Source organism: Delphinus delphis, chromosome 3 (assembly GCF_949987515.2).
Source record: "Delphinus delphis chromosome 3, mDelDel1.2, whole genome shotgun sequence".
Classification (NCBI taxonomy): Eukaryota; Metazoa; Chordata; class Mammalia; order Artiodactyla; family Delphinidae; genus Delphinus; species Delphinus delphis.
In genome coordinates, this window is record NC_082685.1 from 128,661,610 (window position 1) to 128,733,698 (window position 72,089).

The following is a 72,089-nucleotide window of genomic DNA, read 5'->3' on the forward strand; positions in this document are numbered from 1 at the left end:
CCACATGCCGCGGAGCGGCTGGGCCCGTGAGCCATGGCCACTGAGCCTGCGCGTCCGGAGCCTGTGCTCCGCAACGGGAGAGGCCACAGCAGTGAGAGGCCCACATACCGCAAAAAAAAAATAGATAAACAACAAGGACCAATGTAGAGCACAGGGAACTATATTCAGTATCTTGTAATAACCTATAATGGAAAAGAATCTGAAAAAGAACATATGTATAATTGAATCACTTTGCTGTATACCTGAAACTAGCACAATATTATAAATCAACTATACTTTAATTTAAAAATTTAAAAAATAAAAAATCACACCCCCCAAAAAATATATATATATAGTGAATTCTACTCCTGCATGAAGCCTGCCTCTTCTGCTCACTCCAGTGAGGAGAGATGCCACCCCTCTGGATTTCCATGGTCTGCATCGCTTGTGACACACCTTCTGCAGACACTCACGGAGTGTCTCCTATATTTTGAAATATCCCATCTTGGAGGCAAGTCTGGGGGAGAATGGATACATGTATACGTATGGTTGAGTCACTTTGCTGTGCAGCTGAAACTATCATAACATTGTTAATCGGCTGTACTCCAATATAAAATAAAAAGTTAAAAAAAAAAAAAAAAGGAGATCAGGACGCAAGCACAGACAGAGGAGAGACCATGTGAGGAATCGGGGAGAAGATAGCCATCTATGAGACAAGGAGAGAGGCCTCAGAAAACACCAACCCTCTTGAAACCTTGATCTCAGACTTTTAGCCTCCAGAATTCTGAGAAAATATATTTCTGTTGTTTAAGCCAAAAAAAAAAGAAAGAAACATCCCGTCTCACCCAACACAATGCCTTAGATACAACAGAAGCCTGATAATCTGAGGCTAATATTGATGTTCTAATCAAGCATGCCAGCTGCATCAGCTATATCCACTGTGTCTCCCTTGGGTCAATTAAAGGTCTACTATAAAAGTCACATTCATAAACCTATATCTACACATGATCGTTCTTACTGCCGGCAAAAAGCAATATAACTACATTGTGCGTGCAACTAGGCAAGAAAGCTATTCCTCACACACAGACAGAAGAGAAGGAAATATGCAGTATTAGGAGGAGGGGGAGGGGGGAGAATAGCCATGCTGCAACAGGAAGGGGCGAAGTTGGAGGGCTGAATTTGCGTCACTCTTAAGCAACAAACACTCCCCACCCAAAGGCCTATTCAAAAAGAGAAGAAAGGCTTAAAAACAAATTCTGAGGACGCACTGAAAAAAACATGTCAGTAAATTTAATATTATTTAAATTCCTGCTGCTTGTTCTGAGAGAGTTACAAAATCACATCCATTTTTCATTTGCTTTTATTTACTTTCTGATTCATGAATATACATTTGCACAGCTCTGGGGAAAAGAAGGAAGTCAGGGTTTTGTTTGTCTATATTATTTTGTTTGTTTTTGCTAACCATATCTAACTAAGAGGAGTTTTTATTTTTGATTAAAAATAAGTCAAAACAATTGAATGCGAAGCCAACTGCTGCTTTCCAAATTCACCAGACCATTGCTAACTCACCAAAGCCAGGAAGCAATAATAATTCCTTCTCTTTATAGAATGCCGTTTCTCCCCAGGAAACTTCAAAGCTCTCTGCTGACGCTTGGGCTCTGCAGCTGCCAGGAAAGAAATGTGGCTCCACTTACCCAAGAGAGAGTCAGCAGCACATGGGGAACCGCTGACCCACGGCAGGCGTGCCACCCCACACCCACCATTCCTCCACTTCATCAGAGCCCACACCCAAAGCTCTGGTTTGGGGGCAAGAACGCAGGAGAGGCAGCAGTAGTACCAAGCTTCTCCCATCCCTCACCCACCCAGACAAGTGTCCTAAGGACAGGAGTGACCCGATGCAATGTTGTGACTCAGGAAACCATGTCAGTTACCTGAATGAATAGTAGTAAAACAGGCAAAATCATGCCACTCTTCACTGCTGGAAAAACTGTCTTGGGCTAATCCTATCAACATTCCTACAAGAAAAATTATTGTTTGAACAGAAAAAAAAAAAACCTATGGACTCTGATATCTCCTGGCATGCGTATCTTCTCATACTCAACCCTGTCCTTTTAGATAAAACAAAGTAACTATTATCTACCAAACACCTAATATATGTGAGGCATTTCAGCCTTATTTTTGAGAATCCTCACAGCCATCCTGAGAGGTATTATTATCCATTATTTTATAAATGATGACATTAAGGTTCAAAAAGGAGCTGTTACAGTGGAGGATTCCTGGACTGAATGTCAATATTATGACATAGTATGAGTGGGTTTCGTGTGTGGTAATTGCAATCATTGTTGCTTTTGTTGTGGTCATACATTTACAATGCTTGGTGTCAGTTTATTTATCTCTTGTAAAAATAAAATACTGTGTGTGTGTGTGTGTGTGTGTGAAAAAAAAATTTCTTTTTTTTTTTAAATGAATGCTAGATTTCTAAGGAGGAAACGTTTCTAATAGTTCCGTAACCATCAGTTTGCCTTGGCAGAAATAATTTCACTGCTGCTCAACGTGGTGATGCCACAGGAGCCACCTGCATCTTGCAGACCCAGGTCAGTTTGATTCCAACTCAGTTATTAGCAATGCATCTTCCTCCAGCTTCATGGGCTCTAAAAGCATCCAGGTCTCTGGGTGCAAATAAATCATCCAGACTCCATTTCTGCTTTTATTCTCTCCATTTCTGGTTTTGATCTCAGCTACATGTTGAAGAAAAGGAGGCAAATCAGAAAATATAACCCAGCCTTCAGCTGAGGAGCCAGCTGAATGTGCACCCAGTTGAAACCAAGCAGAGGCTGGACTTGCCACAATTTTACAGATGAAGAGACTGAGACTCACAGAGATTGACCCTCTCGCCCAAGAACACATAACTAGTTGCTAAGTCAAGAGTCAGGATGTGAACTTGAATCTACCTGTTCCCATTGCACATGCTCTTTGCGGAGCAGCCCACTGCATCAGCATTCATGCTGGCTCTTCTAGGCTTGGTCAACCTGTGTGCCCAGGCACTCAGCAGGACTCCACACTCTCCAGTGTGTTCTCATAATTAAACTTTAATCTTACCATTAGCCTCTAGGTTTACTGAACACCAGATTGGTTGATTTACATGGGAGCAGGAGTTGTTTCTGGAATGACATGGTCTTTCCAGTGGAAAGAGGATAAAATCTTTTATCTAGGGGGGCCCTAGACCTCACAGAGCTCTCACTCAACGGGCTGCTGGCTATCAGCACCACCTGCACCAGCCCTGAGCCATCACCGTACTCAGGCGTCAGGGTGGCTCAGAGCCATCCTTTGTTCACGTTTTCATATCATTGATGATGCTGGATATATTTTGTGGATAGAAATGATCCAGGCCTATAAGTTTTATTTCTGCCATTACTGGACCTAAGATGACCTGTCAAGAGGCCTGTGTGTGATCAGTATAAATTTTAGAAAGATGGCCAGCCACAGGAAAATGTGGGCAGTCAAATTTGCATAGTTTTATTCTATAGATTAAATAGTAGCCCATTGTTCTGAGGAGGGAGAGCTCTCCTCCGTGTTGGAATTTCCAGAAACCCTTTGGAATACAGCTAGCTTCTGAGGATGGGTACTTTACATAATGTCAAAGAGAGTGAAAGAAGATCTCCAGTGGATGGAGAGAGGAGGAGGGGGGGAAATGGTAAAGATACAACCAAGATGTAGAGATAAGAACGCACAAAGTGCATGACTTAAAAATATGTCTAAGTAGCCTGCACTGGGCGGAAGAAGGGAATGATGACAGACAGCATAAACTTCATCAGTTCTTGTACCTGTTCAGCAAACATCCTTTTTCCTTTGGGAATAAATGACAAAAAGCTAGCCCAGGTCCCTCAGTGCTTTGGAAGACCAGTAATTTTGGAACAGACTGCACAAATCTTTGTTATACAAAGATTCTCACTTAAATTTCCCTATGCAAGTGAGCACTGATGCCCATATTTGATGAGAACTCCTTGAAGGACAGGGCAGCCTCTTTCTGATTGTTTTCAGAGTGTTCCCATGTTACAAACCACTCCCCTGTGAGGGTCCCAATGATTCTGACTGCAGAGCTGAGACACAGGCAGCTAAATGTCTCCCTTCCTTCAACTCCATACGTGACCGTGATGGCTCACTGGAAAAAGTCTGGAAATCAAGTCAGGACGTGGGGACTCTGGTCCCAGCCCTACTACGCTACCTTTGTGACGTGACTTCAAGCCTGGTAAAGGAGAACAACCGACATGGTGTAAATTCCTGACCCGTATCAGGCATGCACTATGCAGCAACGTGTGCTTTTTTTTTTTCCTGCCGCGCCTTGCGGCAGGCAGGATCTTAGTTCCCCCACTGGGGATCAAAACCATGCCCCCTGCATTGGGAGCATGGAGTCGTAACCACTGGACCACCAGGGAAGTCCCTGGGACCACGTGCTTTATACACATTATCTTATTTAATCCTCTCTACAAGCATATAAGTGCTATTCATCCCTATTTTATAGATTAGAAAATCAAGACTCTGCAAATTCACAGAAGATCAAACAGTAAATTGTGGAGCTAATTCACATCCAAACTTTTCTAACTTCAAAACCAATACTCTTTTTATTACATCAAATTGCTTTTCTGTTTCAAATATTAAGACCCCTCTATGTTTTTCATCCCTATTAGCTCTAAAATACTATTATTATTATTCTGATTCTGAATAGTCATGATAGTTGAGTTCTTGCTTTCCGTGCTTCATTATTTTATTTTAATTTTTATTGAGATATAATTGACACATAACACTATACTACTTTCAGGTGTACAACATACTGATTTGGTATGGGTATATACTGCAAAAGTAGTCGAGCCTAATAGGAAACAAAACTGTATCCACATGCCCTATGAACTGTTACTGAAGGAGATCAAAATAAATGAAAGCATATTCAACTCATCAGCTTTGCAATAAAATTTTAATGAAAATGTGTACTTTCCCCCTAAGACCTTTGACATTTTAAGAAATAGGAGATACTAGGTGCCCTATGAATATGTAAATATCTGAATTATTCTGAACAACAACTAATGCATTGTCAATCCACAATTCATTAACTTTTCTCTTTTTTTGTCTGCACAGAAGCATGTTTAAAGGAGATACTCTAATAGCCTGGCTCAGTTTTTCTGGGAGTGTATATATACAGACTCAAAGAGACACAGAGAGAGAGCTCCACCCACCTGGCCAAATCTAGTGAGGCATCTCTACCATCATCCTGCCTTTCCTCTCTGCAGCATTTGGCAGAGGTAATAGCACCCTCAGTCTCGAACTGTCTCCAACCATTTGCTGGGGCTCTGCTCTCTGGACACTGGCAACTGCTTCTCAGTCTCCTTTGCCCCTGCTCCTTCTCGCTTCTAAATGTTGCAATGCCCCGGGGCCCAGTCCTCTCTTCACATTATCCCTAAACTTATCTCATCCAGGCTCATGACTTTAAATGACATTTATATACTTAGGGGCCTAACATGAATATCTCCAGTTTAATGTCTCCTCTAAGCACCCAGTTTATACATCCAGTTGCCTTCTTGACATCACCAGTTGGCCTCTATCAGGGATTTCAAACTTAACATATCTAAAATATCACTCCCGAGGACCTTCAAGATGGCAAAGGAGTAAGACACAGAGATCACCTTGCTCCCCACAAATACATCAGAAATACACACACGTGTGGAACAACTCCTACAGAACATCTACTGAACGCTGGCAGAAGACCTCAGACCTCCCAAAAGGCAAGAAACTCCCCACGTACCTGGGTGGGGTGGGGCAAAAGAAAAAAGGAAAAACAGAGACAAAAGAATAGGGGTGGGACATGCACCAGTGGGAGGGAGCCGTGAGGGAGGAAAGGTTTCCACACACTAGGAAGCCCCTTCGCGGGCGGAGGATGCGGGTGGCGGAGGGGGGGAAGCTTCGGTGCCGCAGAGGAGAGCACAGCAACAGGGGTGCGGAGGGCAAAGCTGAGAGATTCCCGCACAGAGGATCAGTACCGACCAGCACTCACCAGCCCGAGAGGCTTGTCTGCTCACCCGCTGGGGCGGGCGGGGCTGGGAGCTGAGGCTCGGGCTTCGGTCGGATCCCAGGGAGAGGACTGGGGTTGGCGGCGTGAACACAGCTTGCAGGGGGTTACTGCACCACGGCTAGCCGGGAGGGAGTCCGGGAAAAGGTCTGGACCTGCCGAAGAGGCAAGAGACCATTGTTTCAGGGTGCGTGAGGAGGGGGGATTCAGAGCACCGCTTAAACGAGCTCCAGAAATGGGCGCGAGCCGCGGCTATCAGCGCAGACCCCAGAGACAAGCATGAAATGCTAAGGCTGCTGCTGCCGCCACCAAGAAGACTGTGCGTGAGCACAGGTCACTATCCACACCTCCCCACCCGGGAGCCTGTGCATCCCACCACTGCCAGGGTCCCGGGATCCAGGGACAACTACCCCGGGAGAACGCACGGCGCACCTCAGGCTGGTGCAACGTCACGCCAGCCTCTGCCACCGCAAGCCCGCCCCACATCTGTACCCCTCCCTCCCCCCGGCCTGAGTGAGCCAGAGCCCCCAAATCAGCTGCTCCTTTAACCCCATCCTGTCTGAGCGAAGAACAGATGCCTTCTGGCAACCTACATGCAAAGGCGGGGCCAAATCCAAAGCTGAACCCCGGGAGCTGTGCGAACAAAGAAGAGAAAGGGAAATGTCTCCCAGCAGCCTCAGGAGCAGTGGATTAAATATCCACGGTCAACTTGATGCACCCTGCATCTGTGGAATACATGAATAGACAATGAATCATCTGAAAATTGAGATGGTGGACTCTGGGAGCAACTGTAGACTTGGGGTTTGCTGTATGCGACTGACTAGTTTCTGATTTTTATGTTTATCTTAGTATAGTTTTTTGCGCTTGTTATCACTGGTGGATTTGTTTACTGGTTTGGCTGCTCTCTTTTTTTTATTACTTTCTTAATATTTTTATTTTAATAATTTTATTTTAACAACGTTATTTTATTTTATTCTTCTTTTCTCCCTTTTCTTCTGAGCCATGTGGCTGACAGGGTCTTGGTGCTCCGGCCGGGTATCAGGCCTGAGATTCTGAGATGGGAGAGCTGAGTTCAGACACTGAACCACCAGAGACCTCCTGGCCCCACATAATATCAATCAGCGAGAGCTCTCCCAGAGATCTCCATCACAACACTAAGACCCAGCTCCACTCAATGACCAGCAAGCTCCAGTGCTGGACACCCTATGCCAAACAACTAGCAAGACAGGTACACAACCCCACCCATTAACAGAGAGACTGCCTAAAATCATAATAAGGGCACAGACACCCCAAAGCACACCACTGGATGCAGTCCTGCCCACCAGAAAGACAAGATCCAGCCTCATCCACCTGAACACAGGTACCAGTCCACTCCACCAAGAAGCCTACACAACCCACTGAACCAACCTTACCCATTGGGGTCAGACACCAAAAACAACGGGAACTACAAACCTACAGCCTGCAGAAAGGAGACCCCAAACAAAGTAAATTAAGCAAAATGAGAAGACAGAGAAATACGCAGCAGATGAAGGAGCAAAGTAAAAACCCACCAGACCAAACAAATGAAGAGGAAATAGGCAGTCTACCAGAAAAGGAATTCAGAGTAATGATAGTAAAGATGATCCAAAATCTTGGAAATCGAATGGAGAAAATACAAGAAACATTTAACAAGGACCTAGAAGAACAAAAGGCCAAACAAACAATAATGAACAACACAATAAATGGAGTTAAAAATTCTCTAGAAGAGGGCTTCCCTGGTGGCGCAGTGGTTGAGAGTCCACCTACCCATGAAGGGGACGCGGGTGCATGCCCCGGTCTGGGAAGATCCTACGTGATGTGGAGCGGCTGGGCCCGTGAGCCGTGGCCACTGAGCCTGCGCGTCCGGAGCCTGCGCTCCGCAACAGGAGAGGCCTGCGTACCGCAAAAAAAAAAAAAAAAAAAAAAATTCTCTAGAAGAAATCAATAGCAGAATAACTGAGGCAGAAAAACGGATAAGTGACCTGGAAGATAAAATAGTGGAAATAACTACTGCAGACCAGAATAAAGAAAAATGAATGAAAAGAATTGAGGACAGTCTCAGAGACTTCTGGGAAAACATTAAATGCACCAACATTCTAATTATAGGGGTCCCAGAAGAAGAAGAGAAAAAGAAAGGGACTGAGAAAATTTTTGAAGAGATTATACTTGAAAACGTCCCTAATATGGGAAAGGAAATGGTCAATCAAGTCCAGGAAGAGCAGAGACTCCCAGTCAGGATAAATCCAAGGAGAAACACGCCAAGACACATATTAATCAAACAATCAAAATTAAATACAAAGAAAAAATATTAAAAGCAGCAAGGGAAAAGCAACAAATAACATACAAGGGAACCTCCAAAAGGTTAACAACTGATCTTTTAGCAGAAAATCTGCAAGCCGGAAGGGAGGGCCAGGACATATTTAATATGATGGAAAGGAAAAACCTACAATCAACATTACTCTACCCAGCAAGGATCTCATTCAGATTTGACAGAAAAAATAAAACTTTTACAGACAAGCAAAAGCTAAGAGAATTCAGACCACCAAACCAGCTTTACAACAAATGCTAAAGGAACTTCTCTAGGCAGGAAATACAAGAGAAGGAAAAGACCTACAATCACAAACCCCAAACAATTAAGAAAATGGTAATAGGAACATACATATCGATAATTACCTTAAATATAAATGGATTAAATGCTCAAGCCAAAATACATAGACTGGCTGAATGGATACAAAAACAAGACCCGTATATATGCTGTCTACAAGAAACCCACTTCAGACCTAGGGACACATACAGACTGAAAGTGAGGGGATGGAAAAAGATACTCCATGCAAATGGAAATCAAAAGAAAGCTGGAGTAGCAATTCTCATATCAGACAAAATAGACTTTAAAATAAAGACTATTACAAGAGACAAAGAAGGACACTACATAATGATCAAGGGATCAATCCAAGAAGAAGATATAACAATGGTAAATATTTATGCACCCAACAAAGGAGCACCGCAATACATAAGACAAATGCTAACAGCCATAAGAGGGGAAATCGACTGTAACACACTCATTGTAGGGGAGTTTAACAACCCACTTTCACCAATGGACAGATCATCCAAAATGAAAATAAATAAGGAAATACAAGCTTTAAATGATACATTAAACAAGATGGACTTAATTGATATTTATAGGACACTCCATCCAAAAACAACAGAATACACTTTCTGCTCAAGTGCTCATGGAACATTCTCCAGGATAGATCACATCTTGGGTCACAAATCAAGCCTTAGTAAATTTAAGAAAACTGAAACCATATCACGTATCTTTTCCAACCACAATACTATGAGACTAGATATCAATTACAGGAAAAAAACTGTAAAACATACGAACACATGGAGGCTAAACAACACACTACTAAATAACCAAGAGATCACTGAGAAATCAAAGAGGAAATAAAAAACTACCTAGAAACAAATGACAATGAAAACACAATGATCTACAACCTATGGGATGAAGCAAAAGCGGTTCTAACAGGGAAATTTATGGCAATATAATCCTACCTCAAGAAACAAAAAAATCTCAAATAAACTACCTAACCTTACACTTAAAGCAATTAGAGAAAGAAGAACAAAAAAAAAGCCCAAAGTTAGCAGAAGGAAAGAAACCATAAAAATCAGATCAGAAATAAATTAAAAAGAAATTATGGAAACAATAGCAAAGATCAATAAAACTAAAAGCTTGTTCTTTGACAAGATAAACAAAATTCATAGACCATTAGACAGACTCATCAAGAAAAAAAGGGAGAAGAGTCAAATCAATAGAATTAGAAATGAAAAAGGAGAAGTAACACCTGACACTGCAGAAATACAAAGGATCATGAGAGATTACTACAAGCAACTACATGCCAATAAAATGGACAACCTGGAGAAATGGACACATTCTTAGAAAAGCAGAACTTTCCGAGACTGAACCAGGAAGAAATAGAAAATATAAACAGACCAATCACAAGCACTGAAATTGTAACTGTTATTAAAAATCATCTGACAAACAAAAGCCCAGGAGCAGATGGCTTCACAGGCAAATTCTAGCAAACATTTAGAGAAGAGCTAACACGCATCCTTCTCAAATACTTCCAAAATATAGAAGAGGGAGGAACACTCCCAAACTCATTCTGCTAGGCCACCATCACCCTGATACCGAAACCAGACAAAGATGTCACAAAGAAAACTAGAGGCCAATATCACTGATGAACATAGATGCAAAAATCCTCTACTAAATACTAGCAAACAGAATCCAACAGCATATTAAAAGGATCATACACCATGATCAAGTGGGGTTTATTCCAGGAATGCATGGATTCTTCAGTATGCAAATCAATCAATGTGATACTCCAAATTAACAAATTGAAGGAGAAAACCCATATGATCATCTCAATAGATGCAGAAAAAGCTTTTGACAAAATTCAACACCCATTTATAATAAAAACTCTCCAGAAAGTGGGCATAGAGGGAAACTACCTCAACATAATAAAGGCCATATACAACAAACCCACAGGAAAAATTATTCTCAATGGTGAAAAACTGAAAGCATTTCCACTAAGATCAGGAACAAAACAAGGATGTCCACTCTCACCACTCTTATTCAACATATTTTTCGAAGTCCTAGCCATGGCAATCAGAGAAGAAAAAGAAATAAAAGGAATCCAAATCAGAAAAGAAGAAGTAAAGCTGTCACTGTTTGCAGATGACATGATGCTACACATAGAGAATCCTAAAGATGCCACCAGAAAACTACTAGAGCTAATCAATGAATTGGGTAAAGTAGCAGGATACAAAATTAATGCATAGAAGTCTCTTGCATTCCTATACACTAATGATGAAAAATCTGAAAGAGAAATTAAGAAAACACTCCCATTTACCATTGCAACAAAAAGTATAAAATACCTAGGAATAAACCTACCTAAGGAGACAAAAGACCTGTATGCAGAAAACTATAAGACACTAATGAAAGAAATTAAAGACGATACAAACAGCTGGAGAGATATACCATGTTCTTGGTTTGGAAGAATCAACATTGTGAAAATGACTATACCACCCAAAGCAATCTACAGATTCAATGCAATCCCTATCAAACTACCACTGGCATTTCTCACAGAACTAGAACAAAAAATTTCACAATTTGTATGGAAACACAAAACCCCGAATAGCCAAAACAATCTTGAGAAAGAAAAATGGAGCTAGAGGAATCAGGCTCCCTGACTTCAGAGTATACTACAAAGCTACAGTAATCAAGACAGTATGGTACTGACACAAAAACAGAAATATAGATCAATGGAACAGGATAGAAAGCCCAGAGATAAACCCACGCACATATGGTCACCTTATCTTTGATAAAGGAAGCAAGAATATACAATGGAGAAAAGACAGCCTCTTCAATAAGTGGTGCTGGGAAAACTGGACAGCTACATGTAAGAGAATGAAATTAGAACACTCCCTAACACCATACACAACAATAAACTCAAAATGGATTAAAGACCTAAATATAAGGCCAGACACTATCAAACTCTTAGAGGAAAACATAGGCAGAACACTCTGACATAAATCACAGCAAGATCCTTTTTGACCCACCTCCTAGAGTAATGGAAATAAAAATAAACAAATGGGCCCTAATGAAACTTAAAAGCTTTTGCACAGCAAAGGAAACTGTAAACAAGATGAAAAGACAACCCTCAAAATGGGAGAATATATTTGCAAATGAAGCAACTGAAGAACGATTAATCTCCAAAATTATAAGCAGCTCATGCAGCTCAATATCAAAACAACAAATAACCCAATCCAAAAATGGGCAGAAGACCTAAACAGACATTTCTCCAAAGAAGATATACAGATTGCCAACAAACTCATGAAAGAATGCTCAACATCACTAATCATTCGAGAAATGCAAATCAAAACTACAATGACGTATCACCTCACACCAGTCAGAATGGCCATCATCAAAAAATCTACAAACAATAAATGCTGGAGAGGGTGTGGAGAAAAGGGAACCCTCTTGCACTGTTGGTGGGAATTCAATTGGTACAGCCACTATGTAGAACAGTATAGAGGTTCCTCAAAAAACTAAAGATAGAACTACCATGTGACCCAACAATCCCACTACTGTGCATATACCCTAAGAAAACCATAATTCAAAAAGAGTCATGTAGCACAATGTTCATTGCAGCTCTATTTACAACAGCCAGGACATGGAAGCAACCGAAGTGTCCATCGACAGATGAATAGGTAAAAAAGATGTGACACATATATACAATTGAATATTACTCAGCCATAAAAAGGAATGAAATTGAGTTATTTGTAGTGAGGTGGATGGACCTAGAGTCTGTCATACAGAGTGAAGTAAGTCAGAAAGAGAAAAACAAATACCATATGCTAACACATATATATGGAATATTAAAAAAAAATTTGTTCTGAAGTACCTGGGGCAGGACAGGAATAAAGACACAGATGTAGCAAATGGACTTGAGGACATGGGGAGGGGGAAGGGTAAGCTGGGACGAAATGGGAGAGTGGCATGAACATATATACACTACCAAATGTAAAACAGAAAGCTAGTGGGAAGCAGCCACACAGCACAGGGAGGTCAGCTCAGTGCTTTGTGACCACGTAGAGGGGTGGGATTGGGAGGGTGGTAGGGAGATGCAGGAGGGAGTGGATATGGGATATGTGTGTACGTATAGCTGATTCAGTTTGTTATACAGCAGCAACTAACACAATAATGTAAAGCAATTATACTCCTATACAGATGTTAAATATATATATATATAACTAAGAGTAGACACTGAAAAAATAAAACAATAAGTTTCCTGCCAAACTAGACATTAAATATATTTAATTTTAAAAAAAACACTCCGAATAAACTGAATCCCCTTTCACATAACTGTTCAGTCCAGAAGCACAGGAGTCATTCCGAGTCCCCTTTTTCCTCTAACCGCTTATCCAAGCCATTAGCGAATCCTGTTGACTCTATCTTCAAAATGTGCCTCAAGTCTAAACCTTCTTACCACCTCCATCGATACCACTATGGTCCAAGCCTCCATCATCTCCCTTTTGCACAGCTGCTAAAGCTTCCTGGGTCTCCCATCTTTGGCTCCACTCTGCCTTCAGGCTAGTCTTGATGTAGCAGCCAGTCAGAACTCTTGAAGGTGAATCAAATTATGCCATCCACCTTTGCTCAAATCCTTCATTGTATTTCCATGTATAATAATAACTGATGGTCTTCAATGCTTTATATGAGCCAGACCTGCCTACCTCTTAGGCTTCATCAACTACCCATCTCCCGTCACTCCCTCTGACCCACATTCTTGCTACTTCCAGGTATGCTTCAAGTTTGCTCCTGCCTCTGGACTTTACACTAGCTCTTTCTCCTCCTGGGACCTTATTCCCCCATATGTTCACATAGCCCACTCCTTCACATAACTCAGGTCTCTCTGTTCAAATGTAACCCCCTCAGAGAAGACTTTCCTGACTGTCCTAAATTTGTACTGTTAAACACAACCACCCCTGGCTCTATTCCTTTATCTTGCTTTAACTTCTTCAGAGCCCTTTGTATTACCTGGAATTATATTACTTTAATTTTTACTGTAATAACTATATTATTACTTGTCCATATACCATAAATGGATTCATTTGCCCATTTACTTGTTTATTCTCTGCCTCCCAAATAGAATAATCTCCAAGGGACACTGTCTATGTTTTTCACTGCTGTACTCCAGTGCTAACCACAGTACTTGAAACACAGCAGGTGCTCAGTAAATGTGTTAATTGTATAATTGAATTTTCTGGGTGTTCTATGCCATTCTGTGATGCTCTGTTACTTTTTCAAATACAGCCTTTATTTTGGTATCTGCTTATAAAGTTGCTGGAAGTTCATTTTGTTTAGAGTTCTTATATACTGAATTGTTATCCCTTCAATACCAGCTACCCACTTCACTAATTATGGCTAGACTCACTCCTCTTTCTATTTTTAGATGCTGCATCTTTGCCTTTTTTACTCTGATCTCTGAGCAGTCTAATACAGTCTATGTACCCTCAGTGGTAAGAGTATTTTTATTATGTTCCTCTGGACATAAGTATAATCTTCTAATTAGGCTCTAGAGAGAAAACATTTTCTCTTCTTATCTCTGTCTTATCCCAGCCCCTACCTCTGCCTTAGACACACAAATACTAGACAGCAGTACTGGTATGATGTCACTTCCTGTATTGTGCTATGATCAGTCCATGACTACTGCTGTGTAAGCTGCATAATCACAGAAGAAAGATAATGAGAAAACCCCACATGATCCTTCCTCTTGACTGAGGCTGGGGCAGAAGGTTATCACAGCATGTGTAAGACAATATGTCTGTGTTTTGCTGGGGCTAGTATGCAGAAATACAATTATAGTCAGATTGGCCCCAGTCTGGGAGTAGCAATTAGTAATGCTCACAGACTAAAAAACTTAAAGACCATTCCAGGCCATCTTAAAAATAAACAAAACTTTTTTTCTTGGGAGGAGCAAATTATTTTTGTTTTTATTTTTTTCTTTTACAAATACACCGAAGAATCATGCAATGCTGCCAGCATTGGATGCAATCCTGGGCCACAGGTCTGCACATTCCTTTGTAACTGGTCCTGTGATGGCAGAACCTTTCATCTCGCCTTTATTGTTTACTGTGACCCCTGCGTTACCTTCAGAATAAAGAAACACGCCATCTTTTCTCTGGTATGACTTTTCGTTGTCGAATTACCACTGCTGGATGTACCATTCCTAAAAGATGTTGACAAAGTTTTACTTCTAAAATACGTTAAACAATTGAAAGAACAGTCCAGTTTTACTAGTCTAGAGTGAGACGATCGCTGGAAGGCTTTCAAAAATGATTGAAAGCAACATTACTTTCCTGTACTTCATAGAAACTGTATTTGCATAATTGCATAAAGTGATTCAGAATTGACCTCACGCATGAAAACAGGCAACAGATGGCATTCAAATGTGATGAAGGAAAATGCATTATGGAAATCACTTGCAAAAGCTAAGAGATCAGCCTATTTTTCAGAGTCCATGGAATTTACAGTTATTTGTTTGCTGCTACATTCATTCTTTTTGAAAGATGTGACCCAGACAATTGTGAAGGCTCCCATACATGGCCTCCAATTTTTTTTTTATTCACCTATGCTTGGCTAAGGAGAAAAAAGAGCTTCCATAAGCTTTGTAGTCCATGCAATCAAATCTTTATTTTTTATATCTCATTTCCATTATTATTTGTTCTGAATGTAAATCCTCGGTTGTCCTCGGACAGCCAACTCCATTAAGACTCTGAGATTTCCCTTTCTTGACCTAAAACTCATTTGGAGCAGCACAAATCTCAAGCCGCTTTATCGAATGAGTGTAGGACACAAACAGGATTTTAATTCATGTAGAATGAAGATAGGAACTTGGATTATTGGAGAAGGGACAAGCATCAGTGAAAACGGTGTTTTCCTTTATAAAATACAGTTAACGTTGAAATAAAGAAAACAGCTGTCTTCTAAACTAACATACAGCCTTCCCCTAAAGTCATCAGTGTCCTAGGTAATACAAATAGATACAAATTTTTCTGAGAACTGCTACGTTTCCCTCCAGAGGAATCACACTCACGATCTTCAAGCTTTTCATAGAAAACAGAGAGGGAAAATAATCGGCACCACTTGTTTCCAAGGCAGCCCTTACTACGTACCTACTATGTGTCAGACATGTATCTTGAGCTCTGAAAACAGAATGGCCTTTCCTGCATTAGTAGGAAAGAGGACACACGGCCACTTCGTCACTCATAAAGCAGCCCATTGTCTAAAATGTACAGTTTCTATTGTAAGACAACGCACACAAGCAAGGCTCCAGGAAACATGCTCATCACTCAACAAGGCAGGTAACTTTCACTGGCCTCACCTACACACACTCAGCCGACATGTGGCCCATGTGTGTGGAATTGATGCTAATCTTCACCCACGCCTCCAGACTGCCCTGCTCCTGGCAAAACCCCAGCTGCTGCCCCACCCCCTCCCAGAAGACAGCTCTAAAAAAGGAGGTACCTAAATGGCTTCTGTAGGAATGTCTGCTCCCCTGGTGGTTTCTGACATCAGAGCCCCACCTTCCCCTTCTCACTTGCCTCCCCTGCCCCGCCCCTAGTCACCAGCCGGATTAAGAGAAGTCCACACCTGGGAAAGCCCTCCTCAATTGTATACCTGCTCCCTTGGAAGCCCTGTGTTCCTCGCCTACTTGGCTAGAAGGGGAGAGACTGAAGGAGGAGGGAGGGTAGGAAGAAAAGGGTTGCCGATCCTCTTAGGATCCTTATAAGGGTGAATGTGCTCTGAATTTTCCAATCTAGTGCTTAAAACTGTCTTCTCCTGCCTAAAGTAAAACATATTATAGGTTGAACCCATATAAAATTGCCAATGTTCAATCATTTTTGACATATACAAAAATGTCAGTTTCATACGGTTCAACCTAATAATAGTAACTTGATTCTTTCAATCTGTTAGTTCTAAAGTTCAGTGTTTTAAGGATTCAGAAGACTATTGCAACCTGCCACCTTCCTTTGTAACTCTGTTACTATGGGAATTGGGTTCTACATCCTTAACAACTGACCACAAACAAATTTTGGAACACAACCCATTCGTAAACTGAGGATTGCCTACAAAGGATGTTCTTTCCTAGGCAAGACAAGGCTGATGGACCGCATTTATTAGAATTACAGGCTAAGGAAACCACAAAAGACTTACTTGGGGTCTCCAGATACCCCTCTCAGCCTTCTGGCTCCAAAACATAATCATAACCTAAGGTTGTCTGGTGGGGAGCCAGGCCACTCCAGGGACAACTGGAACCAAGGATACAATTCAACTCACGAGGCTGCAGGAAAGCCACAAGTCTGAACATGACGGCACAGCAAAGGCTGACTAATCTAAGGATGGACAGATAGTGGATGTAGTTGAAAAGTGGTTCTCAATCATGCCTGTCCATTGGATAAACCTGTGGAGGTTTAACATTCCTGGTGCCTATGCATCCCCAGAAATCCTGATTTCACTGATCCAGAGTGTATCCTTGGCATCCAAATTCTACAAAGTCCCCTAGGCAATTCTAATGAGCAGTCCCTTCTGAGAACCATTGTTCTAAAAATTAGTCTAAAACCAGGAGAGAGATGCATGGGGTAAAAGCATAAATAGTATTTGAAGGTCCAAAATGAGCCCTTGATCCAGCATATCACCTGAACAGGTGAGGCCAGTGGTCAGAAGTCCATGTTGTGGGTGCCTGGAAGCATGCAGGCCGCCAGAAGGTCAGGAAGGCCTGTGGGTCATAGGCCCCAGTCCTGGGTACAGGGGGCAGGGGGAGGGGACAGGGAAGCAGGCAGGGGTGATGGGGAGAAGGCCAGAAACCAGGCACAAGATTCCACCACTAAGAAAGCTCTGAAGACATGGCAGGAATCAAAAACACAAGGAGCTGTGCTTGACAGGCATGAAGTAGCACCACGAAGCTGAACAGTGAGGAAATTCATTCAACGCTAAGTTCTCAGCTCCTTCTTTCCCTTCTCCCTACAGTCAGGATGGTTCCTACAGCAGCAAGGGGCCTTCATGAACCCAGCTGTAGGGGTAAAGGCTTCAGGGGCAAGAATCCAGCAGATCTTTACAGTTTTTCCCTCAGAATAAACCACCCACTTCCTCCTGTCTGCCATGCCCAAGAGAGGCCTGTTTCCTTTAAACTCTGCTCAAGACCTAATTCTTCAGGAAATTTTCCAATCTAAGGGCATAATTGATGTCCCACTCTCTCACCTCAATGTACAGTCATGTACAGTTGTACAGTCTGTACACTGCACAAAGGCACCCAGCTGAGAGGGGATGGAGACTAAAGTCATGTGGCCTGGGGCAGGGCTCTCTCTGCCCGGAGGACTGCCTTTCTCTAATTTGTACAACTCAGTGTAGGCTAGCAGAAGCTCCAACATCGACTTGTATCTTTTCAAATATTCGCTGACTGAATGATTAATCTACTGATTCTAATCCATCTCCCCACAAAAATAGATGGATAAATGCTACATTTTAGACACCTCACAAGGCATTTGCACTTAACAGCAGACACATACATTTTCTTCCAAAAAAATTCCATCTAGTGTAGCAAGGGAAAGCTTGTACTCTGCCCAGCCAATTTTATCCACTGATGACAGCAGAGAAAAGCATAAGGGCCCCTTGTTTTGCTGTCTTTGTTTCCCACGTTATGAGTGAAATTGCACAGGAATTATGAACAGTTAGCAAATAGTGTATAAGTGACCAAAAATTAAATGACAGCTCTATGAACAGCCCCAGTGAAGCCAAGCTGCTGGAATTCTGGAACAAGAATTAGGGAATCCAGTTTTACCCCTGGCCCGGGCCCCAGTTCACTGATGACCTTCACTTGCTCTACATACCCAGCCTCCCAGAGTACCCACAGTGCTTTGTGGCCCATATTGCAGTGCAAAGATCATTAAGATGCTACTTGAATCTGAACATCTTGGGTGGAGGCCACAGAATCAAGTCACTGCTGGGAGACCTCCTCAGATGTGTCTCACACTGGGACCTTGCTCTCTCTAGGGCTACCGTTTGGATGTCAGTCCCTGACCGATGGGATTCATGGGAGGGGAAATGAGTTTTAGGAAATATCTCATTCCCCAACAGGACAGACATTCTTGAAAGAGCTTAACCCAACAATGTAGAAAAGTTCAAGTAAAATGTGACTATGCCTTTAAAGAACAGCTACCTCCTGTACATTTGAACTGGCCTTATCTCTCTGCTCTTCCACACTATCCCCACCCCCCACCAGGCCTCACTCAGTATTAAACCCTTTGATACCATGTGTTTTGTCCCATGATTCCATCACAAATTTTACATGCTCAGATGAAGATGACCCAAATGATGCCAAGTGGACTTCATTTTCTGGTCTTTGTTTCTTTCTTCACCAGTGAAATCATCCCTTCTATTTGGGAAATCATATCTGTTCTGAAGGTGGGAACATGGTCCTCTCCCAGCTGACAGGGTTCTCTGAATACACGTCCAAGTCTGATTTGGTTGGTTGCCCAGAGAAGTATCTCCCTCCTCTAAAACTGGAGGCATCCCAAAGAGGGAGGAGGTGGGGAACACACCTTTAGAATTTATTCATATTTAGGTTCCGGTCTCACATCCATTTCTTCCTCCCACTCAGTCACTGGAAAGCTCTGATAATGTAAAGAGTGTTTGGATCAAACAGAAAAAGTGCGTCCTTAACATCAGTGGAGTTTTTGTTATCACACCTGGGTTCTAACCCTGTCTCAGGTGGGCCTGATTCGGGGGTCCTGCCCTAATAGTGTCCTCCCGTCCTAGTGCCATCTTCTTCTGGGAACTTACAGTCTAAGACTGAGTGAGGGAAGGGCTGGCTTTTGTTCTGTGTACTTTGCCTTACTTTGTTTTGTTTTGCAAAGAACTAAATCTCTCTTCTAAATTGGCTTTCACCTTGCTCACCTAGAAGAGGCCACAAACCTGAGCATCTGTGATGATACTCCCCTCCCTTCCACTCAGTTCACACCCGATGCCTGCATCCCAGATTTAAGAGATTCCAAAGTTGGACCAAGCTACCCCTAAGTCCTTTCCAACTTGAGATTCTATAATTCTTTGAAAATTTTTCAACTACTGAAAAATTGTTTGCAGGTATAACCTCTTATGGTATTTCTCCTTTTCATGATTCACTTTCAGCTAGGCTGGTTAAAATCAAAAGGAATTAAAAAGTAATAGAACCACATGTCTGTGGTTATTATTATTAACAGGAAACTATAATTTGAAAACCTCAACCTTCTCCTGGGGCCAGGGTGAGATGTATAACATCTATACTTGTACCTTTAATTTTCTTTTCTACTTTATTTTTCTTCTCTAGAAAAAGTATCCTCTAAGCAAATAAACCAAAAAGCAGAATATGTTTAAGCTATAAGTATATATGATTTAATTTACACACTCATATAAAATTAAATGGGTAGGAATGCAGGGTCCAACCTCTGGAAAGACTTAAAACCACCTTGCTGAGTGGTTCTCAACTAGGAGCAATGTTTTCCCGCAGAGGACATATGGCAATGTCTGGGGACATCTTTGGTTGTCACAGATGGGAAGGGTAGGTAAGGGTGCTATTGGTGACTAGTGGGTAAAGACCAGAGACGCTGCTAAACAACCTATAATGCACAGAACAGGCCCCACAACAAAGGATTATCCAGCCCAAAATGTCAATGCCACAGTTGAGAAACCCTGGTCTAGATGTATGAACGGTTCTAGAAATAAAAAGCCATTATTTTTCCATACAAAAGAGAAAGCCATTTATTCTCATTAGTAAATAGTAGACTAACTATGTCAGACAGCCTCAGAAATAGCAGTAAATATGAAGGAACAACATAAATTTGAGTGTAAGGACTTAAAGAGGTGGGGCTTGCAGCTTCTCCCTTTAATAGAGGTGCTCTGTGCTACAGAACAATATCCCCCGTGAGCCAGAAAGAATGCTGCTGCCACCTAGGGGATGAAAAGGGATCCTCAACAGCACCGCATTCCTAGCTCCAAGGGCAGGAGCCACAAGGTCTGCAGGCATACAATGCACATATTTCCCACATTCACAACACTGAAAAGAAAAAACATACCTTGGGTTGTATGGCAAGCAATTGTTTACAACTTTTTAAAAGTCTATATGACTCAGAGTCTACAGTGCCTTCAATTAATTTATTTTCACTATTTCACGTGTGTGATATAAAGTGGAACGTTTAGGTTTCTGATAAGGATAACGTTTAGGTTTCTGTTTTTATTCTCATAGTTAATTGGGGTGGAAAGGGGTGAGGCAGTCAATGGCCCCAGAACTCTCTGGTAGGACCTGCTCTTCCACTCACCCTATTCTTTGGATCATAGCAAGACAATGGTAAGTTCTTAAAAAATTATAAATCAAAGGAATTCCTTTGCTTTAGAAAAAATTATGAAATTTAAAGAATTAAATAGACTCTAAGGAAATGAAAATTAAGAAGAACCAGAATGTAGATGGAAGTCTTTCTCCGGCCAGACACATTGTTACATACACACACACACACACACACACACACACACACACACACACACACACGCACAGAGTCCATAGAGATGACGGCTGAAAGAACTTCTCTAAGAGCTTTGAGAAGAGTGGAAAGAGGGAACTTACACCACCTTCCCTGCACTTTCCAGAGAAGCCAGACCCCAAGCTGGAAGAGTGCAGTTTACCCAGAATTGTAGGCTCCATTTTCATTCTTTCCTGTGTTCTTCCTCAAGCTTTACCAAGGCTGGATGGGCTGAACCTTGACTATTTTTCATGTGTCAAAGTTAGAAAGTTTCCAACTCCTTCACCATGGAGATTCCTAAACATCTTAAAACAATGAGAAAACTTACTGTGATCTTCACAACATGCCTTTTGAATGGGTTCTGAACTCTATTTCTGTGTTTTTAGACAAATATGGTGATTGGTTGGTTGGTTGGTTTTTTAGGATTAGGACATTTTATCCTGACCCACCCAGTCCTTCCTTTAGTTCCCAGACCAGCTCAGAGTTCAGGGTGCTTGCATAAAAGGGGATGGCTCTCCCTCCTTACTCTTTTAAGGGAGCAGCCCTACTCACCTACTGCCTCTGACTTTGCTGTGATCCTGCAAATACCACAATCCTGAGCTTATTCTATTCAAGGGTAAAAGCCTTCAGGGAAACTACCATCAGAGCAAGAGAATAGAAACTCATGTTATAACTCAGATATGATTCAATAATTGGTCAAAAAATATCTGATTATCCATATGACGTCTTTTACAGTCCACAGACAACACATGATGGGTGGGTGGATGGATGGATGGACGGATGGACAGAGTGAGCAAAGGAACAAAATTTCATCAGAGTTACAGCGTTTCCATGAATTCTCTACAGCCCAATGCTCCTAAACAAAGAACCTCATGCAATTTTACACAAAAAAGCCCTTTCTTAGACAAATGCAAAGTTTTATTTAGGGTAGATATTGTCATTAGTGTTTATATTATATTAAGTATTAATGTGGGTTGCACAAAAAAAATCATCTGTTTACCTATCTCACAGTTATTCTGAAAATCAAGTGAGATAAGGTAAAGACAGCTTTAAAGAACAGTATGCATATACAAGATGTCATTGTTACTGCCAAATACAGTGAAACTGAATTGAAGCAACTTGTATGTCACAGAGTCACTTTTCCTGAAGGTGACAGCATGTCTCCATGGACACAGATGCTTATACATTCAAATATCGCATATATTGAACTACCCCTTCCCCCCCCCCCGCAAAAAAAAAGGAAACATGACTTGATAAGAAGACAGCATAACTGGAAATTGGAACATTCCCCATTCAATTCCAGGAAATATGGTTCTTGTGTCTAGCCTAGCTCATTATTTTATCTTATGAAGATATTCCAGAATATCTACCAGAAGCTCTTCTTCATCGAGATATTTATTGTTTGCGTTTTATATAATACTGGGGGAATGTTTGTGATACACTGATATGTAAGGAAAGCAAGAAACAAAATTGTATATTACAAGGTCTCAACTATGTAGGAAAAATGTGTGAAAGTAATATTAGTGATTATCTCTGGATGGTGAGTTTAGAAAGTTCCTTCTAGTGAGGATCCAATACTTTTTAACCTTTTGATTCTTATGAAAGTTACATATGCATATTTTAAAGGTATTTCGTTATAAAAGGCTTATAATTTAAAAAAAACACATAGATTTCCCTGTCCCACCTCTTTCTACCACCAATTTCTTCCCCTCAGAGGCAACTAATAATTCTTTTTAGATGTTCGTTTTAGTTTTTGTCTCCTTATTTTTAAATAACATATTTATGTAGCTATTTCTTGATGTTTCAGATTTAGATATCATCTGTGTCTTCCTATTAAGGAAGAGGAAGATTTAGCTTTTTTTTTTTTTCGGTACGCGGGCCTCTCACTGTTGTGGCCTCTCCCGTTGCGGAGCACAGGCTCCAGACACGCAGGCTCAGTGGCCATGGCTCACGGGCCCAGCCGCTCCGCGGCATGTGGGATCTTCCCGGACCGGGGCGCGAACCCGTGTCCCCTGCATCGGCAGGCAGACTCTCAACCACTGCACCACCAGGGAAGCCCAGATTTAGCATTCTTGATGCCTCTGCATGTTCATGAATTCCCTGTTCCCCAGACTCCAGTACATTATATCATTAATTATTATGGAATCATCATTCAATATTTACAGTACTATGACCATCTCAGTATCATCCACATTTCTACGTACATACAATTTTAGAGTTAATAACAGTCTCTTTTGTTTAATTAATATTCTATATATCCATCCCCAAAATCTGTATCAAAGGAATAAATCTTTTCTCAATGCATCAAGCACATTAGAATTCTATGAGCTTTATCCTTCCCCTTGTAACACCTTTCTGGAGCCTTCTGTGCCCCTGTTCTCTCTGGATTTGTTGCTCTCCAAGCCTGTTTCACAGCTTTTGTATCTGAATCTTCCTTCACCATCATCCTGGAGACTTCTTTGGTTTATCTCCTGAGTTGAGTTTCTGATTTTCTGGATCCCTTGTTTTCCTCTTTCCTGGAATATATCCTCTAGTTTTCCTTGAGCACATATACTAGTACTAACTAAGAAGAGGTAAATGGCAGATAAAATTTTGAGACCTTACATGTCTGAAAAAAGCTTTATTGTTTCCTCAGATTAATTGTGAGATTGGCTGGGTATGAAACTGTAGCTTGGATATCATTTTCCCTCAGAATTCCTCATTTTTCTATTGAGAAGACTGATGACACTCCAATTCTCATTCATTTGATTGTAATCTGTTGGGTTTTTTTTTTTTTCCCACCTAAAGCTTTTAGGACATTTTCTCTGTGCCAGTATTTTTAAGTCTTACAATGATATGAGCTGTGAGATAAATTCTCCCATCTATTTGTAACTTTAAAATTTCAATCTAGAATTTTACATCTCTCGGTTCTAGAAACGATTTTTTTTCCTTTACGGAAAAAAAAAAAGTTGGGTTTTGCACCTACTGGATTAATCCTTTGATTGTTTTGTTTAAATTTCTTTTCCCCTATTTTTCTGCTTCTTTATCATTTTGTTGTACTTTCTGGGAGATTTCCTCAACTTTATCTTCCAATTGTGCTACTAAAATGTTTATTTGTGCAATCTTGTTTTTAAGCTCTAAGACCTCTTTTTGGTTCTCTGAATATTTCTTTTTACGTCATTCTGTTCTTGCTTTATAGATAATATCATCTTTTATCTCCCCGAGGATATTATTCATAGTTTTACTTCTTTTAGGCTTTTCTTTTCTGTTTCTTGCATTTTCTCAGCTTCTTTCATGGCCCTCTTGTTCCCATTGTCTTGTTGGGGTCTGTCTTTATATTAGCAGCTGTTTTCAGATGACTAATGTTCTTGGCCATCACTCATACTTTAAAAGTGAGGCAATAAGCAGCTGACTGGGAGCTCTACTGGGAGCTTGAAGTAATACACTTCACTGTGGGATTGTTTGATAGACCCCTACCTGATACTGTCTGTACATCTTTCCTCTCTGGCTCATTTCACCCTTCACTCTCTTGCCCAGGTGGTGCAAGCCTGGCTGGAGGCCTGCTCTTGAAGGCAAGTCGGGAAAGGAGGCTGAGGACCTCTCCATGCACTATGCAGACTTTTACTTAACCCCTCAGTAGAGTCTATTCCACAAGGTGTGGTTCTACCATACAAATTGGTTCCGCTGCGATTGGCATAGAGAAAAATTGTCAGTATAATGGAGAAGTCACACTAATTCACATGCGATATTTCCTAAGCATGAGAGAACAGACTGTGGAGTGGAATTTCAGATTTCAGCAGACAAGGGAAAAGCTTTCGTATCAGTTGCTGCATTGGCAACAGGAACCGTTTTGCCTGTATTTTGAAAATTAAAAACAAGCACCTCTACCTGGGCTTCTACCCCAAAGAGGCTACAGCCCAGCCCTGCATGGCTTTTGACTCCTGGCAGGTTGGACTGCCTCTCAGGACCTTAAGAGCAGCCAAACTGACTTAAAATGCCGCTTCTGTTTACACTGTGTGAGTTACTAGCAGCCCTGCCCTCACGTAAGTGCTGCCAACATTCACACCCAATTATTTCTCCAGCTTCTTATTACATACCAGCCATGACAGGCCCCAGCCACAATAAGCTGCCTGCCTTCACAGACCACGTTATTTCCCTGAGTATCAATTATTGTTTTTATTAATGCTTTGCATAAGTTTTGAATTCTCTGCCCCAATCTTTCTTTCTTTTTCGTTTTTCCCATGTGGCCTTTTGTTTAGGGTGCAAGTTTGAAACCTGTGGGTTTTTTCAGGAAACCCATCGTTATGGTGTCTTATGGTAGATTGTTTGCAAAACTGGCCACAAGTTTTCCTCTCTTTGTATCCATTCCCCTTTGTAGCTCATGTGACTTTGCAGCCCTGTCCATCAAGAGGTAGAATCTCTCTCTCCTCCCCTTGAATCTGAGCTGGGCTTGTGGCTTGCTTTGCCCAGCTAAATGCATGGAAGAGATGCTGTGTCATTTCCCAGTCTAAGACTCAAGCATCCTTGCAGGCTTCGACTTGCTCTCTTGGAAACCTGCCCAGCCAAGGGGAAAAGCCTGGGCTTAGCCTGCTGGAGGATGAAAGACCCTATGAACCAGAAATGGGTCAGCCCAGCTTTCCCAGCTGAAGCCCCAGAGATATGGGGCAGGGGCAGGGAGGGTATCTTTGTATATCTGCTTTTGATCCATATCTTTAGCCAATTTTTCTACTTCTGACCCGAATGTACCCCCAGTTTCAGAAGTACCTGGGGTCCCAAATCACTGAGCCTTGCTGAGTCTCTGCAGGAAGAACATGATTGCTTCTGGGCCTCCCCTACTCCTAGCTGAGGTTTCCGTTTCCTCAAGTCAGCTTGCTTAACCCTTATTCACACCTTTCCTGCGTTCAAAATGTTATTGCTCTGCGTCTTCTCCTGCTCTCTTTGTCCTTGATTTTATTGCCTTTTACTTCCTTACTGCAAAGTGTAGTGGTGCTTTCAGAGAACAAGTAGACAAACACATATGTTCAATCTGCCAAATAAGAAGAAATCTCCTCACTTCATCTTATAGATGAAGACACTGAAGTCACAGCAGCTCAGTGGCTTGCCCAAAGCCACCTAGGTGGTTAGTGAAACATCTGGAACCCCCCCGGAGCCCTGGGAGCAGTCAGTGTTCTTTCCTCTCTTCCATGCTGTCTCCAGGACTATGCCAGGAAGCCTATGTAACAGGACTAAAGGTTATCCTAGTTGATATGATTGCAGGTTTCTTCTGTACAGCACACAAGATCCTGCAGTGCCACTGTCTGTGCCATCCTTGACAACCAGTAGTATTAGCCAATTCACCACACATCCTGAAGCAAACAGTAAAGATATGCTGTATATTGTATAAATATGTGATCTCTGCTGATGTCTAAACTATCATTCACATAGAACTGTGAATTTTTTTCTTACAAATGATCTGTAGATGTTCAGACACAAATTAGAAAATGTTCAAAAGGTATTTAGAATTCTAACTACCTAAACAAATGCTCATGCTCTAAACAAAACTGCAAGGTATATATAGCGTCCTTACTGGACAGGTAAATCATCTTGAGCCAGTAAGAAGTGGCCAGAACGGGGTGCTTCAGAACAATGTCAACAACCCTTGCTGATGCCTAATGGACCAGAGACCAGTTATAGGTTTCCAGTTTCTGCCAATAATCACCACTGATTATGAGGAAGGGCATGGTTCACGTGGTGGGGTCACCTATGAGAAGCCTACATGGGCTGCCACGACCCTCCCTGCCCTCTCCATGGACCATGCTCAGCTCTACCGCAGGACTCCAGTGAGCATCAGGCCAACACGGGCTCAAAGGTGCAAACAGAACCCCCCAGCAGTACGAAAGCACTGCATCTAGATCAGTAAGAGACTCCTCTTGCCTTTTTCTACGACTGTACACTGTCTAAATCAATGAATCCTGAGAGACAGTTTAGTTTCCACCTCTACTCACTGTAGCCACCCCTGACACAGGATGACCAATCCCTACCCGGCTTATGGAATTCAAACCACTCAGTATTGGCTTCAGGGTCTTTCACCAATTGTCCACCTCCCTTTAGCTATCCCTAACTTCCTTTGCTTATTAGCACCATACAAAGGGTCTGCTCAGTCCCCATTAGGGTCCTTGCCAGGGCTGTTCTGCTGCCTGGCTTCACCTCCTTTGCAGTAATGATAGTTGCCCACACCTACTGCACTCTTGCTCTTACTACGCACTCTGCTAAACGCTTTATAGGTATCATCTCTTGCCAAACCAAAGACAACTTTATGCGGTAGATACACTTATCTTCAGCTTAGAGAAGAGGAAACTGAGACGTTGGGAAGTTCTGAAATGCCCCAGTTTACAGACCTAGTAAGTGTGGGGATGAGCCTAGCGCTGCCAGCTTCTAGAGCTGTGTTCTTAACCACGATGTTTGGATAGTTACTGTAGAACCAGAGCAGGGCAGAGAAGTTTAGAGTTTATGTGGAAGCAAATTTGGAGCCTGGGAGATTTCAGTATACACGATTTAAGAGTTCGCTGGCAGTGGTCTTCAGAAGGGTTTGGTGTTGGAAGAGTTATTCAGCAAAGTACTCTGGAACTTAGCTAACCGTGAAGTGACCCAGGCCTGAACTAAGAGCAAATAGGGGCAGAAATAAGAAAATAGAAATTATTTCAAAGAATACCCAATAGAATTTGATGTCATACCACATTATATTTAAAAAAAATAAAGCATAAAATGGTTAAGTCAAAAATGACCCCCAAATTAGAAAATTGAATGATTTTGAAAATTTTGAGGTCACTGGTATAAACAGAGCATGTTGGAGAAGCTGATGAGTTTGGTATTGGATGTGTTCAATTAGAACTTATACACAGAACATGTTGGAATGTTATCATAACCCAATCAATCAAGTATCCATTTAAAAATAAACATTGTAAGTAGAGGTCAATACCCAATGATTAAACAACTAAATTTGCAAGACCCTGTGGTAGGCACTGTTAGAAATAAAATGTGGGCACGATCTAGAGAGTACAGTGAGGGAGACAACAATGTACAAAATAACATAAAACAGAAAGGGATAAGAACCACAACAAGAATATAAGCTAAGTGCTATAGGATTGAGAAAGGCAAGAGATTAATTCCTCTGGGGAAACTGGAGAGCATCTGAGACTGATGGAAGGCCAAAGGACAGAGAAGATGGAAAGGACATTCCCAGTGGAGTAACCAATATTAGCGAGTCCAAGGGAATGGGAGTAGCAACTAGTCCAGAAGCCTGAAACATAAGATTCCTGGATGGGGGAAGAGAGGATGGGAAATACCAGGCTTGGGAAGTAGATTGGAGCCAGATAATACAGGGCCCTAAAGTCTATACTAAGCTGTTTGGACTTTGTTCCACAGCGAATGGGAGTCATCCAAAGTTTTAGAGCAAGGAGTGACAGGTTCACGTGTGAGTCATATGCTAACCTTTCATTTCCGTAAATGAATGTTTGATTTACATAAAATAAATAAAATTCTGCTTTATATCTCTCCTCAGTCACTTCACTTCGTTTGGCAAAGCTGCCCTTGGGTTAATATTCCTGAATTCTTTTGCATTTTTATGTCCCACACAGTACTTCTAATTAACCTTCTATCTAACCTGAAGCCCTTCTTCTTTCCTTTTTGGTTAGAACTGAAAATATCATCAATGTTTACCAGCGATACCATCAAAATAATTTTTCTTCTTTTATTTCAATCCCAAAGTCTATTTCAGATACTCTACTAGTTTGACCCAAATTCCATTTATAGCTGGATGTAACAAAAGGAGGACTTGCTCTGAATGCTTCAACCAATGCTTTCCTTGGGCAAATTCTTATATTGTGGCATCTTTGGGTGCCCTTTTTCAAAGAACTCATAGTTTCAGAGGAAAGGGATCTGAAGAAGTGAAAACACATTCATTTCCCTCATAAGGACAGAATTCCTGCTTTAAAGAGGAGGAAAAAATGTCCAGAATGAGAAAACACCATTTAAAAACTCAGTCCATTCTTTTTCAACCTGTCCAACCAGAACAGGAGAAAACTGGAGGCACTAAACCTCTTAATTTTCCCTTCAAAGCAGCAACAGAGACAGTGCACCAAAAAACAGAGTTGTAATGCATTATATTCTCAGCAATTTTCTTCTAATTGTTTAGTTAAAATCCTTCCTTCTGTAAAACAAACCCATTCTACCATATCCCAAACTCAATAAAACAATGAAGAACAGAACTTCCCTTCTTGCCTTTACCATATTTCAAATTGAATTCCTTTTTAAACTCCTAAAGACTAAGTATTACATTGGACAGTTGTCATGTAATTAAAGAAATTCAGCCCCATAGTATTTTTTCTCTCTTGTGAATACCAGCTCACCCCCAGAACAACAAAGGATCCCAGAACACAGGCTTCCATCTGTCTTTTTCCCTCCCCACCCCTCCAAAACACATGCTCCTCTTCAGTTTCTCAGAACATATTAAACTCACATGCCTACACGGAGCATGGATGAAGTTGGGTGGGAGCAACGCCACAGGAACATGGGGGTCAAGGGGGAAAGGAGAACTCGCACCCCTGCTAAAGGGTGTAGCTGCTATTCAGCTGTAGTTTGGGAATGAGGTCCAATGTTGCTTGATCTTCCTTTTTTTTTTTCCAAGAGAAGTAGGAATTCAGGGATCTACTTATGTTGCAAATATTTAAACTAAAAATTTAAAAAACCTTCGTAGAACACTATGTGGACCAAAGAAGCTGTGCCCTGTCCGCATGCTCTGCATTACACCGAGGGCTGGCCCCGATGAGCAATCCAGACCCTGCAGCAAATACTAGGACTGTCTTTTCTGTAGCTTCTTCAGTGTTATTTTTCCTGGACCTCGTGACATAACTAAAGGAAGAGAAACCATCAACAGGCAGGTGTAATCCTGATATTCCACTGCCCTCACTTTCTTCTAGATTTCCTACCTTCTCTGTAAGTTCTGTCCCCTCCTCTCCTAAACTCTACCCCAAAGGGTCTCCTCGCCCATTCCTGTCAACAGATAATGTGCTGCCGTGCCATCAGCAAAAAGATAACTAAGAAAACCCTCAGGAGGCCTGACTAGTCCCAACTACCAGAAATGATTCCCTAGCTGTGTCTCCTGAGATTCCCCAGAAAGACTGCTTCCCTTGACTTAAGAAAGAATAAACTACATTGAGTCATATCCTACCAGTCAAAGTTTTCCCCTGGAAAGTAAGTTACGTTGCCTCCAAACCCCAAGTTAGCCTTCTCATCCTGGGTCTTCCCCTTCTATATACTTGACCCTGGGCAGCACATTCCCAGAGCAGCAAACACTCTTTCAGAGAAGAGACACTGCTGTGTTCCAGCATTTGACAATCATAATCCCGTTGTGTAGACAAGGACTCATAGATGATCTTAATGAAAATGTGCAAGAAATCAGGCATGATACTTGAGCAGTCACAAAGCCAGTCTCCCCAGAATGAAGAAGAAACAGCAAACACAACTTGGTGGCTGAAAGGCTTTTTTCATGTTTTGTTGTTTGAGTTTTAATGAAAGACTGGACTCAGTAAGTTAGTCTTAAGGACCCGTGATCTCTCCAGCCCCAGCCTGTGTCAGATCATACCTACATTCAGAGTGGTTTCCTCTCTGTCTGTTAAGTTCTTCCCTTCAAGTCCTTTCAGGCCCTGGGTCCCCTCACACTCAGTGAATTATCTCAGCTCCCAAGTGAATTATCCCTGACTCCAGCTCATATTCTTAAGATGGTCTGATCATTAAGGTCTTTATTTTGACCTAACATTTTATTATTCTCAAGTTTTGCCACCTTCACCTCTATAATCTGTAGTTCCTAACCGTTTTGGTTGACTTCTACTCTTGGCCTGTTTCAGAGACCGTCAGATGGATTCAATTACCCCAGGCTCTCCCGTGCTCACCACGCCTCCCAAATCCCTTGAAAGTAGAAAGTCCTTGCCACACTTTCTACTATTCACCCTTGGCATGTCATGGTCAAATCTAGATATGTGGAGACAATGCCATTTGGGGTCTGAAGACGGACACCTGGAGGACTTCACTTCCCACATGGCTGCAATCCAAAGCATTCATTTACCATAATGATTTAGTTTTTGGTTTTTAGTAGCCCATCCTACTATTCCCTCCTGAAATCACTCTTATGCTATTTTCTTATTTTAGATAATAGATTCTTTCTCAGTCCAGGCATTAAGTCACCATTTCTTTTTCTCCACTTAGAGAATGAGAGGTCTTGAGATTCCAATCAATAACATGGAAGAACCTGCTAAAATTCTCAAGAATTTTATTTGGTTTTCTTTTGACTTCAATATTCAACCTGGCCTTCGCTCTAAGATGGTATGTGGACACTTTAAGATGATGTTTCCCAACAGGGAATACAAAGTCTTCACAGGCATAGTCCTAGTTGGCTGCCTCTCTCACTGGTTGCCAGTCAGATGCCCTGCACCCTTTCTTTAAGCCCATCTCCAGGCAAAGCTCTGGAATTGATCTGCTGGACACTGCCGCTATCACTCTGTGTATCTTTGGTCACTTTTCTCATTAAGCTTCAGTTTAATCCTTCTAAGATGGGTACCTTGTGAGGACTGTCATGATGATTAAAGAACTGGTGTGTGTAAGGAAAACATTTAGCAAAGAGATGGGCACACACTAAGTGATCAGTATTCACAATTTTTGTTGTTGCTCTCTCCACCTTTCAGAATCACAATACAGCTTGGAGCTTGCCTCAGTCTTGGATAATATCTGCTTCACATCAGCAGTGGCCAAGCTGCTGTGAATATTGACATTTCCATTTGCACAACCTTCCTCCCCTGCTTCTCCTCCTCTTTCCTTAGAGTCAAGATATATTCCAAGGTTCACCTACTGCACACAGGAATCCATTCCTCCTCTTAACAACTTTGTTTACAAGTCAATCGAACTAGCTAAAAGCTGATCTATGGCATACTTTAAAGTTAAAAGTTAGGAAGAACCGCCATAAAATTCATTTCCAGTACTGTTAAGCATCAGTGGGGAGCCCTATCACCCCATGGACTGAACACTGGTCTTCCTCACAGAAAGTAGGCCAGCACAGGCTGGGGGCTGGGAGCTGTGGTAGCTGCACCACTAAAACAATTCTTACACCCCAATTATCCTTCCAAGTGCTTCCTGGAACTGACCACGTGGCACCTCACCTCACTTCAAAATACCACTTCTTCCTCCCTCTTGCCCACGCCTGCCTTAAAAAACAGGTGAGTCAGATATACACACTACTGTACATAAAATAGGTAACTAATAAACACCTATTGTATAGCACAGGGAACTCTTCTCAATACTCTGTAATGACCTACATGGGAAAACAATCTAAGAAAGAGTGGACATATATATATATATATATGTATAACTGATTCACTTTGCTGCACAGCAGAAACCAACCCAACATTGTAAATCAACTCTACTCCAATAAAAATTAATTTAAAAAAAAACAGGTAAGTCGGGTTTTATTTGAGGGAGTGGTTGTTGTACTTATAAATTTTTCATATGTTTTTATAAAATATTATATATTAAAACAAATAAACAGAAAATCACTATAATTATTAGTAGTAATTGATTCTGGTGGATTTATCATAAGAAATTATTAAAGCTATATGTTAGAGTCTTCTCCTGAATGAACAATTATAGTTCTCAAGCCACTTTATCAATATGAGATGTAAATATTAGACAGTATTTAACTATAAAATAAAGCAGTTCTTAAGTTTTCAAAAGTGGTCAGCTATATCAATCTATCAATGAATAGATCAGTGTGTGTCATGAAAAAATCTCACTACCTACCCATCCATGTATTTGTTTATTAAACATGTATCATATCTCCACTAAGAGCAGAGTACAGCTGAAGGGGAGTCTCAGAGCAGTCTACACAGTGGAAGAGGTGTATATATGTGTGCAAAACCTACAAAGGACAAAAGAGAGTGGGGCACAAGGAAAGAAACAAGTAAAGAGCAAGGAGGAAAGTAGCTGGCCTCAAGTTCTAAATTGAATCCCTAGGGTGGTAGCAGAAAGGGGCCTCATTAAAACTCTGTCTCAGCAGTTTGGTTAAGAGATGAGAGTCTGGGGACAGAAGATGATCACTGAGACTTGGCCTCTAGGGACACATGGCCAAGGGGCCCCTAGTCAAATCTTCTGTGCACAGAGGGAAAGTTACATCCAATTCTAGAGTTCTCTCATGCCTAATGGGACCCAGACTCCCATCCCAAACCCTTACTGACGCTTGTGTAGATACCTAGTTCCAAATACATTTTTGATTCTCTGATTTTTTTCCAAGTTGGTTGCATTTACACCTGCGATATTTCCTCCACTGACCGCCAGCAGCCTCCTGTTCATCCTGAGACTCAGCTCAGGGGTCCTCTTCCCTAGCCTCGCCCTTCCCCTCCCCCTCACCCCAGCTTCAAGGGCTTCTCCCTCCTCCTTCATATCACCCCATGCTCCTTCTCTCTATACATCAACCATGATTATCTGTGTACTGGGGAATTATATTCAAAATATGGAACAAGCCTGGTGCAGCCCAGGCCATGCCCCATCAGAATACAAGCTGGCTACTCTTGCATCAGTGCAGAGTGACCACATGTCAGCCTGCTGAGGGGTGACGTTCACCCACCAGGCATTTTACCCCTTAAAAATAAGGGCTGTGTTCTATTCACCAGTACATCACCAGAGCCCAGCACATGGGAGATGTTTAATAAGTATTTGTGGATTTAATCACTAGAAGGTTACTTGGAAAAGGCAAGGTGATAAGGAGCTTGTGATGGGGAGTAGGGCACTGCTCCAAGTCACCTTCGCTAATTGTCCTTACGTATAATCCCACACCCCATTCCCTCCTTGGGGTTTTGTATAGCTGCGTGATAGTCAAACTAGGCCAAATGTAAAAGAAAATAATATTCTGGGCTTCCAAAAGTTAATCATAAAGGCCCCCATAGGATTTAGGTTTAGGTAACTAACTAAACGTATGTAAATTCCAGTTGGTTATGAAATCCTTACCTTCAGGCACAGCCTCCCGGAGCCCAGCCTTTGTAAACCCACCTTCCTATGTTTCACTCGTACAAATTCTTGCTACTTTAAAAAAATTTAACCAGTCCACAGATGATATTTTTAAATGGCTGTTGAATTATGATATGTTCCTCTTGTATTGTTGGGGGTTAATTAAAAGAACTTAGTCTTATTTTAAGAATACAGAATTGATGAAAATTTCTCTGGGACATCAAAATTAAACAGGGGTTAGAAGGTCTTCTAGCAAAAGCACACATCAGCCTCACTCTCAAGGCATCAATAATGCTGTGTGGACTCATTACCATCCAGCTCTCAGTTCAAAGGCAATTCTAAGAAGAGTGCTATCATAAATGTAGACTTTAAAGGTTGTTCTTGGTGTCATATGGGCTCCTATATCAACATGGCTTTGTTTTATATTCCACACTAGAGATTCATAAATAGGAACTGATGCTAAATGCAATGTTGTGGGGTTTTGGTTTTTTGTTTTGGGGTTTTTTTTTCAGTCTTGTAGGATGTGCATGTAGTTTGTAACAGGTCTAAAAAAGAAAAAGACATTTCCAGAAGCACCATCCTATAGCAATAAAATATTGTTTTAATCAAAAGCTTTGTTGTGCTACAAGAAAAGGAAGTACACAAAACCATTCAGTGTGAAGGTCTGAGGGTGAAGTTCTTCAATTCTGTTGACGGAGGAAATGATTTTGCAGTTACAGAAAAAAGTAAGGGAAAAGATAGTCCTAGTGGGAAAAAAAAAAGCAAAGCTATGGATTTTGTAGTGAAGCAGACATTTTTTCATGACTGGTTGTCAGAAGGAAGGTTTTAAAGTCACATTATAGGGTAAAGCACCGGAAAAATCCAGAGAAAAATAATTCTATATCAACTTGTAGACAAAGAAGTGGGTTAGACACTCACAGCTTGGTGTTACCATGACTCTCCAGGAAGCTCATGGGCGAAGACACTGCCTGGTTCTAGCTTGCAACTGCAGGATACACATATGTCCAGTACTGTAGGGCTGCTACTACCTCTTACAAAATGACCATTATTTAGTTGATTAATTAATTAACCAAAAGGAAGGTTTTGGAGAACTCAGACATGGGCATGAAAAATTTATTTGCTTTAGAAGAGCTGACAGGGGAGATTATATCTTATTTACCTAATACGTATAGGAACAAAGTAATGAACTCCCTTAATTGTTCTTTCTTTGTAAGACATTACTAATATCCTACATTTTATCATGGTACACATATTACCAGGTTGTCTATATTTCTATATTAAAACTAAAACTCAGACATACTATTCCTATGAAATGATCAGGGGTAGGTAATATAACCTAAAATTGAAAGAAAGCTAATATAGTACTTACTATTTCAATTGTGTACATGTTAACAATTACAGATACATTTGATGTTATAACACAGTGTATGAATCTTGAAGATCAAACCGTTTTAAATATCAGTGCAAATACATTACTTTAAAATTTACCTTATCGCTAAACTTTGTTCATTGCTGTATAACTCAAGAGTTATTGCAAATAAATAAATACAATTTTTATAATCTGCACTTTAGTAAGTCACACAAGATGGCTGAGCAATCGGCCTCTGTGCAATCAACATGGACACAATAAACCTAGTTCTATGAACCGTGTCTACCCAGAGTAACGCTTAATGAAATCTGGTTATTAGAAATTTACATCACAAAAGAAAACATGTAGTGGTTTACTTTATTGATTTTTCTTGATCTCTAATGGCTTAGAAGTCTGTTAAATATCCTAAATTTTACACGATACAAATGCATTATAATTACAGCTGTCAGGCCTCTCTTGGCCATTCATTATTTGCATTCATTAAAACAGTTTCTATCATGATGATATCCTGTGGGGTTAGAAATCTGATGGGAAAAAAAAAATCTTGAAAAAGTAAAGTTTGCAAAGTCAAACTCATAAGAACAATACATTAAGAATGAAAAGTCAAAGTCAAACTCATAAGAACAATACATTAAGAATGAAAAGTCAAAGCTGGTTAGAGAAAATAGACCCGGAAGGTAAATCGGGGAGGCAGTGGCCCTTTTGGCAGTGTTACCCATAGCTCACACTAGCTTCCTTTCATCTTGCTTTTATATCCCCCATTGCATCATCATAGTTATCTAGACACTGCACCAAAGCAGGCTGACAGCCATGTGTGGGTTGCCTAACTACAGTAACCTGAGATTTGGCCATCTGGTAGGCAATTCTCTCCTTATGAAGGAAGGTCTACTAATGATTTGTATCATCATCATTATTATTAATACCTCAGAGGCAACCCCACCCAGAAATGCTGAGAACTGTTGGAATAGGACACGGGTGGTGCCAATGTGTACCTTTAAATATCTGTCATCACAGCACAGGCTCCCCTCTTTGAAGGCAGCTCTGAAGTGTTTTCAGCCTGTTCATTCTCTCTCTTGCCCACCAGAGTCTGGTACTTACTCTATATTTAACTTCTGTTCACTCATCTGGAAGATTCTGGCCAGCACTATGACTGACGATGAGCTGTCTGCCTTGGTGGTGGATAATGGGTCAGGGATGTGCAAAGCAGGCTTTGGCGGTGATGACGCCCCCCGAGCTGTGTTCTCCATGGTAGGGCACCCCGGCACCACGGGGTCATGGTAGGCATAGGCCAGAAGGACCGCGACATGGGGGATGAGGCCCAGAGCAAGAGAGGCATCATGACCCTGAAGTATCCCATCGAGCACGGAGTGGTCACCAACTGGGACCATACGGAGAAGATCTGGCACCATGCTTTCTACAACGGGCTCCGCGTGGCACTGGATGAGCATCCCATCCCCCTCACCAAGGCATCCCTCAGCCCCAAGATCAACCAGGAGAAGACTCAGATCATGTTCGAGGCTTCCAACACACCTGCCATGTATGTGGCTATCCAGGCTGGACCCCAGGCATCGTGACGGATTCCGGAGATGGGGTCAATCACACTGTGCCCACCTACGAAGGCTATGCCCTGCCCCATGCCATTCTTCGTCAGGATCTGGCCGGCAGAGACCTCCTGAAGATCCTAACAGAATGAGGCTACAACTTCACCACCACAGCTGAGCGGGAGATTGTTCGCGATGTCACAGAGAAGCTCTGCTACGTGGCCCTGGACTTTGAGCAAGAAATGGTCAGTGCTGCTTCATCCTCCTCACTGGAGAGAAGCTACGAGCTTCCCGATGGGCAGGTGATCACCACTACGAATGAACGCTTTCAATGCCCTGAAGCCATTTCCAGCCCTCCTTTCTGGGCACTGGGTCCAGTGGGATCCATGAGACAACGTTCAACTCTGTCATGAAGTGCAATGTGGATATTCGCAAGGATCTGTATGCCAACACCATGCGCTCTGGAGGCAGCACTATGTACCCTGGCACTGTTGACTGGATGCAGAAGGAAATTGTAGCCCTGGCACCCAGCACCGTGAAAACCAAGATCACAGCTTCCCCCCGGAGCGGAAGTACTCCGTTTGGATTGGGGGCTCCATTCTGGCCAGCCTGTCCACGTTCCAGCAGATGTGGATCAGTAAGCAGGAGTATGATAAGGCTAGTCCTCCCATCATCCACAGGAAATGTTTCTGAATGGGCTTCCATGCCAATGCGTTTACACTGTCCCCAACTTCTAGGTCATAGCAATGGTTCTGCTTTTATCCACTTGCAATTGAGTCAAGGTAAATCTTCCACTCTCGCTAGTGGGTAAACCAGCAAACTCATCTCCATCCAAGTACTGTGGGCTCCCCACCAGCTAACCATATCTTGACCTCTATCAATTTAAGGAGGATTCTGAGATCCTATTCTATTTTCTTTACCTTTAGGGTTCAAAGGCATGTAGACTTGCTTAAATGAAAATAAGTGACAAGGAGTAAAATGAGGAATGTCCTTTCAGAATTTTCAAGCTTTAAATACTAGTTCTTGCTTAAAATATTTAACCATAGCAGGCTGTACCACCCTGTAAAAAATGTATATGTATTTAGCAAACATGTCTTATTAGAATTTTGGTTTTGTTTTACTTCTTTCTAGAGAGATAATGAACTATATGGATGAAGAAAATCCATATTTACATAAGCACTAAGGAAATATTTTATCTTAAAATATACTGATAAATCTGGCTATCTGAGCAGCTAATGTGAATTTCTTAATTCCCCAACAGTCACCATTTTAGTGACTCCTTATTTTGTTTTCCTTATTAAATTAGCATAATGAAACAGCAGTGTTCCATTAATATTGTTTATAAATCAACTATTTTCAGCTCAGAATGGAGTTCTGCTGGTCAAACACATATTTTAATGTCTAACTTATCGAACTTCATTATACTTGTAAAACAGCAAAACTACTACAGCTAAGGCCTAACTTTTAAAATGGAAAGAGAGAGAAAGATACTGTAATATCAAATTAATTAACGTCAGTATGCTGCAGCTTGACACGGACAATTGTATTTCTATTGCTCAGCATAATAATGCACGTCTGGAATAATTTCTATAGGCCGTGATTTTGGATATTTCTCTTATCAAGGATTTCACTGTGGGAAAAAATAGCTGCAGCATCTTTGAAAATCATAAATTCTAGTATCAGTATAGTATTTCCAATTTTATTACTGGAAAGATTTTAGAATAATTCTGTTTTATTATGTCCAGTAACTAGCAATACCTCTTAATGTGAAGTGTCTCTAAGATATCAACATCTTAGAAAACATCAGTGCGTCTTCCTATGTTCTCTAAAATTTTGTAATGAATCTAATGGTGATTTTCAACCAATTTTAAGTACTAGCGCATTTATTTCAGTCTATTCTGTGGTTTGCCATTATCTGAATATCAGAGATATTTGTATTTTTCAGGGGTCTTTTTCTGAAATTTTAGAATATTTGGAGGGTTGTTGCTTATTAAGGCATTATCACATTCTCAGGAAAAGAGGAATTTCTTCTCTTTTCGTTTTAGTTAGGAAGCTTATATTTGTGTTCTAAATCTCTAAATTGGAGTCTTTATGCATTTTTTGCTTAAAAATTTTCAAAGAATTTGATTGTTTCTTATTTTCTTTTATATGACAACACAATTGTTAATTCATTTAACCAAAATTAACCTCCAAAGGCACTTTATTTTATGACTTAGAGTTTTCTTCCTTCTTTAATTAACTTTAAATAAACTAAAATTAATTCATACCTGAATTTCCTATAATTTCTCCTCAGTTCTTCCAAATAAATGTAGAATGATCCAGAGAGAACCACTTTTTATATGTGTAACCTATTTATCCGTATGTTATAATTTTATACCTGATACGTTTGACCATGTAAACATTAACAGGAAATTTAAAAAAAAGAAAGAGAGCTAGTAGATAAGGTTATACATTCCTTGTAATCTCAGTTAAGTTAGGTTTTAGTGGATGAACTGGTCTTCAGGTCATTAGTAGGCAGAGATAATAGCAATAATAATAATAGCTTGAATTTATATGCTGCAACAATTCCCGTTTGCAGAGTAGTTCTCACAAACACTCTGACCTACACTGTCAATTACCAGAAAAAAAACATATCTCCCCATCCACAGAAAATTTCTGGGACAGGTAAGGTGAACCTCCAAGAGAGAGAACTACTGAGCCCTGGATCATTAGCTGAAAATATGAATTCCATAATGCAAACAAATTTAAACCTAGGGTCTTTTGGATATTCTCCTATTCATCAATGCTGACTGAATGATGGATGAATTTAATGAGGAAACATTCTATCTTGCAATTTTAAATTTTAGAATCAATGCCATCTTTTTTTTTTTACATCTTTATTGGAGTATAATTGCTTTACAATGGTGTGTTAGTTTCTGCTTTATAACAAAGTGAATCAGTTATACATGTTCCCATATCTCTTGCGTCTCCCTCCCTCCCACCCTCCCTATCCCACCCCTCCAGGCGGTCACAAAGCATCCAGCTGATCTCCCTGTGCTATGAGGCTGCTTCCCACTAGCTATCTACCTTACGTTTGGTAGTGTATATATGTCCATGCCTCTCTCTCGCTTTGTCACAGCTTACCCTTCCCCCTCCCCATATCCTCAAGTCCATTCTCTAGTAGGTCTGTGTCTTTATTCCTGTCTTACCCCTAGGTTCTTCATGATTTTTTTTTTCTTAAATTCCATATATATGTGTTAGCATACGGTATTTGTCTTTCTCTTTCTGACTGACTTCACTCTGTATGACTGGCTTGTTATTCACCAGTGGTTCACCAGATGGCACAGCACTGAGATAGCCTTTACAGATGAATTTCACACCGTTGTAAGTGATTCCCACCCTCCCTGGATGAACTTTTCCAAGGAAAAGTGATAAGTTCCTCCTTTGTGCTCCCACTGTATCATTTGCATGCATATAGCATCATCGCACCTATAACATGTGTCCACACTCTCCCACCCTCACCCATCAATCAGTGTCTGGAGGACAGAGACAGGGATAGTATTCGTCCACCTTTGAACCAACCAAGATTTTCCTAATGCCAGACATAGATGATTAACTCAATAAATGTGGTTTGAATGAATAAACGAGTGAATTCGTGGAGTCTGGTATACATCATGAATGTCACAGTTTTGCATTATCTATTTCTTACCACTCTATTCTCAGCTCCTGTCTGCTAGTATCTGTCACTTTTGCTGTGCTGTCCTTCCTCTAAAGCATATTTTTTCTTTTTCCTTTCTTTATCTCTTCTCTTTTCCATTCACTTCTCCTATGCCTCTCAGCCTACAGAGCTGGATTTTAAAAGTTTTTGCTTGTCAATAAAAGTTTCCCGTTATTCTGATTTATCAAAGGATCAATCAACCTCATCTTTTGGAGTGTGAGCTAGTTATGAAGCTACTAAAATTTTAGCCTAAAAAAAGAAAGAGAGAAGAAGAACAAAGAGGGAGGGAGGGAGGGAGGGAGAGAGAAAGACAGGAGAGAGAGAGAAAGAAAGGAAGGAAGAAAGGGAGGGAGGGAGGGAGGGAGGGAGGGAGGAAGGAAGGAAGGAAGGAAGGAAGGAAGGAAGGAAGGAAGGAAGGAAGAGAGAGAGAGAAAGAAAGAAAGAAAGAAAGAAAGAAAGAAAGAAAGAAAGAAAGAAAGAAAGGAAGGAAGGAAGAAAGAAAGGAAGGAAGGAAGAAAAGAAAGGCTTTTCAGTGAGTACAATAGCATATTCAGCTCTTCTGATTTATTCACATTCTTGCTGGTATTTTTCTCTTTTTTTCTAAACTCCAAATTGCTCTAGAGTTGAGTTTCAGGCATCTGACTCCCTAATAACTCAGACATTATAATATATTGAAAAGTCTACTTTTCTGGTAACTATTCACAGCTTCCTTTCAGAATTTACAAAAGATTCTGTTCAAAAAATGTTTTTTGAAGTTAGAGACTAAGCATGCGGTTTGGCCAACACTGCTTCCAGATGTTGATAAGTATAGTTGGAATGTCTTTAGGGATATATATATATATACATATCAGTAGAGAGTCTGCTCATTAAAATTAACTGATACTTTAAGACTTCCTTTTTAAATATGAAGGACCTGTCTGAACTATAGCTGTCATTTTTTTAAAACTAATACCATAAGTAATAAAAAACTATAGAGGCTCCTTGAGCTGCCTGCCTTGTTTTTCATCTCATTCCAAATCTGCTGTTCTAACCATATTAAAATTTTAGACTCAGTTAAAGCTAGTCAACAGATGTGCCAGTGTGATATGATGACAGACATTTTATCTAGACACCACCCTAACACTACTTGAAAAATGGAGAATCTTATTTAATTGGCTATTTGACAACATGTAAGTCAAGAGTCAAGTTGTTCTCTCTGGGATGGGGAATGAGGCCTTTGTAACCATATACATGCCATATGACACAGCATCTGGTGAAGAAGGGAGAAGATATGATACAAAGACACAGCAAAAAGGAGTTAACTTCGCACTCATACCCCCTTCATGGGGGTGTTGCAGTAAGAGAGGTTTTTCCTAGCTATTTTATAGGTTGGGGGAGAACAGAGAAAGCCAGACACCAACATGATATTTTAACTTCATGTCTCCTGAATATTCTCTATGGCCCACTCAGAACATCCCCGAATATTACCCCCTGTTCTTTTAATTGAGAAATAGTAGCTACTCAACATTGTTTACTCTTTTCCATACCTGGATCATGAGGTAAAACCAGGCCTCAACGGTGAAGAGAAAGCTATGTTTACCAGTAACAATGCTGGGATCTTCTAGGGCAATCCACAGTGTTTATAGTTCCAAAAAAGGAAGGCTTCCACAGAAATATAAACTTTTTATAAATCTTCACTTACCCGAGTAATAAGAGCTTATTATATGTGAAAACTACAATTTATAGATAATGAGTTAGTAAAATGCCAGAAGAAATCATAAATATACCCCTATTTATTAAAAAATGGTATTAATTTAATGATGAGAATCAAAACATTACATCCTTGGCTACATAGTCAGTTTTATCAAAATGGAAGAAATTATCTGCAGCAAAATAAACACAAAATATACAATTTTTAAATTTTGATGGTCTCAGAGAAACAAAAGTTGAAACAGAGAAAAAGAAACTGTATCAATTTAAAAAAGAGATGGTAAAAGTAACAAGAACATTCTTTCCCTTCACCTAGTCTCAGAACTACTTTATTAATGTTTGACACTAGGTATGGCACTTAGTGATTTGACTCATCAGCCAAAACTACAAATAATAAAAAATAAAATTATCAAATCTCTCTGGTAGTAGGAAATACAAATCAACAAAGCTTTGTGACCAGTTGGGATATTAGGGAGAAGGAGGAAAGGGAGAGGAGCAGTTTAGAGCATAAATGATGTCCATCACAATATTCAAGCCATCACTGGGCTTCCCTGGTGGCGCAGTGGTTAAGAATCCACCCGCCGATGCAGGGGACATGGCTTCGAGCCCTGGTCCAGGAAGATCCCACATGCCGTGGAGCAACTAAGCCCGTGTGACATGACTACTGAAGCCCGCACGCCTAGAGCCCGTGCTCCACAACAAGAGAAGCCATCGCAATGAGAAGCCCGTGCACCACGACAAAGAGTAGCCCCGACTTGCCGCAACTAGAGAAAGCCCGCGTGAAGTGACAAGGACCCAACTCAGCCAAAAATAAATAAATATTAAAACAAAAATTCAAACCATCACCAATTTGAGTAGGCATGACTTCCATATTTGAGTCACCATGGCCAATAATTATACCCAGTCTGCTTGACTGCTCTTCCAACATTGGCCCCGCAAAGGCACTCTAATCACCCACAGTCAAGAAGGCAGGATGGGTATGTTAGACAGCGATTGACTCATTTAGCTAACCAGCATCTGAGCATTCCTTTAAGTTAGCAAGAATTCCCATTTATGGGAACATTAGCTGGAGGCAAGGCCCAGGCTCACACTCATTCACTAGCAGCTAGAGCTTAGACTTAGTCTATCAGATGCTCCAATGTGAAATTTTGACACTTGCAATCTGAGAAAGTGACCTGAATATGCAAGAACTGTTGAGAAATTATTCACAGCCTCAGCGACACAGGGAGGCCATCAACGGCTACCATGGCATGGTCCCATGGTAGAATCCTAACCAGACTATTGCTTTGGCATGACTTTAACTAATTTTCTTATTTTCTAGACTCTCCAATTAGTTTCTGTCCATTTTTGAGTGGAATCTATAAGTTACTCATCATCCTTCTAAAACTTTCTTTTCTGGTTTAAACTATCTAAAGGCAATTTCTGTTGCTTAAAATCAAGTATGCTGACTGAAACATATTTTGATACCAGAGAATGAAATTGCAAGTAACAGACCCTTAAAGAAATGGGCAAATCTAGGATTGGCCATCAGGCCCAATTCAGGCTGAAGGCAATAAAAAAATCCCTCTAGTATTCAGGAAAGCGCATCTTGTGTCTCATGGCAGACATGAGAAACAGTTCATTAAAGTATCTCCTGGGATCACTTAAAATGAAATGCTTTTTGAGGGCAAGGCTGTGGAGGACCAACCTTTCACTGTCATGGAACAATATAAAGGATGTGAGTAATTCTGTGTAGAGGGGTGGATGGCCTCTTCTTTTGGGTCTGGCCAGTTTAAAAGACAGAATAACAAAGGCAAGTTACTACATATATCTTAAAGCACAGACTGAGCTGAAAGAAATTTTAGCTATTAGAGACATAAGGCTAAAGTACCTAAAAAACAAACTCCACTGATTGAATTCACAGATTCACTAGGATGTTCGTGTTAAATGTAGAGCAGGGCTTCCTTGGTGGCGCAGTGGGTGAGAGTCCGCCTGCCGATGCAGGGGACACGGGTTCGTGCCCCAGTCCAGGAGGATCCCACATGCCGCGGAGCGGCTGGGCCCGTGAGCCATGGCCGCTGAGCCTGCGCGTCCGGAGCCTGTGCTCCACAACGGGAGAGGCCACAACAGTGAGAGGCCCGCGTACCGCAATGTAGAGCAATGGTGGAAAAGGATGGGATCCAAGAATTGGAGTGGAGCTATTTAGGAGGATTTGAGAACTAGGAGACTCCAAACATCCAGCCACACCCCCTTGTAGCCAAAGCAACATCTTTTCCTCATCTGATGAGGCCTTTACCATTTGGTTGCACAAATATGAATGAAATAGGCTTAGATGTTGGAGGTATCTGGAAAGGAAAAGTTAATTTTATCAGATAGGGTCCTTGCAGGTAACATATAGAATAACCAAAGGGTTTTAACTGAAAAGAATTTAATTTAAAACTATTTACAAAGGTCTAGGCAGGATTAAGGAACACACAAGGAATGAGGAGGCATTCTGTGCTAACAGCTGGAAGTCATTATCATCACTAAGCCCAAAGCAGCAAGTAAAGGGAGCCCTGTGACCAGAACCCAGTGAGAGCTGTCCAGCAAGACGGCCACCCAATGGGAGCTGTGGTTATAGAGGAACACAGTCCCATCCAGTACCCTGGCAAAAGAAGAAAGAGGAAGGGAAAATAAAAACTCTGAACTATCTTCCCTTTCACTGCCCAAGATCCTCTGTTTCCCATTGACCTAAACCAGTAAGAAGCCATAGGGCAGGTGACATAGTCCCAGAGGTCAGCCAGCAAATGCACCGAGCCAGACAGAGAAGACAAAGAACCAATGGGAAGGAGCAAACACATAATGACCAGCACCCCCATTCTTCTCATGCCCCTCTCCACAGACACCTCTACGATTTCTAGACCCAGAGTCAGACCCCAACATGACTGAGGGTACTCACTTCTGAAGTCAAAATCTGGAGGAAAGGGCTTACCTGCAAAAAAGGAAATGTAGGATTTTGCTAACCTCTTTAGACAAAAATCTTGGAAATCTGCATACAAAGAGTGTTCTGCTCTTTGTAAAGAGAAAAATCTGATAAAAAGTGTGCTCTACCAAAGAAAGAAAAGCATAGTTTTACATCAGACTGAAGTTATACTTAGGAGTTTTCTCAGTGAGTGTGCTGCATTTAATGTGATAGCTATAATAATTGATAGTGGTTTCAACTGTGTGCTGCCGTAATTGGTGGAAACTTGGACTAAGTGCTGGGCCCTATTAGGGGAAGTTGAGATGCTGGAAATTCCATACTATAATACTGAGAGAGGAATCAAAAGATTCTGCAAGATAGGAATAAGAGACTAGACTGATCATATACTCCTCTCTCACACTCCCTAATTATGTTCTCCTAGCAAGCTTGGAGTATATACCTTTCACCAAGACCCGGGGAAATACATTGGAATGAACCTACAACATTATTAGATGATGTTTATTTGGCGTGCTGTTCGGTGGGGCCCGTTTCCCAGGTTTTTATACGAGGACCCACACCAAAGAAAGAACGACTATAACTTGAGGGTGATGTGCTTCACATGGATTCACTAGGCAGATGGAACAGAATTTCAGTTGAAAGTGAACATTTGCTTAGAACTTTTAAAGCATCAACCACTCACATCAGTGAAGTCTGTTCTCTTTGAAAATACAGTGTGAGAAATTTTTGACATTTGAAATTTTTATTTCCAGCCCCAGCAATATCAAGGCTTACAGCTTTAGAAAGGAAACACATGCTTTCAAATGTGATGAAATATCAGGCCATTCCAGGGAATATGCTTAGGTAACTTAATATGGTTCTAACAAGTCTTAAGGGAATAGATAACCCGAACGATTCATCCTCTCCCCCCACAAAAAACCTGCAGCATTTCCACTAATTCTTTAATTCTTTTAATACTGACCCATTACACATTGCCAAAACTAATATAATGAGAGAAAACATATTTAGCTATACTTGATTTATCTCAGGCAATAAAGAAAAAACAGTAAAAAGAAGCAACTCTTATGCAGAATCATTCTAGAAAGACTAATAAGACTGCCATAAAAAAAATCCAAATCCAATAAAACTAAGAAATAATTCAACTCTCATCACTAGGCTCTAATTTAAATGACAAAACAGATTGAGCACTTCAAATTGAAAGGAAAAATTAAGTCTAAGGAAATTATATAAAGTAGGTTGACACTACATAAAACGCTGGAGCTTTCAATAAAAGTATCCAAGCCAGGTCAAGATTATCATTTTAATTCCCTAAGTGCAGACAATTTCAAAAATGATTGCTCCTGGACTGATGATGAAACTTCCCACTTCTTATACTTGCTAAGTGATCTGAATAAATCTCATCACAATACTTTCTCAGAAATCTCAGACAGGGACACATTTTGTCTCTCAGTTCTGAGTCAACATACACAGCTGTTCAGTCTACCAAGACATTCCATGTCCTGGGCTGGAATAAAATGAGAAATAGAAAAGAGAATAATGAAATTGACTTCTAGTGGCCGCTCTACTCTCTTACATGGGTGCCTACAAAAGTGCTCGGACTTCTTCACCTAGCTGGCATTAAATTACTAAGAGCTTCTTAGGATTTCAGTAAACCCACAGTAATACAAAACACATTTCAGAGAAGTAAAAAGACCTGTTTCTGAAGCCTTTCAGTCTGCTCCAAATCACAATGCAAGTTGTAAACAACTGAGCAGCTCCCTCTAATTATGTGTGCCATGTATGTTTCTAGAATTTAATGATTTCTTTTTCATAAGTGCTCCTATCCCTTTTAGAACGACTGCATGTTTCTAAAACACCTAGGTTTAGCTCTTAATTTCAAAACCAGAATGCTACTAGAAGAGACCAAGTGAATGCAATGGTAGCCTGCAAACGGGTGTAAATCCAAAGAAGCTGTACAGGGTTATTCAAAAAAGACTGAACACTTTCAAAAAGGTGTCACTCAGTTACTAGATCAGAGATTAACTGTGGTTAAGAAGTCATGTTGGAACCAATCCTTCCCCACGCCTTGAGGAAATGAAGGAACCCACGGTGGCTGCCTGTCTAGCCAGCAGTAGTGACTCCCTCAAAGGGTCTACAATAAGTCAGAGGACAGGACTGACGTGTGCTGTGACATGAGGGGGACACACTGAGCATCTGTGAGCTTATGTCCATAAGCTTCTTCACAAATTCGACTTGACTATTCGTTTATAGAACCTACTTCTTGAATGAAAAACAAATTTTGATTTATCAATTCTTTTTTAATCACTTCGTATTTTCCAACCAGCTAATGTGGTAAAGGGTTGTGGATGGAGGGAGAAAGGAGGGCGAATGGGAGAAAATGAACACAGCTGTTGCTTCTTTCCTCTTGCCACACCGTTCCCAGAATATCTGCACTTCCAAAACGTGGATCTGATGGAGAGCATTGCCTGCTGAGTGGACTCTCCATTTCCTACCTTCTTTTCCCAACTCTGTTCTCTCGTGGCAGACACCCCCTCCCACCTCAAATATCACCTTCAGTCTGTCATCACATCCTCACAACTGCCACCAATTCCAAAGCAACCACTCACTCCCATAACCTCCACCATCATTTACTATCTTTTCCAGTCCCTCCTTTTGAAGATGAGGAATTACTTGGTAGGTAGTTGAATTACAAAGTCCTACCTACTGGACTACCCACAGAAACCTATTTGGCTTTAGCATAAGAGTTTGAATTCCAGTATCACTTAAATAACCAAAATCTTTCCTAGGCTTAAGCCAGCTTTCTGATTGTGTTGAAAAACTGGTTCTTCGTTGTGCTTACAGATAGAACTGCTGAGATTTGGGTGTGTAGCATGTATGACAACTGTCACATTATGAAGGGGGTCATGGTATTTCAAAAGAACTTTAAGCTCATCATAAGAAATGCAATTTGTAAAACTGCTTCTGTTTTATAGCAGATCAAAAGGGTTATGCATATTCTCTGGCACACAGGAGCTGAGCAGTTGTTGAACACCTAATGATTATGGTGGGACATAGCAAAAGATATACACGCTGTTTACTGTTTAACTGTTACAGTACCTGTGCTAAAGGTAACTGAGCCCTTGGCTGGGTATAATGGGAGCAATGACCCAGCTGTGAAGAAGCTAGCTCCACATAGGCTGCCTCTGCTTCTTCCTAGTGTTGTCCGTCCCCAGTGTCACCAAGCTCCTAAGCTCCACTTTGTTATTGCATGTCCCCAGATCCTAGGGTTGAAAAGTAGTAATTTGCACAGAGAGGCACACTCACATCATAAAGGAATTTCATTCTAAAACCCTTGTGGCCACAGCATGCCTCTCTCAGTAAAAGTATTTCCGATTCTTCCCTGCAGGTGAGCATCCCCCGGGGAAAATTATCACTGTTGCCTCCCACACTCTGGCTTCAAAGGGGCCTTTTCCCCTTTACCACCTTGGCCCAAACACAGTCATTTAACTCCCCTTGCAAGTGTGCAGCACAGCTACAGCACACATGAAATGCTTGGTAAAGGCTTAGGTCAAGACTTGGGGCGGGAAGAAGTGACTCAACACAGAGCTGCACACAGTTAACTAATCTGGTTTCCCAATCAAGGCAATTTCCTCAGAAGGCAACGGCTGGCCTGTCACCCCGGGTCCCCTGCACAGCTGCCTGGCTGCCTGGCTCACTGGTACATCTGTTACATAGGGGTTCTCTTTTCCCCTAAAACACTGCAGAGTACACTGGGACTTCTCAAAATCCCAATCCAAGTATATGAAGCCGTGGTGTGTGTTAGTAGGAACTGGGAAATGGTGTGAGTTAGTCAGAAAGAAGGAAAAGCATCCCAAAGGCAGTGGGTTGAGGCTATGATTTGAAGGAGGCAACAGGTGATTAAGATGGATTGGGAGGGGGGTATATTCATTTCCTGTTGCTTCTGTAACAAATTACCACAATTTAGTGACTTAAACCAGCACAAGTTTATTATCTTACAGTTCTGGAGGTCGGGAATCTAAACTGGTTGGCAGGGCTGGGTTCCTTCTAGAGGCTCTAGGGGAGAATCCACTTCCTGGCCTTTTCCAGCTTCTAGAGGCCACCTGCATTCCTTGGCTCACGGCCCTCTGCTACCTTCAAAGCCTGCAGTCACATCACTCTGACCTTTGCTTCTCCTCCTCTGCCTCTCCTGCTTCCCTCTTTTTTTATACCTGGATGATCCACATAATAACTATAAATGCAGTATAACCTTTAAAGATGGTGAATCACTATATTGTACACCTGTGACTTATATAATTTTGTACATCAACTGTACTTCAATTTAAAAAAAATAGTAAGGGGATGATCCACGATAATCCGCATCTCCACATCCTTAACTTAACCACATCTGAAAAATTCTTCTGCCACGTAAGGTAGTATATTCATGTGTTTGGGGGACTAGGACATGGACATTTTGCAAGGGAGGGTGGCAGGGGGCAGTATTCTGTCTACGACAGGATGTTGTGCTTTCATTTGGAATCTCATGGATAAGCTTCAGACACGGTGAGAACTGTGTACAGACAGAAACACAAGCCTGACGAGCAGGACACATTACTAGTCCTACCTTCAACCCCTTCAAGGAAAGGTAGTGAGTGGACTTTTGGGTCAGGGCCTTGTGCTTCAGAAGCCGCCCCCGCCCCACCAAAACACAAAGATTGTCCTTCTCTTTTTAGTCTCACAAGAAAGTTTTTGGAAAGTTTGGTGACTGATTGAGTGAAGGACAATTAAAGGAGAAGGAGGAATGGGCCGCACAAGCCCCCCAGGCCAGGTGGCACTGCGGACCGAGAGCCTTGGGGCATGGTTGTGTCAGATGGCGGGAGAGGAGGAGAGAGTATCACAGCCTTTGCCTTTGCTTTTGTTTAAAGCTGAAACAATAAATGATCTACTAGACATGTCTGGGTAGACTGACTTCCCCAAATAACCACGCAGCCTCTCCCTCTTTTCTCTTCTGCTCCCGTGGTATCATTTTCAGAGGTGCTTAGAATGACTTGAAAAGCCCATGACAAAAAAATGAGGTGTAGTGGAGGAAAACCCCTTTCCAGCTCTCCAGGAGCTTGACTTGGTCCATAGTTCCATCCTGAATCCAGACAGTTCCAGTGACCTTCCAGGAGTGCTGGGCATGGACCCAGCTCCCACCGACCCCAGCAGAACCACAGCACTGCTGGTTCCTGGGAAGCAGAGCTGGTCCCCAGTGGAGTATCCTCCTGTAGCTTCTGGAGCACTTGCTTCTTGTCCCAGGGAATAGACTGCAGGGCTCCTAAGCAGGAAGCTGGCCAGGCTTTGGGCATAGTTTGGTTTCTAGTTTTGAAATATGTAGACATGGTATGTGCACATCTCCAGTCGTACTCCTGTCCTGAGTGCTTTAAGTGTTAGGACTTTTTCCTCCTCGTCATCACTAAACCCATCGCTAGAAGTATGTTAATGAACCAGATTGGTGGACAATAGCCGTCTCCTCCAAGCTACAGACACAGACCTAGCCAGGGAGGCATAAAGAATAGGAGAACTGAGCAGAGAGGACTCTGCTGGAGAATAAACATCTTTCAAATAAATTACGGTGCCTTCAGTCCTAGAAATGTAAAATATAGTTTCTCTGCATATCAATTTAATGAATTCTATCTGAAGGCAAGAGATAACAGATTCGGAGTTCCAGTCCCATCCTTTATGGTAAAGAAAACTGGATTTACATTAACAGAATGTCCATAAAACTCTTTAAATCCAACACTCTTTCATGTCACATGGTCTTCATTTCATAAATGATGTGGTGTTCTGGTTGTTTTAAGAAGCTATTTCAGGAAAAGTGTGTCTGATAAAGTCCTGGGAGGCCAGCAGCCGGGCTGCCTTGGGAGGATTCATCTGCCACTGTCTCCAATCCCTGCAATTTCTGTGCCTTGAGATCCATGCTGCAATTGGGAGGCTGACCAACCACGATCCATTGGCCCAAGCCATTCTTCCTGACACTTCCAGTATAGATTTTCAGTTAGGAAAAAGTGCTGTACAGATATAATAAAAATGTCTTTCTAGGGAAAAACTCCAAGAAGGGAAAATAAGAATAGCAAAGCCGATCAGAAAGCTCATCTTAGCAGGAAATCGTCAACCCTTCAGCCAAGAAAATAAATGAGTGCAGGTGATGGGGGAGAGGGGAGGGAGGCAAACAGGGCAATCACCCTCCTCAGAGCTGGATGCAGACTCAGACAGCAGCTGTGGCCAGGGCACCAGGGTCTCACTTCCCCTCCTCGGCCATCCTGGGGACCCAGGACACACCTCTCTCCCCTTCCTCCTCTTCTGTGGCCCTGATGCTCAACTCTTATCTCCTGTTTTCTCTCCATCTCTCCAGCTTCATCCCCCACTTACAATGCAAACACTTCGACATCTCTGCCAAATGTCTAAATAATGCACAGGGCATAACACAGAACAAAGAAATAAAGAGAAAGCCAAAGTCCCTAGCTTTAAAAAAAAAAAAAAAAATCACTCTCTGCGTACAGGAAACAGTTTGAAAACAATCAGCACACAACATTCCACACTTCCCCCGCAGAGCCCCCAGGCTCTTCGGAAAGGTTAGGAGAACACAGACAAGGTAGTATAAAGTCCTTTCCTTCCCTAAACAATGTAATCTTTGTAAACCTAATATCAGGTTTCTGAAGTGCTCTGTAAAATCCTGTGTCTCCCAACTCTCAACTTCAAGAGTGCGATAAAGCTCCTGGCCACAGGCTCCTTTGTTTATCCAAGGGCACATTTTCAGCATGAAGGGAGCCATCTCCTCCACCAGCCAGTCTCTCCCTCAGCCATCACCTGCTCCACTTCAGGGGTGCCCTTGTCTTTCTCCTCTGGGAGGCCTCTCGGAGGCTCTCCTCACTCCCAACCCCTAATCTACCACCTTGGATTATAAACTGAGTTTTGCAACTGTCTCAGAACAATTCCCATTTCCCTGGGTCGAATGAAGACTTGTTCAGAGTACCAACCATTCCTCTCTGTCCCACCCCACCTCCACCCTCGTGTATCCCCTGGTCCAGAGGCTTTTCAGGGTCTGGTAGATTCTGAGTTGGCATTTACCCCCTGATAAAATGGCTGAGAGCTTGCCCCCTCCTGGGAAATGGGGGGTTTTGGGGTACAGCATTGAACAGAGATGTGTGCACATCTCTGTACGGAAAGAGCACAGGTTTCAGAGTCCAACCTGAATTCAAATCCTGAATTCAAATCCTGACTCTGCCACTCCTTGTAACTAGGAAGTTGCTTTACCTTTCTGCACTTGTTTCTCTGTCTGGAAAATGGGAATAATAATACCTACTCTGTAGCACAGATAACAACAGGAGTGAATTAGATGATACATTTAGCTGGATGGGGCAAAAACCATTCACTAGGTATCCTGGAGAGATTTCAGTATTTTTTTAAGAAATAATATACTGTATTAAGAAAATCAGGAACTGGAGTGAGATCACAAAGGGCACGGTCAAGCCATAAAAAGTATTTACTAAACTGCCTTCAAAAGAGAGTGAACGCTGGGCTTCCCTGGTGGCGCAGTGGTTGAGAGTCCGCCTGCCGATGCAGGGGACACGGCTTCGTGCCCCGGTCCGGGAAGATCCCGCATGCGGCGGAGCGGCTGGGCCCGTGAGCCATGGCCGCTGAGCCTGCGCGTCTGGAGCCTGTGCTCCGCAACGGGAGAGGCCGCAACAGTGAGAGGCCCGCGTACCGCAAAGAAAAAGAAAAAAAGAGGGTGAATGCTGATAAGGAGAGAATGCTGGGGTAGACAAGACGGAGTTGAACTACTCTGTATAAAAAAAGAAGAGGAGTTTACTTTGCAGGTGCTCGAGAGGAGAAGTGGGAGAGAGAGACGCATGCGTGGTTGGATGCAACGGGGGAGAAGAGAAATCAAAGGACCTCCTTGTGGCAAAGTGCTTGACAAAGTGCATTAGTAACAGCACTAGTAAGCTGTCTGTTGTAAGTGTGCAGTACACACCCCTTTGGCATCTCTCCTATGAAATCCTAGTAGCATCCACACTGCTGACTCACACGGATTCTTGGGGGAGTTGAAGAAGGGCTTGGTCCTACCTCTAGGGTTCCCGAGAAGCAGAGGATGGGGCTGCTGAGCTTCACATTACATCCCAGAATTCCTTTACCAAAATCAAAATGGGTCTTATAGTTGACAAATTTATGTAACATACAGTAGTTTTTAATTTTTTCCCAAAAATATTGTTCCAAAACCAATGTCATTTTATAATCAAGAAAATTCAAATAATTAAGAAACTTCTGGCTCATAGTAGGTACCTAATAAGTGATATTTTCTTCCTTCTTTTCCCCCATTTTTCCACTGTGGATACAGCGGGAGAGTGGGCGATATTATCCCACTAGGATGAGCGGAGCTACCAGAGGGATGGAAAGGAAGATCAAAGATAGCCTCAGATGTCTGAAGTCTTGGCTAGAACCCACACATGCCCCTTCTCGGGCAAGAACTACTGGCTTGGAGTTCCCTGGTGGCGCAGTGGTTAAGAATCTGCCTGCCAATGCAGGGGACACGGGTTTGAGACCTGATCCGGGAAGGTCCCACATGCCACGGAACAACTAAGTTCGTGCACCACAACTACTGAGCCTGTGCTCTAGAGCCCGTGAGCCACAACTACTGAGCCTAATTGCCACGACTACTGAAGCCCGTGCACCTAGAGCCCGTGCTCCACAACAAGAGAAGCCACCGCAATGAGAAGCCCAGGGACCGCAACAAAGAGTAGCCCCCGCTCGCCTCAACCAGAGAAAGCCCCGTTCGCAGCAAAGAAAACCCACTGCAGCCAAAAAAAAAAATTTTTTTTTAAATCCCAGGAAATTATAAAAGAAAGAACTACTGGCTTGATCCCTGCTATTTCCATCGCTGCCACATCGTTATTACTCAACTCACTATTTCTTCTATTCAGTTCCACAAACACTGTTTAGTACATCTTCTCTGGGTGCCAGGGGAACCCCCCGAATGAATAAAGTACTCCTTTGCCCTGAAGGAGATTACTATTTGGATGGACATGACATGTACATAAATAACTGGGAAGTCCAGCTGAATGTGTGAAGTCCCTGAAGAAAAGGTAAAAGCAGCATTGGGCATCCAGAGAAATGAGACAAGACACCAGTCTGGTGGAATCAAGAAAGGCTGCATGGAGGAGGTGGCATCCACAGTGGATACTGAGGCCGGGTACAGTTTTGATAGGCAGGTTGGGAGTAGAGAGGGTACTCTAACACACCATGATGTAGTTTTAAGACTGGCCCTTACAACCACCACTACCACCTCTGCCAGCCAGGGCCCAGGCAGGCCTCTCATGTTTTACTGGATTCTACTGCACCCATCACCTCAGGGCCCTCAGCTCTGCTTCTCTTTTCTTACCACTTACAGATCAGAAGCAGAACACAAACCACACATCTCAATGGCCAGCATCAAAAAAGTCTACAAACAATAAATGCTGGAGAGGGTGTGGAGAAAAGGAACCCTCTTGCACTGCTGGTGGGAATGTAAATTGATACAGCCACTATGGAGAACAGTATGGAGGTTCCTTAAAAACGAAAAACAGAGTACCATATGATTCAGCAGTCCTATTCCAAAAAAGATGAAAACTCTAATTCAAAAAGTTGCATGCACCCCAATGTTCATAGCAGCACTATTTCCGATAGCCAAGACATAGAGGCAAACTAATTGTTCCTCAACAGATGAATGGATAAAGAAAATTTGGAATATATATACAATGGAATACTACTCAGCCATAGAAAAGAATGAAGTATTGCCATTTGCAGCAACATGGATGGACCTGGAGAATATTATACTTAGTGAAGTAAGTCAGACAGAGAGAGACAAATATTATATGATAACACTTATATGTGGAATCTAAAAATAATACAAATGAATCTATATACAGAACAGAAACAGATTCACAGACATAGAAAACAAACTTATGGTTACCAAAGGGGAAAGGGGGAGAGGGATAAATTATGAGTATGGGATTAACAGATACAAACTACTGTACATAAAAGAGATAAGCAATAAGGACCCACTGTATAGCACAGGGAACTAAATTCAATATCTTGCAATAACCTATAATGGAAAATAACCTGAAATATATATATATTTATGATCTGAATCATTTTTCTGTACACTTGAAACCAACACAGTATTGTAAATCAACAATACTTCAATTTAAAAAAGCACACATCTCAAAGCACCCAAGACACCCCCAGACTACAGCACTTCCCTGGGATCACTCAGCTCTCCTAGCTGTGTCCTTCCCTTCTTTCCTTCCAACATGCCCCATTCTTGTCTCTAAACTTGTCCTCTCAAAGCATCTCTTGTATCTAGGATGCTTGTTCATCTACTCCTGATCCACCAATAACCTTTATTCAAACCTGCCCATTAGCGACGTTGGTGGTATAGTGGCGAGCATAGCTGCCTTCCAAACTTTCCCATGCCCGCCAAGAAAATGTACCACCTACCAGAAAAGAAGGGGTTTCTTTCCCCACTGAGACACACTCTAACCAAAGCTTTCCCTTTCTCTTTCAGGATTTTGCAAGATAATTTTACTCCTCTCACTCCAAGAACATTTTGTTTCTAACCAGTTTGTTTATGCTCTGTATCTGTTTGTATTTGTACAATCACTGATGTGTTTCTTTTTCCTATTTCTGCCCTAAAACAAATCTAACTTAAGTGGCTATCACATGTGCCTGGAGGGCTGAGACCAGACCTGTTTCACTTGGTTTGCACAGTGCCTGGGACAGGGCAATGAAAAGAAAAGCACTCCATTGATACTGTCCAATGTTTGTGGACTTACGGTAAATATTAATTTAATATTTTCTAAAGCTTTTATTCTTTGCAACAAACTCTAGCCCCGGCAGATCTTCATGAGGTGGGTCAGAATTACTGTCCTCATATTCAATCCAGGAAACCAAGCATGAACAGGTAGCAAGATTCATGTAAAGCTGCACAGTCTGGTGGTAAAAGACTCTGGTGCCTGGAGCTTCTGCCTGCCAGTCCAGAAAGCAAAGTGACAGGGACAGCACAGTGACACACAGCAAAGCCAAACCTGAATTCTAATCTGGGCTCTGCTTCTTAAAACTTTTATGAATGTGAACAACCTCTCCAAGCCTCAGTTTTATCATCTGTAAAATTATATCATGATACTTGAGAGGGACACGCTTAGGATTAAAGGAAATAACAAAAGCTTGTAGAAGAATTCTTGCTAAATAGTATGCTCTCTCCAAATGCTAGTTCTCTTTTTCTTTCTTTCTTGACCTTGTGAGAAATTCTAGAGACCAAAAGACATGGTATGTAGGAGAAAAGGGATCAAAATTGGAAGATGGTGCCCTTTGGGAGCCCCTAGGAGCCCATGACCAAAGCAGAAGCTGTGGTGTGAATACTTACAGCAAACCTGGAGCTGTGAGCTAGAACCAGAATCATTGCTCCTTGTCTTGGGCCTTGATCACTACTCATGATATATCCCTAGAATCACTTTCTTTTCTCTCCACTGGACCCTTGATCAGTGATAGATGTGGATACCAGCAGTAACCTAGAAGAACAACACTTTCTAAACAAGAAAAGTCCACTAAAGATTGGTCTTCTCTCTGTGCATACCATGCCCATCTGCTGTCCCCATGATCCTCATGCTGCGTAAAGGGGCCGGGCTCCCGAGAGCAGCACAACAATTTGCATGGTTGGCACATCCTAAGGCTCCACAATTTGACAGCAAACTGCCAAATGCAAAGTTACTGTGCTGTCACATGCCTGAGACCTGAAGCCGGCAACTCACCACACCCTGGTTTCTAAAGCACACCTCTTCCTGCCTTTCTCTACTAGTGACCAATAACAGAAGACAAGGAGGCTTCAGAGGTAACCCATTACATCAAAAACACCTAAGCCCAAATTAGATGCTTCCAAGCCCTGTGTTCTCAGTTTATGCCTCAGTTTATGCTGGTTTTCAGAGCTAGTGAAGTCAATAAACACAGAGGGATTTCCCAGGCTCTAAGAACACATGTTAGTAACATGAATGTTGCCTTCTGCACCATGTTGAAGTTCTTGTGAATCAAACTCATCTTCTCTGAAAACACAGCAAAAAGAGTATTCAGCTAGTCACAGGACAGACAATGGAATTCAAGTCGCAGAATGAAAAGTCCTTTGGTAATGTATCTTGGAGAACTCCCAAGTCTAATTCAAAGTTTTGCTTATTTTGACCAGAGATGGGGGTTAGCAATTATCACTTCATCCATTGTACCCTGCATGGATTCCAAAGAAAATAAAGCAAAAATTCAGTACAATTTTTTTTCAATCTAGTCTTCTGTGAAAAATAAATAACATGGTATCACAATAGGAATGAGTGTTTCTAGAGATTTTGATTATTTTGGACCCATGGTCTGAAGTCTTTACATTCCACAGGAAGGCTCTCTTAGACTATGAAACCTTCTAATTTGGTGTGACAGAACCATACACAGGGACACCTATCAAAGAACATTATCTAGCTCCTCGGCTTATTTCAAATATGTAGATCATTCATTCCTTTTCCCCAGTTCTCCTTATTCCTTGGGTTGATCTCCTTTGACTCTCTCAAAATCCATCCAGCAGTTTACCAGACTCTCTCCCAATGACATGTTCAGAAAAGAACTGTGTTAGCTGAACTGCCTCAAATATCTAACGGTTCTGGGTGCTCTAACCATCCCCTCCAGTGATCCTCACAAACTGAGTAAGACTCAGATCCCTTCCCCTTAGCAGCAAGCCCAGCCCTAGGAAAAAATGATACTCTTACACGGTTCCTCTCCTGTGCCCGCCCACGGCCATCACCTAAGTTCAAGCCCTCTTGATCTCTCATCTAATCTCTTGCACTAGCCTTCCTGTTTGGAAGATCCACATCTCATTTCTCCCTACTCCAATCTAACCTCCACCACTTTTTGATGAAACTTTTTAAACTCAGCTCTGATTGTGTCATTGGACTGCACAGAACTGTCCCTGGACCCCCCTCCCTACTGAACTGAAATATGGATTCCTCAACAGCCATTAAGGCCCCACATGACCTAACCCCAATCCACCCTTCTGTCCCCAACCCCCTCTGCCTCTTAAGAGCCACCTCCAGCCAATATAGACTTCCTGACACAATTAAGTGTCAGTAAGTATGCTTTTGTGACTACTTATGTGTCCAGAGTTCCCCAATTCAAATCATGCTAAATCAATAAAAGCTAGGTATGACCTAAGAAATACTATATTCCATTGGTTCTTCACTCTGGCCCAGTCTTTCCTTTAAAATCATCCTGACAGTCCATTCTTCCTATGTGGTTGCTTGTTCCTCTGCCTTTGACAATTCTGCTCCCCAATCTAATATTTGAGCTGCCATCTTGGATCTAATAGGTTGTTATGGGTTAAACTGTGTGTCCCCCCAAAAAGATATCTTGAAGTCCTAACCCTCAGTACCTCAGAATGCAATCTTATTTGGAAATAGGATCTTTACAGAGGTAATCAAGTTAAAGTGAGGTCATTAGGGTAGGTCTTAACCCAATACGACTGGTGTTCTTCTGAAAAGGTGAAATTTGGACAGGAACAGAATAGCTAGAGGGAGGATGATGTGAAGAAACAGTAAAGGACAGCCATGTGAACGGAGTGATGTATCTACAAGCCAAGGAACACAAGGATCACCAGAAGACACCAGAAGCTAGAAAAGGCAAGGAAGGATTCTGCCTTAGAGCCATCAGAGGGAGCCTGGCCCTGCCAACACCTTGAGTTCAGACTTCTGGCCTCCAGAACTGTGAGACAATACATTTCCATTGTTTTAAGCCACCCAATTTTTGGTACTCTGTCACAGCTGCTGTAGGAGACCAATACACAGGTCCCCTCTGTTCTCTTCTTAGGACTTCTGACTACTCACTGCCTCTTCTTTATTTCGCTTAGTGTCACTCTTTCCATACCAGAAACTGGCTACCTCCAGGCTTTATATTCCTCACGTTAATTTTACTATAACTTTACAATGTATATTTATATTTTAAAAGCTACTCCAAAAGTTTTCCCCAACATGTTTAAAGAAACATTTAAGTTACCTCCTTAACATCCTAATTCAGACAACACTGGCCCTCCCTTAGCAGGTGCATCACCTCTACATCCTAAGTCACCTTCTGGGAGAGAGAGAGGGCAGCCCATCACACCCCATCACCTGCACCAGCATCTTTAGTGCGACTAATCAGGAGGATTTTCTGGAAAATCAGTAAGTCCAAGACCCCTTGGGAGAACCAACTCACAGTAAGCCCTGGTTTTGTCTAAACCATCCACAAGTACTATCCTCTGCCTTTTCCAGGATTCCCCCTTGTAACTAGCAATGTCCTAGGATTACTCAAGCATAAACCAAGTGGTTTATTTGTTTGGCAAACATATGCACTCAGTGCCCACTATGAACAAAGCACTATGCTAGACACTAAGAGGGAAAAGATAAGAGGTTGATTAACAAGACACAATCACTGCATGTAAAGTTGCTTATGATGAATGGGAGAGAGACACCCACACAAATACTATGAGGGTTGCAGAGAAAGTGTTGGCGCAGAAGCAGCCCTTCTCCAGATCCAAAACTGGACCCCAGAATAGAGTTGCTTTCAAGTCCCACACTAGAGGTACGTGTGGTAAACAGAATAATGCCCCCCTAAAAGAGGTCTACATCCTAATCCCCAAAACTCGTGAATGTGTTACCTTACAAGGTAAAAGGGACTTTGAAGTTGTGATTAAGTTAAGGATATTGGGCTGGGAAAATTATCCTGGATTATCTGCATGGGCCCAAAGGAATCACAAGGGTCCTTATAATGCAAAGAGGGAAGCAGAAGAGCTAAAGTCAGAAGAAGCAGCTGTGATGACGGAAGCAGAGTCAGAGAGAAAGAGGTGAGAAGATGCTACATTGCTGGCTTTGAAGATGCAGGAAGGGGCCACAAGCCATGGGATGCAGACAGCCTCTAGAAGTTGAAAAAGGCAAGGAAACAGATTCTTGCTTTAGAGCCTCCAAAGAAACACAGCGCTGCTGAGTTTATTACAGCAGCAATAGGAAATTGATACACATGGTTTTCCTGGGGACAGGATGGTGGGCTGAATGACAAGTACGTTTTTCAACCTGTCCAACTACCGACCCACTCTGGCCCTTGGCCATAAATACCAGGGAATCTCTAAGAGCTCTCCAACTGCCCCAGGTCCTGAGGAATGGGACAAGGTCCCCTTGTGACCCGTTCATGTCAGTCAGCATTTGTTCCAACCTCTGCGGTGCCACCATTGGAACACATGGCCTGAACTAAAGGATGTTGATATAAAGAGAGCCGTAATTTATTGACTATCTGTCTCACAGTGGGTATTCTGCTATGCCCGCCATATATAATATCTCTAATTTTCCCGATTACTCTACAGCGTGAGTGGTTATATTCCCATTTTAAAAATGAAAAAACTGGGCATTAAAGAGGCAATATGAGTTGCCCTAAGTTGCAGAGATTTGAGCCCTAGTTTATCTGACTCTAAAGTCCGTTCCTTTCTGCCTCTACCCTAATGTTTCGGAGGTGCCTAAAATAGTGATCCCCTATGTCTGCATCATTCCAGTTCCTCAGGTTTCACTATCTTGTGTAACAGATGACTAGTAACTCAATTTCACTAACTCCTATTCCCACCTGAATGGCACGAGCCCTCCAGCCTCCTATCAGCCTCACTAGTTTTCTCCGATAGGACCCAGGGCATGTCTCCTGGGCTCACAAATAGCCCTCACCATCATATTCCTCCTGGAAAGCCCTGGGAAGACAGTGACTCAAGTTCGACGTATTTGCCAGTGCCAGTGTTGTCTGACAGCATGATGCCTGAGGCAGGGCTGCCTCTGCCTTCCCAGCAGCCCTCACCAAGCTGAAGCCATGCTGAGCTCTGTGCTGAGGCTCGGAGGAGAGCTTTCTCCCTGCTCTGTGCACTGAGCCCCAAAGCAACACCACTTGAACCTCTGTGTCTCACCAAGTCCCTCCCAAAACAAGCCCATCATCGGCCTGCAGCCCTCTCTCTATAAAACTCCCTTTCGTTTGCTTATCACATTCCTCACCACTCTCCCTCCTGCTCTCCTCTTCATAGACCCCTACCTTCCCTTATCCATCAACTGACCCAATCCCTGCCCATGGGTTGCCACAGCCACCCTCGCATAAGAAACACTGAGACATGTGGATCATCTGAACCCTGGGTCAGAGCAAACTGGAATGAATCCAAACGTATATACAGTGTGTGAAATTTACATGCATTTCACATCCATTGTCATACTTGGTCTTCACAGTAATTCTCAGAGGAAGTGATATCATCCTCTTGTTATAGAAGAAAAACCTAAGACTTGAAAAGTGAAGGGGTCTAATGATGCTAATAAATGGAGGAGCCAGGACTGAATTCAAGGCTGTTACGCCTTAGCCCGGTGCTAGTTCCACTCCACCACCCGCGGAGAAGGTAGGGGCCCCGGGATGGCAAGCCTAGTGGAGACCCTGAGAACTGACACTGCCCTTGGGCTTGAGCAGACCACTTGGGGCTTCAGAGACAGCATGACTCTTTGAGAGAAAAGCTGTAACTCAACCCTCCCCTCCTCCAAGAACAATAAGCGTGCCTGTCTCCCCAGGACAAGCAGGCATTCAAGGAGAGAGACAGCAGCTCGGCCAAGGAAAACCTGCTGTGCATGTGGAAGGGCTATGAGGAGAGAAGCTTTTCCCTTTCTGTAGGAGACCAGCCTCAGGGGTCATCTATCTCCCCCAAAGCGTAAATTAGACAAGCCAGAAAGGGCCCGGGCCCAACTAAGCAAAGAAACTTAAGAAAAAAAGAAAACACGATAAAGATTGTGGGCTAGGACTTTTATAAGTTAAAAACATTTTTTGGCTCTCCATTCAGGCTAAAGGCTTGTTTTCCACGTTCACTAAAATAGACCATGGCAAAGATAATAAATATATAAAGAATAAAACTTTATCTGGAGTCTGCAGGCTTCCTCCAAATTATACTCAGTGTGGTGAGGTATAAAGAGCCCTTTACATAAACTCTTGTGGTTTAAGCTTCTCCAAGGAAGTCATGTCCCAAGTCTGACTGATACTCTGCTCTTTTAGTCACAGAGACAAGACTGAGCTCCCAGAAGTGCCAGGTGGAAGAGGGGAAGCAAAAGCGTTTCTCAGCCTCCAGTGAGAGCAAGAGTTGAGGGCAACCCAGGCTCTTGTAAACTCCCCTCTAGAAAAGCCAAGGGGTATGTGAAGACCATATTCTGAAGCAGGGGCTGCGTGACTGAATTTGAATTTCAGGACAGTTCAAGAGAAGAGCAGGCAGGGGCTTCCCTGGTGGCGCAGTGGTTAGGCCTCCATGCTCCCAATGCAGGGGACCAGGGTTCGATCCCTGGTCAAGGAACTAGATCCTGTGCATGCTGCAACTAAGAGTTCACGTGCCACAACTAAGGAGCCAGTGAGCCACAACTAAGGAGCCTGCCTGCCGCAACCAAATAAATTAATTAATTAAAATATTTGTAAAAAAATAGGTTTCAAAAATTCAAAAAAAAAAAGAGAAGAGCAGGCATTTTCCTCAGCATGGCCTTTACCACATCTATGGGATTATTACAGGATACATGTGAACCCCCAGAACACCCCACTGTAACCCTCCTCTTGGTCCCGTTGGCAAAGGAAGTGGGTTCTAGATTGGACATTCCATGAATGTTTTATTCACTGCTGTGTGCCCAGGACTTAGAAGAGCTCATGGCAGATTGTAGGTGCTCAATAAATAAATATTGAAAGTATGGATGAATAAGGATATCAGCGAACTCACGTCATTCCCCTATGCTCCCCTTCCCCTGTTTCTCAATAATCCAAGTAGCAGTTAGAGCCAATTTAGGATCCCACACAGGTTAACAGTCAAGAGGAACTTTTTTTTAAATTGAAATATAGTTGATTTACAATGTTGTGTTAGTTTCAGGTATACAGCAAAGTGATTCAGTTTTATAGATATATAATTCTTTTTCAGATTCTTTTCCATTATAGGTTATTACAAGATACTGAATATAGTTCCCTGTGCTATACAGTAAATCCTTGTTGTCCACCTATTTTATATATAGTAATGTGTATATGTTAATCCCAAACTCCTAATTTATCCTTCCCTAACCCCTTCTCCTTTGGTAACTGTAAGTTTGCTTTCTATGTCTGTGAGTCTACTTCTGCTTTGTAAATAAGTTCATTTGTATTGTATTTCTTGATTCCACACATAAGTGATATCATATGATATTTGTCTTTCTCTGTCTGACTTACTTCACTTAGCATGATAATCTCTAGGTTCATCCACGCTGCTGCAAATGTCAATGCTTCATTCATTTTTATGGCTGAGTAATATTCCACTGTATATATGCACCACATCTTCTTTATCCATTCCTCTGTCGATGGACACTTAGGTTGCTTCCGTGTCTTGGCTACTGTAAATAGCGCTGATATGAACATTGGGGTGTATGTATCTTTTCGAATTACAGTTTTCTCTGGATATATGCCCAGGAGTGGGATTTCTGGATCATACGGTAGCTTTATTTTTAGTTTTTTAAGGAATTTCCATACTGTTTTCCACAGTGGTTGCACCAACTTACATTCCCACCAACAGTGTAGGAGGGTTCCGTTTTCTCCACACCCTCTCCAGCATTTATTGTTTGTAGACTTTTTGATGATGGCCATTCTAACCAGTGTGAGGTGATACCTCTTTGTAGTTTTGATTTGCATTTCTCTAATAATTAGTGATGTTGAGCATCTTTTCATGTGCTTGTTGGCCATCTGGATGTCTCCTTTGGAGAAATGTCTATTTAGGTCTTCTGCCCATTTTTTGATTGGGTTGTGGGTTTTTCTGATGTTGAATTGAATGAGCTGTTTGTATATAGTGGAAATTAATCCCTTGTTGGTCCCATCATTTGCAAATATTTTCTCCCAGTACATAGGTTGTTTTTTAAGAGGAACTTTAAAAGGATGATTTGATTCACAAAATGCAACCTCTCTGAAATGCTTTGAGGCTACCAACTCAACCCAGAAGAACCAAAAGCTCAACAACTATGGAACCAAACTTCCTGGCCAATAAGTTTCTCCATTGTTCTAAGGGTATTATTTGATTTTTGATACATCAAGCTGATAGAATCTGCTTCCATCAAAATGTTCCAAGTGGTATTGATTATTGATACTCCTAGAGCAACCCACCAATTAAAAAAAAAAAAAAAAGTAGCCTCTTTGAATTTACCTGTTTCTGCCCTTCATCATTCCCCCGGTCCTGGTGGTTAAAATCTTGAGGCCCACACTAATGCCACTGTTTCTTCTTAGGCCAAATGCCGTCGACCCAGGCTGTCTGGCCTTTCCTTTGTATTGCCTCTCACTCATTCCGACATTTGTGGTACTTGTCTACCTGATCTGGCTGCTCTCCAGACTCACCCCTTCCACCCATCTGACACATCCCAGCTAAATTTATGTTCAAAAAAACAAAATCTGAGCCCTCCTACCTCTCAAACCTATCTTCTTCACATGCAGAGAGGCTGCTGTGGTCATCATAGACTTTGGGTTGTCCCCAAACACACCAGGTACATTTCTACACATACCGGATACATTTCGGTCTATGCTACCCTCCCTGCCATGACTGTCCCCTCACTTCCTCTTTACTCATCAATGTCACATTTATGTGATGAAATTGGAAAAAGGTTAGGACTTGACGTCATATACTAGCTGCATGGTCTTAGGAAGGTTATTCAGCTGTGCTAAGCGTCAGCTTCCTGACGCTGTAAAATGAGAATAGTGAAAATCATTATAATACATAGCAGGATTGTTGTGGGAATTAAAGCCCTGTTATAAATTCTGAGTACAGTGCCAGCCACTCAGTAGGATACACAGGTTGTTCACCTCATTCTCTTTTTTTGAGTCTCTGCTTCCTTATCCATAAAATGAGGATACTAATAACATCCTCCTTGAAGGATTTTGTAGTGATCACATGGGACGTTTGTACCACCTTTTCTTCCGAGGCTGACACACAGGAGCCCACACCCGGATACCTTCCCCAAGTGCCTTGGTCTGCAGCCACATCTGCTGCCTGGGCCATTCCACAGGAATTTAGCATAGACAGTCTTGAGATCTGGGGTTGCGGTTGTGCCGGGCTTTGTTCTGGCTTTCTCATCTATTCTTACCTTTCTCATCGGACTGAAAGCCCCTGAGCCAGGAATTATGTCTTCTAGCAGCTCAGGTTCCAAGGATCCTTACCCACAGAGGGGAGTCAATCTTACTGCCCACGCCTGCTGCTGCTGCTGGGGATGCCGGTGGGGGTGGAAACTCCAAGGGGCACCAGCTCTGGCTAAGCGTCCTTCTATCTCGGAGGCCCAAAAACCTATTGGAGACTGCTTTTCCTTCTCACCCATGAAGTGGGAACCATTCTGCCAGAGACTGCTGAGAAATGAGATCAGCAGAAGAAATAAGGGAAGAATTTGTTTATTGCTCTGCTCACCCATTAGTACATTCCAAACATGCATGATAAACCCTTTCTTCTTCCCTGGAGAAGGAAGGTGCAGGAGGAGATGCAGGTGCTGACACTGCAGAGCTGCTTCTTGTTTTGAGGGAGTACATCTCCTTGAGGGATGCCCTGGCTCCAAAGCTTAATGAGGGCTTTAACGATCCCCTGAGAACTCGAACACTCAGGTGATACCTGCTCAGTTCCCAAACAGCTAGCATTTCAGCGGTCACACAGAGTTACGCTATCTCCCCTGCACTATTTTTACGTCTGCCTGGTACAATTTTTTGCTCACTCCCTACTCAACAGGCCAGCCAGGATTTTCTTGTCTGGGAGCTGCAGCCTCTCTCTCAAACACCCTGGATTTAAATTAAGCAACATTCCCTCTACCTCCCATTTTTTCAGAACCAGCTCTTCCTTGACATTGATGAGAACCAGTTGAGAGTCAGGCTGGTAAACTCTAATGTCCATGTCCATCTCTCCCCATCATTCACCTTCACCACCTGCCACAGAGCTGAATGAACGAGGAACTGATAGCTTTCAGGCAACATGAGATCCAAGGGCAAAAATGCCCACATGTATACCTTAGAAGTCAATTAAGTTGTTCTCAGTGTTTCCTTCTCTCTCAAATAAGCAGAATTAGAGAAATCCTACAAACTTTTGTGAAGCTTCATTGTGTGAAATCTTCACTTGTGTGAAGACTTTATCTACTAATGAGCTGGGACTAACAAGTATATAGGGAAAGTTCCAGAAGGCAAGAAACCTGAGTCCTGCTCTCATGAATAAATGTGGAGGGGCGACCTCGGGCAAGTCTCAGTTGCTTCTTGCTCCACACCTTCATCATCTTACCTCATTTACTGAGTGCAAAGGGCAACAGCTTCCTTGCCTGATAGAAGGGGCCTGGATCAGGTGATCTCTTGAGCTGCCTTATAGCTCTGGGGTCTGTAGTTGGCTTGGGAATAGCGGGAATGATGGCATGTTACAGAAGCTCTAAAGCAATGATTCTCAGCTAGGGTTAGCAGAGGGGTGAGAATCTTGGTTGCCTTAATGCGGAGGAGGGGGCATGTGGATGGACAGCGTGCTACTGATATCTAGTGGGTGCGGATACGGCTGAACAGGAGATAATACACAGACAGCCCCTCAACAAAGACTCACTGGGCCCAAAATGTCAATAGTCCTGAGGTTGATATACCTAAATTAATCAAACCAGGAGTGGGGGAAAGATGGTGAAGTGAGTGTTGGAATCCCAACATCCTTCTACCCTGAAGTGAGCCAAACTTATTATGAAGGTATAAACCTGGAGGTGGAGCAGGGAGAAAGCCTTGTGCTTCGGAGAAGAGAAGGGCATCATTTATATACACAGAAGTCAAGAAGTTTCTGCTAAAGGGTGGATGGATCCAGACTGAGGGAAAACACTGACTCCTGAATCCCAATTTTCCTTCCCTAGGAAGTGATGGGACTCTTCGTGTAAGCAAAGGAAAACCTGTCAGGATACTCTATAGTCCCTCATGTGGAGGGTTGAGAGCGGGAAGCAGGGCAGGCTGAGGGGCAATCAGGAAGACCTGCCTCCACTCAGTGTCCATACTGTCCCAGCTCACGGGCAGCATTCCAGTTAGCTAAGCCGTGAGGCCCAAGAGCAAACAAAGACACACCAAACCAAAAGCCTGCCAGCGGAAACAAGAGAGAGTTCTCTGCATGGGGATCCTCTTGATCCGTGGACTCGGTCTCTCCATCCTCCTTTCATCAGCACCTTCTTCAACTTACTGGCCAGTTGCTCCAGAACAGAGGTGATACCCACGGGTGCCAACTCATGCCCATAAGTGAAGTCTGGTTGCAGAAACCTGGCAATGGGTGTAGCAACTTCCGCAGCACAGAAAATAAAATTCACAGAGGTGAATTTTCCTCACTGTGGTGCTTCAGGTGTCAGGTCCCTCCAGCATCTCCCCAGTCCACTAGATCACTACAAACATCATCCAAAAGCACCAGCCCCTGAGCTGAACATATTGGCAGGATGAATCCAACTGCATCCAGGAGGATGTGACAGGACCCAAACAAACATAGCCATCCTGTTTAGAGTAACTACTACACTGGAATAGTCCTCTTCTCATTCAAGGATGAGTAAACAAAAAACAAAACAAAAAACACAGGGACCATGAAAGCATTCTGCAGCATAAAAGAAAGGTAGACATAGCACAAAAGAGGTAGAAGAAAGCAATGTGGTAGTAAATCTCTAAATAGAAAGATTTACTGTTTAAAAAAAATGTAGACAGCAGTTGCTTTCTTTGTTAATAAAATTAACACAAACTCTTAATTTTAAGAAATAAAAGGATGAAAGGACTAGACATAAAAAAAGCTAAAAAGAAGTCTGCAGAGTTAAAAGGTATAAAAATATACCTTTTAACTCCCTTCTGAGTATAAAAATACTACAGCAGAATTTAAATCAATCTTTAAAAGAGCAGCATTGAGAATGCAGAAAATTAAATCATATGTAGAAGATAAACAAGAATTTTTCCCAGATGCAGCGCATAATGACAAAAAGAAAAACACTGAAAGGGGAAAGAATTTGTATGGGTGACAAAAGCACCCCAATACAAGGATGATTAGTTCTCTTTCACAAGAGACCAGCACAAGTAAATTAGAAGTCATACTATTAAAAGAATGTCAAAGAAGAACGTTTCCAGGAATTGAATAAGGATTACCTCGACCAAAAGAGTATGGTGGTAACTGACATCTGAGGCCAGGTCATAGAGATGCCGTGCGTTTTCTGCCTCGCTCTTGGAACGCTCGCTCTTGGAACCCAGCCGCCACGCTGTGAGAAAGGCAGCAGCCGCATAGAAAGGCCACGCGCAGGTGTCGGCTGATCACTCCAACTTAACGTCCCAGCCACAGGCAGGGTTAAATGCCAGCCATGTGAGTGAGCCTTCAGATAGCTCCAGCCCCCAGCCAGCAGGTCAACTCCAGCTTTCAAATGCCCCCGAATGACAGTGTGTGCGGCAAGATGAGCGCCCCTGCCAAGCCCCGGCCAAGCTGCAAGTTCATGAGCAAACTCAGTGATGATTGTTCTTTTAAGCTGCTCTGTTTAGGGGGTTTATTACACAACGGTAGACAACTTCAACCAACCAATAGCTTCCCAACCAAAAGGAGTTAAAACAGATATTAAGCACAGTGGCTCCCGCACAGTGACTTGCCGTGGCTGCCTCAGAAAGGAGATCTGAGCAATGCGCGGAGGTGGGGGGAGCAGGGGGTCCATCTGGGGATTCAGATTCGTGTCCTTCCCCCCCACCCCCTTCATATCACAGAAGAGGCTGCCGCTGAGCTGCTCTGGGCCCCGAGGACACTAAGTCTCCAGAGCGTCTCTCCCAAACGCCTGTGTGGTTATCTAAGAAACTCCCTGGCGATATCCTAGGGGTTGAAAGATCTTTTAGACAAGTTCTGTACGCACAGACACACACAACACCACAAAGTTATTTATATGACTAATAAAGACATCCTTGGAGAGTTCTTTTCCAATGGATCCAGGAGCCACTTAGATGGGATAAACAAGGGGGGTTGTCCTACAATACTTTAAACCAGCTTTGAACTGAGGCAAACTGCAACTCCCCAAGATGTTGGGGGAAGGGAAGGGCAATGCCAAGCACCGGGGGATCTGAATCTTCTTGGCAACCGATGCCCCATTCCTTGTGGTTCCCAAAGTCTTCCTTCACTGCTTCCTGTGGACAGGGACTCCCCACCTGCCTTGGGCCACCTCCACCAGTAGGACCTGGGGCAGCGCCCAGGAGCTGGTAAGAAACGCTTCCAGGCAGCCCCACCTCCAGTCCCATCCGGGCTGACTCATGCCTAACGTGCTCCCTCTGAGAGCAAGAGGGGCTGTGTAAGACACACGACACCATCATGTGACTTGGAGGCTGGGGGCAGGGAAAAGGAAAGCAGTGAACCTTTCAAACACAAAAACAAGGGGTTTAACACGCAGTGGCCAAGTATACTAAGTTTATTCCTGCCCACCAAGTGGCCGCACAGAGCCCACTGAAAACAGAGGTGTCCCCTTTACGGCAGACAATGAACTTCAGTGGAACTTAAAACCGTGGTAGAAGAGATACAAAATTTGCCCATGTGGCTCGGCAAACAAGGCAGGGGGAGTGGAGGAGACCCTCACCAGCCTTTCTGCTCTCAGGCCCCAGGATCACGCCTGCACCTGGCCCCGCTCCCCTCTAGGCAAACCCCAGGGCCAGGCCTGGTCCCCGTCACCATCACTCTCCGTGCTCCCCTCGGCCTGCGGACCGCGAGAGTCTTCGCCACCTTTTCCTGACTGACCATGATGACAAGTGCAGAGGTCTGCTTTCACTTAAGAGTTTTATAGCAAATTCTAGGAGGAAACTGACAGAGGGCCTCCATAACAATCACAAAGGAGAGTAACAGACATCTAGAAATCTTACCGAGTTTTAACATCTCAGGAGGAGGTGGACCTGGGGCAGGGCTGCATGGGAGGGACTGGCCGAGTCCTCCCTGAGGGCTCACAGGGGAGCAAGCGCTGAGTAGTGTGGCTCGTCCTCTAACCGCCTTCTCTGCTCTGCTCTGCCACTTCCTCTGAAGCTTCATCACGGTCTTCACTGTCAGATGACAAATATATATATATATATATATATTTAGATAATGCACCCACAAGAAACCATTGTTCACTTACTCCTTCCCACTTTACATGTCAGGCTGGTATAACCTGAAACCCCAAGGACTTAGCATCTGGATGATCACCAGGCTGGAGGATTTTCCTGCTCTTTCTAATCCTCTCTTTTTTTTCCCCTCTGCTGCCTCTAGCCAAGAACATCTTTTTCTTCCCCAAGATATCAACATAATTTTTTGAGCCTCTACTCTCTACTTGGCTTTTAGTCTCCCATGCGCTGGTACTCTCCACCCAGAGTCCTAGCAGCCCCTCTTCCCATGCCCTGCGTAACAGACATCACGTCATACCCCCAGGGATTCCCGGGCCCCCCAGGCCATCAGTGGCGCCATTACATGGAGCCTCCACTTGCACCCATGTGCTCTCAGGAAGGTCTCAGGACTAGCTAAGGATACCCACAGCCTGTAACACGGAGAGAAATAATGGTAAAGCATTCAAACATCAGCTATGGTCCTAACAGAGGCTTTGCGTCCAGTGAGTGAATTCGTCTGCCTGCTGTAGAAAAAAAGGAATGATTATAGCTAACACTTAATAGTTCTTTCTATATGCCAGGCACTGTTCTAAGCATTTTACATACGTTAACTCATTTTGATCCTGATACCTACCCTGTGAGGTTATGGTTATCCCCATTTTACAGAAAAGAATTTGGGGCACAGAGAGATCAAGCAACTTGCATGTAAATCTCCCAGCTATAAACGGCAGAACCAGGATTCAAATTTAGGCAATCTAGCTCCTGAGTCTGAACTCTTAGCCATTATGCCATACAGCCAAGAAGACCTAGAAGAGAAGGATCTGGAGAAAACCCAAGATTACCCTTCATAGTAGAAAGTACAATAAATAGAGTCAGAAATCAGCAGTGGCACAAAATAGCCACGTGATGTGTGACAAAATATTTAACTCCCTCTACTTAAGTATCTTTGTCTGTAAAATAGGAAGAACTATACTAACTCTCAGGATAAATGTGAGGATTAAATAAGAGCATATGGGCATAAAGGAAAGGTGTTTTAGGAATTGCACTCCATTGCTTAATGAGAGAGGCCAAAAATAACAGATGCGGGCTTCCCTGCTGGCACAGTGGTTGAGAGTCCACCTGCCAATGCAGGGGACACGAGTTCGTGCCCCGGTCCGGGAGGATCCCACATGACGCGGAGCAGCTGGGCCCGTGAGCCATGGCCGCTGAGCCTGCGCGTCCGGTGCCTGTGCTCCCCAACGGGAGAGGCCACAACAGTGAGAGGCCCGCGTACCGCAAAAAAATAAATAAATAAAATAACAGATGCTTCAACAAGATAAAAATTTCTTTAGCTCACGAATTAAAAAAAAAAGAGGTGGATGTAGGCAGTCCTCAGCTGGTACTATAGCTCAACACTATCATTAGGGATCCAGATACCTATCTTTCTCTACAATTCTTTGTACCACCCTCAAGGTTGCCTCATGATCCATGATGGCTGCTGCAACTCCAGCCATCATGTCTACTTTCCAGGGGAATTGGGGAGTTAAAGATTTTTT

At 42.4% G+C, this 72,089-nt stretch overlaps 1 protein-coding gene across 1 annotated transcript; it reads left to right on the forward strand.

Moving 5' to 3' along the window:
- The first annotated feature begins 36,695 nt into the window (after nt 1-36,695).
- On the forward strand, nt 36,696-37,783 carry ACTBL2 (actin beta like 2). Its single transcript, XM_060009468.1, is given in 5 exon segments — nt 36,696-36,801; nt 36,804-37,103; nt 37,106-37,432; nt 37,435-37,646; nt 37,649-37,783. Coding segments are annotated over 5 exon segments (1,080 nt in total).
- Nucleotides 37,784-72,089: the final 34,306 nt, after the last annotated feature.